Source organism: Nansenia antarctica, assembly GCF_963989245.1.
Source record: "Nansenia antarctica genome assembly, chromosome: 15".
NCBI lineage: Eukaryota > Metazoa > Chordata > Actinopteri > Argentiniformes > Microstomatidae > Nansenia > Nansenia antarctica.
The window spans coordinates 25,129,380-25,201,468 of record NC_137685.1 but is presented as its reverse complement, the minus strand read 5'-3'; the positions used below and the strand labels follow the sequence as shown (position 1 = coordinate 25,201,468).

At 43.4% G+C, this 72,089-nt stretch overlaps 2 protein-coding genes across 2 annotated transcripts in view; both read left to right on the top strand.

The window, feature by feature from the left end:
- chmp4ba (charged multivesicular body protein 4Ba) overlaps positions 1–6,510 on the top strand; it is a 12,590-nt gene extending 6,080 nt beyond the window's left edge. The window contains exons 2-5 of the mRNA XM_080545550.1: positions 3,002–3,179; positions 3,375–3,489; positions 3,843–3,969; positions 5,941–6,510. Of these exons, the coding sequence (XP_080401676.1) occupies positions 3,002–3,179; positions 3,375–3,489; positions 3,843–3,969; positions 5,941–6,002 (482 nt within the window). The 3' untranslated portion in view covers positions 6,003–6,510. The remainder of the gene's footprint in view (positions 1–3,001; positions 3,180–3,374; positions 3,490–3,842; positions 3,970–5,940) is intronic.
- Positions 6,511–36,407: 29,897 nt separating this feature from the next.
- On the top strand, positions 36,408–64,000 carry ahcy (adenosylhomocysteinase). Its single transcript, XM_080545678.1, has 10 exons — positions 36,408–36,543; positions 38,252–38,442; positions 39,093–39,168; positions 54,402–54,554; positions 56,804–56,916; positions 57,110–57,317; positions 57,537–57,624; positions 61,399–61,516; positions 61,785–61,979; positions 63,191–64,000. Exons 1-10 carry the CDS (start codon positions 36,516–36,518, stop codon positions 63,320–63,322), a joined length of 1,302 nt encoding a protein of 433 aa, XP_080401804.1. The 5' UTR covers positions 36,408–36,515; the 3' UTR covers positions 63,323–64,000.
- Positions 64,001–72,089: the final 8,089 nt, after the last annotated feature.

Genomic DNA, 72,089 nt, shown 5'->3' with positions numbered 1-72,089 from the left:
ATCGTATCTTATGAATAAACTAGGGATGCACCGAACATTCGGCCACCGAATGTATTCGGCCGAATATCGCAAAATAAAGCACATTCGGTATTCGGCCGAATGTGTGAAAACACCGAATGTATTACCACCGAATAGTGGCCGTGTTTTGATGACGCAATACAATTAAATATAACTCTCAACAGGCGCGCGGCGCGAGGCGACGCGCTTTCAAAACTGGCTGCGTTCGTAAATTCACTCAGGAAATCCGATCAGCACTCGTGGAATGCCTCTCGTCCAATCAAATGACTCGGTTTCTCTATGACGTCGGGCCCAGTGTGCGCTCCAGCGCTCTCAGAGCGACTTTACGAACGCAACCTTACACTCATCTAGCTAGTTAGCTTAGCAGTCGTAGCGGAAGAAGCAGAGTTGTTGCCTTGTTGAAAACATATTCAGACTCCCAGCTGTTCTACACGAGTTTATGACATGCAGCTGTATCATGCGGTGGTTTCTATGCAAACCAGAGACTATAAAAACAAAAGATATTCATTCTGAAATAACATGAACTATTATCCTTACACTCAGGTGGACTCAATTCAACTTGTTGAATGACTTGTTGAAGACATTTAGCATTTGACCTAATTTTAAGAGTGACAAAGGGTCTGAATACTTATGTACATGAGGTATTTCTGTATTTACATTTTAATACATTTGCAAACATTAAAAAACGTTTTTACTTAGATTATGGGGTACTGTGTGTGGATTGATGGCAAATCTATTCAAAAATGTGAAAAAAGTGAAGGGGTCTAAATACTTTCTGAAGCCTATGTAGAGACAAATCATGAATATCATTAACTTGAACCCTGGAAAGCAGTAGAGATTAAATCCCACGATAATTAGTTATAATAAGTTATATATAAAAGTTCTTTTTTTTCAATCTCAATTTCTTTCTTTGAGAAGCATGAATAAAAAGCAAAATGTATTTAGTTTATGCAATGATCAAATTAAAAACTGCCGATACACATTCGGTATTCGGTATTCGGCCAAGTGTTTCCTTAAATTCGGCTTCGGCCTCGGCCAAGAATTTTCATTTCGGTGCATCCCTAGAATAAACTGTAATGTAATCGCGATTCCTCACACGAGCCTGCGTGTGAATATCCTCACAGAACTCAAACAAATGTCTGGCGCTACTTTTCAGCCTGCATGAGTAGGCTACATTATTTTTGCAGTCAAGTTAGCGACTGTTACTGGAATATAATTGCGATTCCTCACATGAGCCGCGTGCGAATATCTTCACAGAACTTGTCTCGCGCTATTGTTCAGCCTGCATGGGTAACGTTACTGTCAAGTCAGCTTTGTCAGTTAGTCACTAGGTAACGTATGCTAGCCTACTACTCACCATGGCTGGTGAAAAACTTTAGACGGGATACTGTCATTTGCCTACCTTGTTATTAAAAGGCAGTGACAGTCTATGGCTGCAAAAGGCACGGTCGCCCCTAAGCTTTAGCAAATATATTGTGGTTTACCTAATACTGTTCAGCACTTGAGGTTACATGCAATGCATGACTTGTGCTATATAGGCTAAATAAAATTATGAAAGCGGCAAGTAGCAAGTGTGCGCATCAAAGGCATTAGGCACGTAACATCCATGCTGTATAAACACATGACAACCGTGCGTTATTTCCCGAACTTTGCCCGAACCCCCCGCGAGGACCCGGGGAACAACGGTACGCTCCCCGCGGCTGCTATCAGACTGGCCACGGGAGTGAGTGTTGAGGGAGAGAGGAGACGGCAACCCTCGCTCGCCATAGACTGTATCCCTACTCGTCTCTCCTGAGCTCGGTTGTAACGTGAACCGTGGAATACGGGATATGTTAGATGCTTTACAGTAATTCCCCAAATGACCAGAAAAGGAAGTTAGATTTATCGCTGGTCGCTATTCAGATTCAGATAACGTTTATTGCCATTATGCTTGACACATTAAAATTAAAATTACATTTTTGACTAATTAAATCGCCACGGGGCTCTGCAAAGTCGCCAAGTTGGCAACACTGGGAGTGCGTTCTTTAAACTTCCTTGGGTACGTTAATGAAAGGTGCTGATTGGCCAAAAAGGAGTTAGGTCAATCAGCGCTCGATTGCTCTTCCTTAAGGACCCGGATTATGGCCTGAGATATGTGCCACTAGAATCTGAATTTTGATTACTGACTTAAAATATCATAAAAATACAACAAAATCTAAGTTAAAGTGATTACAGTGTGTTTTATTGGCATTCTTTTGTCCGATAATCGTGACATGAAATGTTCTAATCGTCCCACCCCTAGTCACTATCAGGCCTGGTGTCACTGTAAGGGGATGATACCATCGCTTGTAGCAAGGCTCTACGCTAAGTAAGCAACTCTGCTCCAAAAGTGAAAAATCTGAACAAACAAGTTTTTCTTTTGTGTTCCTCACCCATACCCTAATCAAGGAGTAAGCAGCTCCAGTCATAGAGAGCCAACGTAAGCTGCGTTTGTTCTAGCCCATTGGTTGTGATTGGTTGTGTATTCATTCAGGTGTCATAAAAATAGTCACCACAGCAACTTGTCCTGCCCCATTGAGGCCTTTGTCCTATGATGTAAAGTCCACATGTCCCCTCCTCTTATGAATCAAGTTCTCAACCACTGATAAGACTGTACAACAATATTTAAAACATTTTGTCAAACATTAACTTGCATAAGAGGAAAACAGCTACAATCTTGTGGAATATTGCGGTAGAATTATCCTACATCCCTTTGAATTTCATTCACGATAACAAAGTGTCAAGGGCTGACAGACAGCCGACAATTATGTAGTAGTAGGGTACTTAAACTGTCTATGACAAGTCAAAACATGTTTAAACCAGACTCTCTCTCACTCACACTCTCAACGCACACACGCAATGCACACGCGCTGCTGAGGTAGACATTGGCGGTGTGTTTGAGGATTGACTGGTGCATTTATGATTCCTAGTCACAATCCCACTTGTTGTCTTCCTCTACATCCAGCTGCTCTGCAGGCCTTGAAACGGAAGAAGCGCTATGAGCAGCAGTTGGCGCAAATCGACGGCACGCTGTCCACCATCGAGTTCCAGAGGGAGGCTCTAGAGAATGCCAACACCAACACCGAAGTGCTGAAGAACATGGGTTTCGCTGCCAAGGCTATGAAAGCTGCCCATGAAAACATGTAAGGATCTCTACTTCCAAAACTCTCAATGAAATGAGCTAAACATTTTGAAAAGCCTTTTTGACATATTTTATGCCAAATAACCTTCTTTTAGCCATAACTGTAAGTTATAATCATAACAGGAAATAGCTGCGAGACAGGCTTCCAGAACAGTATGATTCTTTAATAGAATTGTCTTGTTGTTTCTGCCCACAGGGACATCGACAAAGTTGACGACTTAATGCAAGACATCACAGAGCAGCAGGAGGTGGCGCAGGAAATCTCAGACGCTATTTCCAAACCTGTCGGCTTCGGAGAAGACTTTGATGAAGTAAGTTAAAGTGGAGCTGCAAGAATGGGTCCCATACTGAATCACATTTCAATACAATGTAGCTGTTGTTTGTAAAATGTGTGGGGTAGTGGTGGTCTAGTGGATAGTGAGTTGGACTTGTGATCGGAAGGTTGTGAGTTCAAATCCCGCCTGAAACCACACCACTACTAGTGTGCCCTTGGGTAAGGCACTTAGCCCTCAGTTACTCCAGGGGGAATGTCCCTGTAATTCGTAATTGTAAGTCGCTTTGGATAAAAGCGTCTGCTAAATGGCAAAATTAAATTAATTAAATTAAAATGGCCATGTCCTTGTCCCTAACCCTCTCTGCCGCCTGATTTTTTGTTTGTGTCTAGGATGAACTCATGGCAGAATTGGAAGAGCTGGAACAAGAGGAGCTAGACAAAAACCTGCTGGAAATAGGCGGCTCAGAGAATGTACCGCTGCCAAACGTTCCCACTACATCCTTACCTGCACGACCAGGTAATGGATATGTCATGGTTATCACATTTAGCTGCTGAGAGATACTAGGTCAAGAGCTCAGAGCGCTATCTTTTTTTTTCTTCTTCTTTTACATTGTATTGCTTTGGTTAACTCCCAGAATTGTTTAGTATCTTCCTTCATTTTAAATAATTTGTGAAGTGCATTGTAATGCATTCATGTATGAAATGTGGCATGCAAATTGCACACCTTGCCCTTTCCGCGAACCTGCTGGAACACTTTCCACGAGCAGCGCTGAAAAATGTGCAAAAAAACAAAACAGCGCTAAACATACTTTTGGTTCATAATGACACTATGTATGGGACAGTCTGGTCTATGTATGGGACAGTCTGGTCTATGTATGGGAAACACCACCAACACTCACCTGAGTACAAAACCCAGAACGACGAGGGCTGTGAATCGCGTGACCTTCTGAGGAGAAGCGGTCATGTGACACGCGATTATGCTTCTAAATAGTTTTCGACATATTATTTATTTGACAAATTATATTGTTTACAAAAAGTTCTGTCATCACATTCATAGTGTCTTCAACCACACAGACAGTGGTGCTGGACAAACAAAAACAAGGTTTTTATTATATATACCGTATTTTCCGGACTAAGTCGCACTTTTTTTTCATAGTTTGTCTGGTCCTGTGACTTATAGTCAGGTGTGACTTATATATCAAAATATATATAATTTCATACTGACTGACATGAACCAAGGAGTAAACATTACCGTCTACAGCCACGAGAGGGCGCTCTGGGCTTGTGACAACTATATGCTGCTCCTGTAGCAAGAAATTATCTGAAACATTAACGGGAGCTTGGTGAACTTGCTTACTGGTAACTTGCTTGTTGGACTCGCTGGCTTGTTATGTTCATTTAGCCTATTCAGCCTCCCAGGTATGTTCTTTATGCTATTGTGTAGCTGAATAACTGTTAATGTGTTACGTTAACATACCGGACACCTATTCAGCCTGTTGTTCTGTGTGCTATTGTGTAGTTGAATAACTTGCCTTTCCAGATTAAATGTCTGTTCTTGGTCTTGGATTTTGTGAAATACATTTCTAAATAAATGTGACTTATAGTCCAGTGCGACTTATATATGTTTTTTTCCTCTTCATGACACATTTTTTCACTGACTTATAGTCCGGAAAATACGGTATTTGCACATTGCGCAGCAGATTTTTTTTTTATAACGGTATTGAAACGGACACCATTGCTATTTTCAAATACTGTGGTGTACAGTATTACCGCCCAAACCTATGTGTTGATGAATTAGGTTGCATAGCATAAAGGGGATTTCCACCCAAAATGTAGGTTGTTAATTTCCATATTAGGACATTTTCTACACATTCCAAAGGTGTATACATAATACTGCTTGGAACATTCTTATTCCAAATTCTAGAAAATTGCACTCTTGCATCACTGCATGCTGCAGCTAACCATACTGAGAAATTATATAATTATTTCATTAGTAAAGATCAATCACCTTTCTTATCACATTGTCAACCCTCTATAGATTGGAGCTGTGGTTGACTTCTGATACATTCATTTGTTTCCTCCAGTACCTTTCCCTTGTTCAGGACTCATTAACCACTGTAAATAATCTAGCTATGTTAGCAATGTTACACATTTCTAGTAGCCTCCTCAATAAATGTTACACTCTCCAAAACTTGATTTGACTGATTAACATTAGCATAGCTTTAGAATAGCACTCCCTAATAGGCTAATAATAATATTGTATAACATTATTTTGTTTATATGGTGATAGGCTGGTGAGTAAGGAACCATCCAACAAATGTAGTAATTTCGGTGAACTGTTCCTTTAACATCAAAACTCTGACTAGAGTAACACCCAACAATGTTGTGTAATTTGATCAATTAATGCTAGCTCATTTATATTCAGATAATGTCTATGATCATCTTCATTATTACTAATACTTTCTATGAATGTGGTTCATTATTCCAGCCAAGAAGGAGGAGGAGGATGAGGATGATATGAAGGATCTGGAGGCCTGGGCTGCCAACTAGCTGCTGTTACACAGTACCTGCTACAGGTGGAAAATAACATCTTTAAAATGGTTTAGCGTGGTGTGTGTGTGTTTGGGAGGAATTCGAAAATCTATGAGAAAAAAAATGGAGAGAGAAAAAAGACAACATCGATCCGACAACCTTTCGCTCCCTGTCAGCCTCCTGAAGAGACAATGGCATGTTGTACCTTCATAAAACCCAATGCCCCATCTCTGAAGCAGCCCAACAGAAAAGGCTTATTATTAAAATGTACTTTTCTGTATGTTTCTCAACTCCTTCTCTTCCGTAAAACATTGCTGCACTCCTTTGTATGTTTTGTTATTGTGCACAACTTTAATGACACCTTGGGAGTCATGTGTTCACATGACCATCTGCTAGACCTACAGAGTCCTACAGACCTACAGAGCTACAGAGACCTACAGAGTCCTACAGACCTACAGAGCTACAGAGACCTACAGAGTCCTACAGACCTACAGAGGCTTAATGACACCTTGGGAGTCATGTGTTCACATGACCATCTGCTGGTCTTATTTGAGTCCATCAGTCAAGATATGCACTTATAAAATACCGATTATAAAATATATTTATTAATCGTTATATCCAGCTTGAATAATATGGTTCCTCATATTCTATTCCTCATAATCTTTAGGGCTATTTGGCTTTGAACGTTGCCCTTGGCAAAGATACTCTGGTTTTCAATTGGGGGGAAACCCTGGGAGGGAAACTCCACAGTGTCCTTGAAATGCTTATCTAGGTGATGGTTTGTTTAACATGTTTAACGATTATTTTTCTCTGAAGTGTATTACCTCCAACAATTTATATTTTGCAAACATGAGTACATTTCTCTTCAAATACCCAGCTTAAGTAATGTTTCTACACTCCAGAGGTTTAAACAATTACTACTGTTACTTACTGATGTTAAAGTGGAGATTGTCAGCTTTTCTTTGATGTTATTTGTGTTCACTTCCATTCAGAAATTACAAAACCTTGTATGCATAGTCCCCCTATGTTAGCTTTGTCAATGGCTTTTTGGGGGGGTTAGGGATAGGGGGTTGGGGGTTAGGGGTTAGGGATAGGTCAGGTGTGTTCCATCACATCATTTGTGCAGGCATAAGAGAGCTGTCAATGTCTAGGGTTTGCATTTGCCTTTGGAGTTTGCTATTGGTGTCTGTCAACAGTTTGGAACGTCATTAAAGCTAAGTAATCGCAAACAGGCTGGTAGGCCAAGGCAGACTTCTACAATGGATGACGGAGAACACTGACCGCAATTAAGAAACCCCCAAAACAACGGTCCCACAGATCAGGACACTTTGGAGGAGGTAGCCATCAATGTGTCAGAGACTACCATCCACAGAATACTAAAAGGTTCTGCACCACCACCCTTCTGTGAAACATGGTACAGGGAGTGTTAGGCTTGGTCATGTATAGCTGCCACTAGAATGGATTAACTTAATTGATGTAACTGATGACGGCAGCATCAGGATGTATTCTGACATCTACAGAAACATCTTCACCTGCTTCACCATACAGTCAGGCAATGACCCAAAACATACTGCCATAGCAACCAGGAAGTTTTTCAGAGCCAAAAAGTGGAAAGGTCTTGACTTGTCTATCTTTAGATAATTCAATTGAAAATGCATTTACCGTAATTTCCTGATAATAACAATTTAGGGCAAACATTTTTTTACCTCGAAACAAACAACAACTAGTGATGGCTGCAGTCCAGGCCTGGCAGAGCATTACCAGAGAAGATACCCAGCGTCTGGTGGCGTCAATGGATCGTAGGCTTGTCAACCAAATACTGAACATGAGAGCTTTTTGGGGACATTTGATGAATCTGTCCCATTACTTTATTACTTTATTACTTTATTACTTTATTACTTTTGGGTACCCTGAAATAGGGGGACTATGCATAACAGGTGTTGTCACTTCTGAGTGGAAAACAGTGAAACCACTGTACACATCAAATAAAAACATCAGAATCTATACTTTAACCTCATAGTAATTGTTTGATTTCAAATCCAAACCTTTGAAGTGAAAGAAGAAAACATGCATCTGTCTAATTTCCTAATTGAAATTACTGAGTGAGTGTATGAGTGTGCATTTGATGTTCGAGGTGCAACTTGGAATACTTTTTGGGTACATATTGAGGCATGTGGCTAGAGAAATGGAACCACTCAATTTCATAGGCAGAGATATGGATGACATCAAAATTATAGTTTTACCCATGTTTTTAAATTGTGCAATGTTTGTTTACATTTGCATTGTTTACAAACAATGGAATAAAACAGGCTTATATTATGGGTTCTGATGGGGTAGACAGTTAAACTAAGCTCATGATAAGTTATGTTCTTCAAGAATATGATGAACTATATATCATTAATTTAAAAGGCAAAATGTACTCTTCCCATCTCAGATTGCACCTTTAAGAGAGACATATCGACAATAGTGGTTTGAAATGATGTGTTATAGGGTGTTTTGGCTTGGTTTTCTCAGTAATGGGACATTTAGGGGAGACACAGGGAGTTTTATGATATGCTGTTATTGTGTGTATGAGTGAAATAATTGATTGATTGTATTCAGACTCAAAGTTACAAACAGTCAGAATTACTCAAGGCTTTCCTGAATTTAACTCTCACCTCATTATTGAATAGTTGGGCACAAGAGGTTAGGTGCCTAGAACACCTAGGACATTAGGTCAACTAGGTGGCCTCTGAAAGTAAATAAAGGCCCAGAATATAGAAGCAGAGCTTTGGTGATTCTGACTGGTGGATTTGAATACATGTTGTTTGACATATTTTGCTTAAACAATATAGTTAACTTTTGATAACAGAACACAGTCGCATGAATTAGAGAAGAGTTTTACTCCTTAATGTTATCTGGTGGGACTCAGAGAGTTTGTGGTCCTCAGAGCCTGGCACAGGGCAGGATAAGACGGGGAGAAGAAGTGGCCCATTATTTGGCCTCACATCTGCATGAGACTTTATACCCTGCAGAAAGTTGATGTAAACAGCATCAACAGATTCCTCCCATAAGAAAACACCAATCTGTGCAACACTAAATCTAATGTAGAACAAGGTATAACTGTGAATGCACAGGAGAATTATACTTTGACAAATGGCTGATCCAGAACTTTCTCCCAGGCACCTGTTTGGTGCTTTTGTGCCTGTTTTGTCTGCACCTGTCTTGTCAATAAAAAACACATCTTGTACTCAGAAGATCCACCGTCTGATCCTTCATTATTGATCCCCTTGAGTGCTTCAATATCTTATAGTTCAGAATCAGAATCCCCTTTATTACATCTCACTGTACAAGTACACAAGTAAATGTATTTGGCTTTAGTTCCTCAACATTGGCATTGCAGCATTCAGATACAAAATCACAATAATAATAGTAACGTAAATAAGTAAAATAAGTGAATCTACAGTAATAAAGTGATGGTTTTACATTGGCTTCAATAATGCAAAAACGCTGTGCAAAGTACAATGATATGAAATACAATATAATACAGTACAGAAGTTAAGTAGTCCAGTGGTATACAAGTAATCCAGTAGTGTGCAAGTAGGTAGTTATAATAATGTAATATGTTCATTTTATTTTGTCTTTTGTTTTCTTCCAGTGTGTTTCTCTAGGAGCCTGATTGCTTGGGGGAAATAGCTGTTTGACATCCTCTGGGTTTTAGCCCGACGCTTCGGTACCGTTTCCCTGAGGGCAAAAGCTTTCTGATTGGGATGGCTGGGGTTCCTAATAATCCTGAGGTATACTCGTATTTTAATAAAATGCCTAGCTAGTTTGCATGGCATATGTTACCCAAAAAAATGAATTCAAGATAAATTGATCATTATCTATATACACTCACTGAACACTTTATTAAGAACACTATACTAATACTGAGTAGGGCCTTCATTTGCTCTCAAAACAGCCTCAATTCTTCATTGATTCCACAAGATGTTGGAAACATCCCTTTGAGATTCTGGTCCATGATGACATAATTGCATCATGCAATTCCTATAAATCGTTCAGGTGCACTTTCAAGCCGTGAATATCCCATTCTACCACATCCCAAAGGTGTTCTATTGGATTCAGATCCGGTGACTGGGAAGGCCACCAAAGAACACTGAACTCATTGTCATGTTCATAAAACCAGTTTAGATTACTTAAGCTTTGTGACATGGTGCATTATCATGCTGGAAGTAGCCATAAGAAGATGGGTACATTGTGGCCGGGGTTTTCACCAACATCTTCAACCAGTCCCTGTCCCTGTCCCAGGCCACCATCCCACCCTGCCTGAAAACCTCAACTATCATCCCAGTCCCGAAGAAAAGCACGGTGAGCTGTCTAAACGACTACCGCCCGGTGGCACTCACACCAATCATCATGAAGTGCTTCGAGAAACTAGTCCGGGCCCACATACTCACACACCTCCCGCCCAACCTGGACCCATACCAGTTCGCCTACAGAGCCCACAGGTCCACAGAGGACGCCATCGCGACGACTCTCCACGCCACTCTATCCCACCTGGAGTAAGGCTGCCACGATTAGTCGACTAGTCACGACGACGTCGACTACCAAAATCGTCACCGACATATTTGGTAATCGCCGTAGTCGCATGTTTTTTGGGAGCTGAAATAAGCGTTTTTTTTTTTTGCCTAGCACCAGGGGAGCCCCCCCTCCCAAATTTCGTTGTTTGGTACCTGTACTATATCAATGACAATAAAGACCATTCATTTCATTCGATAAGAATTCGTTTTTCTTCCCTGAAGCTGCCACTGGCTAGCGTCTCCCAGTGTCTTTGATGTACATGCGCAGTGTCGGTCATCCGGGGCACACGTGACTTCCCCGGAAAAACAAACAGAGAAATGTCTTCCTGTCCTCGTACCTCTAAAGTGTGGGAGCATTTCAACCACAACGTTGAAAAAAAGAATGTAAAATGTAAAATTTGCAAAGCTGAACTCGCTTATCATGGCAGCACGTCTATGATGCGCGAGCATCTAAAAAGGAAGCACGTTGTGGCAGATGACGAGGAAGACGATGGCTCGTCTCGGTAAGCTAGTTAGCTTGTTATTGGCTAACGATATCGTTACGTTAAAAGCCTTCTTACATTATTTTACGTTGTCATCAAAGCGATACTTATCAAATAGCTAAAAATGTTGTCTTAACGTTACAGTGCTAAGAAGGCGCGTTCTACTATGAGATGAGTGAAGCAAAGCAAAACTTTTGTACTCTGTACAAGTATTTATTTTTGTTTTTGTATTCTTTTGGTTGCCTAGTGCCTAGCCTACCTCATTTTACTCAGCAGTTTGCACCCTCTACTACTCTTTACATTACATTACATGCAAGTGATGCCAGAAATAAATCTGCAAAGTTCATTAAAATATCTATTTTTGAGTGAACAATCATTTTAATTGTCTTTATTTTTAGTTAGCACATGCCTACAACAACAACTAACAACTTCAAGCTAAATTTAGAAGCTGATTTAGAAGATGATAGCTAAATAAGAGCGATTGAGTAATTGTGCGATAAGCTGTAATTTATGATCCGATTAGTCGACTAATCGTTAAAATAATCGGTGACTAGTCGACTATGAAAATAATCGTTTTTGGCAGCCCTAACCTGGAGAGGGGAAACAGCTACGCGAGACTGCTCTTTGTGGACTTCAGCTCTGCCTTCAACACCATCCTTCCAGACAGGCTAGTGACCAAACTACTAGACCTGGGACTATCACACTCTATATGTGCATGGATCAAGGACTTCCTGACCGACCGCCCCCAGAGGGTGCGGGTGGGCTCCCACTCTCCACAGCCCTCAGACTCAGCACTGGGTCCCCCCAGGGCTGCGTGCTAAGCCCCATCCTCTACAACCTCTACACCTACGACTTCACCCCCGTCCACCCCAGCAACTCCATCGTAAAGTTTGCAGACGACACCACCGTGGTGGGCTGCATCTCGGGGGGGGACGAGGCGGCGTACAGGGATGAGGTAGAGCAACTGAGCAAGCTGTGCAAGGTTAACAACCTGCTGCTGAACAAGTCAAAGACCCAGGAAATCATTGTGGACTTCAGGAGGAAAAAGTCCGAGATCCAGCCCCTGCTCATCGACGGAGAGAGCGTGGAGAGAGTCTCAGCCCTCCGATTCCTGGGGGTGCACATACAGGATGACCTGTCCTGGAAGAACAACACAGCAGCCACCATCAAGAAGGCACAACAGCGGCTCTACTTCCTGAGAGTCCTCAGGAAGGAACACATCAAGCAGGAGATAATGGTGGCCTACTACCGCGGCGCAGTGGAGAGCATCCTCACCTACGGCATCTGCAACTGGTTCTCCAGCTGCACAACCGCGGAGAGAAATGCGCTACAGAGAGTCGTGAGAACAGCCCAGAAGATCACCGGCGCCCCCTCCCCCCTCTGGAAGAGCTGTACAACACACGCTGTCTCAGGAAGGCCTCCAAGATCTCCAGAGACCCAACCCACCCTGGGTACGAACACTTTACCCGGCTGTACTCGAAAAGGCGGTACAGGACCATGGCCGCAAGGACAAACAGACTGAAGAACAGCTTCTACCCCAGGGCCATCCAGGCCCTGAACACAGCAAAGACCTAGGTTCTGGGCCCTGGACAGTCTGGACGGATTGATGGCAGCTGCTGGACTGAAAAAATCAGGTGTAGTGCTGAGGCACAAATATGTACATTTCTAGCCTGCAAACTGCGACACTTTAAATGAATGTGCAATAACACTATGTGCAATATGACAACCCTAGTCGTCTATCTGTACAGTATAGTACAGTGGATAGTGTACATAGCCTTTATTTATGTAAACCAGCTCCTTCCCTTCTTGTGTTTTTTCTTTTTTTTTTCTTTCCTAGCACCAGGGGAGCCACCCCTCCTAAAATGTCGTTGTTTGGTACCTGTACTATAGCAATGACAATAAAGACCATTCATTTATTCATTCATTCATTCATTCATGAAGGGATGCACATGGTCAGCAACAATAGTCAGGCTGTTGTTAGGATATATATTTTTCAAAGGTTTTATTGTTCATTTCTTCTAGCACCAGTTAGTTAGATATCTTATCAGTTTTCCTGTTTTAATAGGCACGTTATCAGTATGGTACCCTACACAAGACCAATTATAAGGTAGTTACTTTCTGTCTGGGACTGTCTGTTTTGGCCTTCAAGCCAGGTGCAGCAGGATACTCCTTTCTCAGCTCTCATGTCAAACACAAGACAACACTCAATTCATAGTTTTAGACCATTATAATCAAGGCCATTAGGTATTACATCATAGTGATCAAAAGGGGAAGGGCTAAACGTATATAATATCATGTAAAATCTGAAGTGAACAATCTTCCTCCAGAGACCGCCTCAGGAGTTAGGTCCAACTGATGCATCTCTGTACTCTACGTGTCATTTTCAATAAATATACCAAGTGTGCATTAGAGAACTTCTCTCCTCTTTCTTGGGGCAGTCGACAAAAGAACCGGATCTCATTATATTTTAACAATTTGGTGCCACGACCCGGATTGGCTGTTTCTGAGTCCACTGGAGTCATTCAGGCCCTGAACACAGCAAAGACCTAGGTTCTGGGCCCTGGACAATCTAGACAATTTGATGGCAGCTACTAGATTGAAATCAAGTGCAACACTGAAACACAACTGTGAACATTTCAAACCTGCAAACTGCGACACTTTAAATGAATGTGCAATAACACTATGTGCAATATGACAACCCTCGGGTACATAAGGTTCAGAGATAGGAAATGTTAGAATAGGTATAGCATAGCATAGAGTACAGCACAGTGTTTTATTTGTATATTATAGCATAGTGGATAGTGTACATAGCCTTTATTTATGTAAACCAGCTCTTTTCCCTTCTTGTTTTTAGTTTTTTTTTTTTTAGCACCAGGGGAGCCCCCCCTCCCAAATTTCGTTGTTTGGTACCTGTACTGTATTAATGACAATAAAGACCATTCATTCATTCATTCATACTAATCATAAGATTAAGCCTGTAGCTGCAGTTGATCTACAGATGGCATACAAAAAGTGTGAAGTGAGCGCCGAATTTGAAATAGTAGACATAGGGCAGGAGAATGTGCTCAGTGGAGCTTCAGCAGAGGCTTTAGGCCTTATTGCTCATCTTGACTCACTTCAAAGCAGTGTAGCCACCACAACACAAAGCATGCCAGCTGGTCTGGATGAGTTTCCAGAGCTACAATGTACCACAGGCACCTTGCCAGGAAAATACACCATCAAACTGGATGAAGATGCAAAGGGTGTGGTCCACGCTGTCCGTCGACAGCCAGCTGCGCTCAGAGAAAAGATAGTAGAAAAGCTACATGAGATGGAGAAAGATGGCTTCATCACCAAAGTTGAACAGCCCACAGAATGGGTTAGCTCTATGGTAGCCGTAGTCCGTAATGGCAAGATAAGAATCTGCATAGATCCAAGTGATTTAAATCTGGTCATAAAAAGGGAACACCACCCAATGCGCACCGTAGAGGAGGTAGTTTCAAGAATACCTAATGCTAAAGTATTCTCCGTGTTAGATGCTAAATCAGGATTTTTGCAGATAGAACTGGATGAAGCCTCATCCTTTCTAACAACCTTTAACACTCTGATAGGAAGGTTTAGATGGCTGAGACTCCCATTTGGAATAAAATGCGCCCCAGAAATCTTCCAGCGCATCATGGATGAGATGCTCGAGGGCATAGCTGGAGCAATAAGTGTCATGGATGATATCCTAATAGCAGCCCCCACAGTCCAGGAGCACGATGCAATCCTCCGCAGAGTGGCTGAAAGAGCTACAAGCTACAATCTGAGACTCAACTTCCACAAATGTCACATCCGACAACATACGGCATCAGTGCCGTATGTGGGACATCTGATAACAGCTGCTGGTCTACAGCCAGACCCCGCAAAAGTGGAAGCGGTTCGGTACATGACGCCACCGACAGACAAAGAAGGTGTCAAACGCTTTGTGGGCTTTGTAACATATTTGTCAAAGTTCATACCAAACCTCAGTGAAGTGGATGCCCCGCTGCGTCAGCTTCTCAAAAACGACGTGGAGTTTGCATGGCAGCCAGCTCAGCAGCAAGCCTTTGACAGGCTCAGGGAGTTGTGCACGCATCCTCCAGTGCTGAAGTTCTTTGATCCTGCAAAGCCTGTCGAGATACATAGTGATGCAAGCAGCAGTGGATTAGGAGCTGTCCTGCTCCAGGACGGTCATCCAATAGCATTCTCCTCGAGGTCACTGACTGACACAGAGACGCGTTATGCGCAAATCAAAAAGGAGATGCTCTCCATTGTGCACGCATGCATCAAGTTTCACAACTACATATTTGGAACATATGTCACAGTGTACAATGACCACAAGCCACTCGAAGATATCTTTAAAAAATCACTGCTGGCCACTCCCATGCGCATCCAGAGAATGCGTCTGTCGCTGCAGTGGTACGACTTGACAATCAAGTACAGAAGAGGAAAAGACATGGAGCTGCCCGACACACTATCCAGAGCACAGCTCCCAGAGAACACACCAGAGTTAAGCGGACTAGAGTGTGTCTCCATGCTCAACTATGTTGCAGTAAGTGACCAGAAGTACACAGAGCTGCAAGACAGCACAAGAGAAGAACTAATCTGTCTCCAGCAAACAATTCACCACGGCTGGCCTGAACACAGACGGGAAGTGCCCATTCATGTTCAGCCATATTGGGGCTCAAGAAGTCAGCTAGTGTTGTCTGATGGAATCATCTATAAAGGACTGCGTATAGTAGTGCCCCCCACCATGCGTGAGCACATGCTAAAGCTCATACACCAGTCTCACCTAGGCATGGTGAAAAGCAAACAGCGGGCACGTGAAGTGCTATACTGGCCAGGCATGAGTGCAGAAATTGAAGAAATGGTCAGAAACTGTAGCAAGTGTGCAGACTTTCAAAACAAGCTGCCCAGACAACCCCTCAAACCGACTGAAACACCAGAGCTGCCATTTGAAGAGGTAGCATCAGATCTGTTCGAGTTCGAAAGCAAGCAGTACATCCTCCTTGTCGATTACTACTCAAAATTCATTGAAGTAGATGTACTGAAAGACATGCGAAGCCGCACCGCCATAGAGACTCTGAAAGCTCAGTTCTGCAGACATGGCATTCCCGCCACTCTTCGCACAGGCAACGGTCCACAATACTCCTCAGAGGAATTTAAGGACTTCTGCAAGAGCTATGGAATATCACACAAAACATCTTCACCACACACGCCGCACTCAAATGGTGAAGCAGAGCGTGCAGTGCAAACTGTGAAGAGGCTTTGGTGCAAGGCGCCAGACAAACACCTTGCGCTGATGGACTACAGGACGACTCCACTAGAGAAAGTAGGATTGTCGCCAGCTCAGCTACTCATGGGCAGGAGGCCACGTGATAAGCTGCCCACTGCTCGTGAGCTACTTGCACCAAGAGGATATGACCCCCACAAAGTCAAGCGTCTGCTGGACACGAGCAAAGACCTTCAAAAGTTCTACTACGAGCAGGCAATTCTCGTGTTGCTCTTCAGCCTGGAGATGAGGTTAGGATGCAGCCGCATCCTGGGAACGACAAGTGGTCCCCTGGAGTAATAGCAGTGGCGGCTGGCCAATAGAGGGCGCTAGGGCGCCGCCCCCACCTTCCAACGGCCCCCACTTCCTAGTTGCTACTTGTTATTGTTATATTCTGTCGGCGCCTATCAGCATTCATTAAAAATCCTCCAATACAATAAACATTTTATCTGTGTGTGTGTAAAATTCACTGTGAAAATACATAGGGTAGAGTGTCGCCGGCCGAATGGGACTCTATGGCAATGCAAATACTTTTGGCTTACACGTGAGCTGTAGCAGCGCTCCAATTGGCTGTCTCCTATTTCCCGGTCGGGGCGCAGCATGCGCGGATTATAGGCTTACCTAGGCTGCGGCCTAGGCCCACTACCACTAGGGGGCCACGACGGCCACCTAACATTGGATACACATTTTTTTTTAAATGCGTGAGACTTGAGAGCCCTGAATATCCGGTTGTTAAGTCTGACGTCAAACGTGACGTTTTGCAATTTCCGGGTCCAAACCAGAAATTCTCCGCACCAGAATACCAGTGTACAGCGGTAGAATGACAGTTTAATCGTTTTTTAGACTCGGATCTATTCATACAACAAAGGACACAGCACTTTCCCGTTTTCCCCATATTGTCAGGGTATTTGAGCCTCGGAAAAGCGCTATATAAATATAATTTATTATTATTATTATTGTGGCATTTCGAAGACAGCGCCTCAGCCAACTTTGGACCCGGAAACACCTCGCGACTTAACAACCAAATAGCTAAGTTAAAAAATAAAGAAATAATAATGCAGCTGCGACGACCAATGTTGTTGAGAGTGAGAGCCACGAAGCAGTTAGCACTGGGTCGGGTGTCGCTAGCAGCACTGAGGCGAACATGGGGGACAGCAACAGAGAGACAGACAACAGGAGAGGAGAGCAACAGAGAGACAGACAACGGGAGAGGAGAGCAACAGAGAGACAGACAACAGGAGAGGAGAGCAATAGAGAGAGGACTGAGGTGAGGTGAGCAACAGAGATAGTTCAGGATGATAACAAACAGTTCAGTATGACAGAGACAACTAATAGAAAGACAACTGTATGATTATAGAGTTTACATGTTCAAGGAAATATTGTATGATAATAGAAAGGTACACTTTAATTGAATTAAAGAAGTAACAAAGAACACATTTATTATCACAATTGCATTGTGTTCCATGTCTTTCTCCATTGAATAAATAATGCCTAGTTGAATGGCTAAACAAGACAACTGTCTGGACCAGTAACGTGCAGTGAGGTCATTGGCTGGGTAGGCAGTGAGCTATTAAAAAAAAATCATGCGATTAACGCAGCAGCCAGACTTCAAATGGCATAGCGCATACTATAAAGGCAATCAATAGCCCTTATATCTTTTAACGCAGGCTCAAAACTCACTTCTTCAAGAAGTAGGTCTACTACCAGAATCCTCCCTGCACCTATTGTATTGTTAGTTTGCTATTCTTCTCTATGCTATTGCTATTGCTATATTGCTATACTGTATTTTTAGTTTGCTATTCTTCATTTTGCCTTAAAAAAGCAGTACACTCCTACGTTAAATGCAATTATTGTAAGTCGCTTTGAATAAAAGCGTCGGCTAAATGACTGTAATGTAGGCTAATATACTATACTAAAGTCAATCACATAGCCCATATATACTATACTATCAAATAGCTGGTCAAAAATGTCAAATGTATTGTTATCTCATAACTACACATAGCGTAGCGCAACAGCCTGTATGGCATTGCCTACATTCACCTAGAACCGCGGCGCGAACAGCAGAGGATGCCGCTACGGCAAGCCAAACGCAAACTGTCAATCATGCTGTCAGAAGCAGCGTGGCACAGTGCCTCAACGTCCTCCAATGAAGACAATGTGAGAACAGACTACGCATGCGCAAACCTACGAAACCGTTGGTCTGTCACTTCGCATAGCACAGAAGCACAAGCACAGTCTGCCTCAGCCTCTGGGAGCAAACTCTCCTGGTGCCAGGGCATGCATTATATTTTTATAACAACACATTTTACATCATTTATTTTTATTTTAACAACATATTAACACATTAAAGTTAAGAATAATGAGTAAAATAAATTAAAAATATAATTTTGAGATAAAAAAATAATAAAAAAACATTTTAAAAAGACTGATATTCTTTTTCTTTCTTAAATGCCTGGGTGAGGCACTGCCTACCCTGCCTCACCTGACTGCACGCCACTGGTCTGGACAGTACTGCTAGAATGATTCACCTTACCGCTGCACAGATAGACAAAGGGTATAAGTCCATTCTGTTAACATTAGGTCTACTCTGCTAACAAAGACTATTCCAGTTGATTTGTCAGTTGTTGTGCATTATATTTGTTGTTGTGTTTGCAGTTTGCCCTTTAATAAGTTATATATAAAAATAATTAAGTTATATATATATTCTCATGCTAAAATCGACTGTAAATCCAGATTTTAAAGTTGATATTCTTCCCCGTGGAGCATGCCCCCATAACCTGTGCCCCACCCAACATTTTTATCACCAGCCGCCACTGAGTAATAGTGAAACCCCACAGTGCTCCGCGCTCCTATGTTGTGGACTGTGGAGATAGAGAGTACCGCCGCAAACAGTCAACATCTTCGCGTGAGCACTCCAGCCGCTAACCATCCTCGCCGCTGGGTACTGGAAGAACCGTGGACTGAAACATTAGGCCCACCCGCCGAGGAGTCACAACCTCCAGCTCTTCCTGGAATACCCCACTCCCCACCCAAACCGCCTCCGAGCCCCACTCGAGCCCAGCCACCTGGACTGAATGTTACTAGGCGGGGCCGAGTTGGTAAACCTCCAGATAGACTCAATCTTTAAGTGATTTATGCCATGGACTGAATCTATAAGTGACTGTTCTGTTTGCACTTAAGTACACTCATTTTCAGGTTATTGCCAAAGTCATTAAAGTAAAGTTCTCACAATGACTGTTTTTTTCGTTAAATATTATAGTCATTATAGTACTGCAGTTGGATAGTCTTTTTTCTAATTAAAGTCTAATTATCTAGTTAGTGTAAAATAATTTAAAATAACAAACCAGCAGTTTTGATTTTAAAAGTTTGGAGTGGAAATTCATGCATGTGTTATTGTGTGTTGTTGTTGCTAAAAGAAGGAAGATGTAACATATAGTCAGTTTCACTATGTTTCAATGTAAACTTTCGTGGGATTTTTTTGGGGATTTGCTAATCTATAGATTTTTGGAAAGGGCATTGTATGAGGAATCAGAAAATATATGTTTCCATTTGCACAGATGTCTGAAAGGCGGCCATCTTGGCATTTACAAAATGGCCGCCATAATACACACGTTTTGTAATATCTTGGCTTCTAAATAAGCTAGAACATTGATTTTAACTGCTAAACCTACATTTTCAGGGTCAAGGAATCCAATGGTTGTAGTTACAAAGCAATTTTTTGTATTCTTTTTCCAAAAAAAAAGTATATGGGCACAGGCAGCCATTGCTCTGCAGGATCCATAGGCTAATAGGATCCCCTGCAAAATTGGTACTCCAAACATGAGGATGGCATGCTTAAACCAACAACCACAGACGTCCTCCCAGCCCCAAAGTCCATCATTGAGATGGTACAATGCAAATGCAAAACTGACTGTTCTTCTGGCAGATGTTCATGCAGAGCTAAGAACTTAGCCTGTACCGACATGTGTCAGTGCAGCAGCCAGTGCCAGAACGATGACGATTCCCAAGCCGTGACGCACGAAAGTGATGATGATGAACTAATCTAACAGCCCAGCTCACATTGGCACGCATTGGACTCGCCATTCACATATCACATTACACATAGCATAAACGCTTATACATAGTCAAGAGACACAACCCGCCTGTCATTACACATAGAGTAAATACACATCCCACAAACAGAACAACCAGCACACCATACACTCCCCACATTCCTCCCATTCATTTATTTTGTTTCATTCCCTATTTTTATCATTAAATATGATATACGGAGCTTATTCTCCATGCCGCACCCGCCTTGAAGTCCTGGCTGAGAGCGTTCCTCACTTCCTGTTTGCGCCAACTCAAGATCCCCAAAATCTGGCGAAGAGCCCTAGTTGTTTCGATCCCTAAACCGAATAAGCCTGAAGGGGACCCTAAGAGTTACCGTCCCATCTCTCTGTTATGCATCCCCTTCAAGATCCTCGAGACGGGGCCGTCTTTATAGACCTGACGGCTGCCTACGATACCGTATGGCATCGCGGCCTCACCTGCAAGCTGCTCCGCCTGCTGCCGGACAGGCACATGGTCAGAATGATCATGGAGCTCATCCGTAACCGCAGCTTTACCCTTACCACCGGTTGCGGACAGCTAAGCAGGCTTCGACGCCTTAAGAACGGCGTCCCTCAGGGATCGGCCCTGGCCCCCCTCCTCTATAATGTCTACACCTATGACCTGCCCAACACACTCTCGCTGAAGTACGCCTACGCAGACAACCTCGCAGTGGTGTACTCTGCTGGAAATTGGCAGTCTGTGTGGAGGGGATTCTGAGCCAGGACATGCAGACACTAGTGGCATACTTCCGGAAATGGAGATTGAAGCTTAGCGAGGCAAAGACGGTGTCGGCAGCCTTCCACCTTAACAACAGGGAGGCTAAATGTGAGCTTAGAGTATACCTAGATGGAACTCCCCTGCCATGTTCCGCTGAGCCAATCTATCTCGGCGTGACATTGGACAGGACGCTCACGTTTCGCCGGCACCTCGAGTCACTGCGCAAGAAGTTAACAGCTCGTGTGGCGTTGATGAGGCGACTGGTTGGCTCAGGCTGGGGCGCCGGCGCAAAGACCTTGCGCACGGCAGCCCTAGCCCTCGTTTATTCAACTATTGAATACTGCGCCCCAGTATGGTGTCGCAGTGCCCACACCCGCCTCATCGACTCGCCTATAAACGAGGCCTTGCGGTTTGTGACAGGATGCCTGCGTCCTACCCCCGTGGACAACCTTCCCATCCTAGCAGGCATCCAGCCCGCAGGCCTCCGCCGCATGGGAGCCACAGCACGTCTCGCCTGCCGGGCCGTGGAGCTTAATAACCATCTGCTCCACGATAGGCTCACTATAACAGCGGAGCCCTCCCGGCGTCTCAAGTCGAGACACCCATTTGTGCCTGCCGCACAGGATCTCAGGCAGCAATGCAGAGATCTTAACATCAGTCCGGCAGGATGGGCGGATTATATGTGGCGCGCGGAGTGGGAGGCAAACACCTCCAAACTCCGCGACCACATCCCAGTCGGCGGCCCTGAGCCCCTCGGGATGGACTTGCCAAGGCTATCCTGGGTGAGGCTCAATCGTCTCCGGACCGGCGTTGGGCGTTTCCGCTCATCAATGCACAGATGGGGCTTGGCCCCAAATGTGTCGTGCGAGTGTGGCGCAGAGGACCAAACCGCAGACCATGTTATCCTGGATTGCCCAGTGTACCACCCACCCAACATGGTCTGTCAGTACTAGATGACGAGACGATGACGTGGCTTCTGGAGGGGTGTCCAGAAATATAGCCCGGGTGAGCCCCTCAACCAGGTCTCGGGGTGGTAAAAGGGTAGCCCCTCGGCCCCGAGCCTGGTGAAGTGGGGAGGAAAACAACTACCCATACGCCGAAAGAAGATCATTAAATATGCCATTAGGCTAAATATTTACCTGCCTCTGTATTGCCTTACTGGTTGCTGGCTGTTGCCATAACATCCAAAAATGTATAGATTAGCAAATCCCCCCAAAAAGCCAACAAAAGTTCAAATCATAACATCGAGACTATCTAATGCAGGAGGTTGTCATGATCATACTGTGGTCTGTGGACTCACGTATGGAAGTAATAGAAAAACTACAATTTCTTAAAGTATAAGTTACACATTTTTATGTGATGATATATATTTAAAAAAAATTAAAATACTAAAAATTGCTTTGTAACTACAATCATTGGATTCCTTGACCCTGAAAATGTAGGTTTAGTAGTTAAAATGTTCTAGCTTATTTAGAAGCCAAGATAGTACAAAACGTGTGTATTATGGCGGCCGTTTTGTAAATGCCAAGATGGCCGCCTTTCAGACATCTGTGCAAATGGAAACATATATTTTCTGATTCCTCATACAATGCCCTTTCCAAAAATGTATAGATTAGCAAATCCCCAAAAAATTCCCACGAAATTATAACAAACCTGACTAATACTGTGTGTTGTCTCACTACACCACACTAACACACTGATGTGATTCGCTTTCTGTATCCGTCGTGTCCCAACGGAGTTGCCGTAGGTCGCGTCCAGCAACCAGAAATAAACAACATGTCTTACAGTTAGGTCGTGTCCGTGTCTGTCAAGTACATTACAGTTATCAGCCGAGAAAATGAGTTTAATTCAAGATTTAAAGGGAACTGATGTTTCTGATTGTATTTCAGTCTTCCTTTATATCCCTCCGGAGCTGCCTATCTCCCCTTCAACATGCCTAGTGTGTTCCACAACGGACCTTGCCCGGCCACGCGCTCAATTATACTGGAGTTTCTCCGGTGTCTGGGAGTTCGCAAAGGGAGTTCGCAGCCATATAAGAATAAGACCACCTGATAAGAATAAGACCATTATATTATTACAGTATAAGCAGCACTCGAGTTGAGGGGGGATGGCATCCCCCAGAAATAAAAACTGTCAAAATCGCCCCCCTCTTTCCATACTTTATGTCATTTTATCAATGAACGTGGTATTACTGCTATTTCAAGGTGCGAGGGGGCACGCACACATGCAATGACATTTTTACCAAGTTACTGACACTGAAGTCACTGACGCTGAGGGGATGCTAAAATTGTCCTCATATGATAAAATCCACCACCTCCCCTGATTTTCTTTTACAACTTCAGTACTGAGTATAAGCATGTGCCTGGTTACGGCCAAGCTCCACCATGGCCATCGAGCGTTGCGTCTAATGTGCGTTGCGTCCGAAATTGGGATCAAATGCATTGTAATCAATGAAAGGTGCTCCACCTGCTGCGTTGCGTTGCGTCAGCGTTGCGTCCGATGGCTGCGTCCAAAGTAGACTTTCAAAAAAGTTTGATTTTTGACGGTGGATGGACGCAGACGTCACAATGAGACGCCCCACGTGGGCGCCCCACCGCACCTGTGGTGAACTCTTGTTGCAGGAATAGACGACGAACGGCTCATCCTTGAGGTCGAAAAATATTTTTAGCGAGTTGACGCAACGCAGCAGGTGGAGCTTGGCCGTTAGTTGTCATGATCAAACGTTAAATGCAACTTACCGAGAAGCCACCCTTCTCTGCCCTCTCCCGCTTCCAGACAAACGCCTACCCTATATTATAGCACTTGGCTTAATTCAGCCGCTATAATTGAGCCTCTATCACAGGGCGTTAATACAAACCTCATTCACAAACCTCATTCACCTGCGTTCAATTCCAAGTATATTTGGTATTTATAGAAGGAAGCACGTACGCAACTTTAAACCATCTCAGCCCGTTTTATAAATAATGCTTACGTCCGTTTAGAAAAATGTGCTTACGTGAAAGTCAAAGATGACGTTCAAGTACTTTGTTATAAATGAGGCCCCTGGGTGCAATGAGGCTGGTTCATAACTCCTCAATATGCGCCAGACATAGTCTTATACAATGTAAGAGCATACGTTGCACATTACCAATGCTAGATTAGCATGGATATTTCCTAGTGTGACGGGGTGTATCTTTTCATGAATCACTCTCAGCTGGATGGCTCACGTTCATTTATTCTGCAGAAAACAGTGCATCAATTTCTGGACACGGGACTTGCAGGGTCATCGAGCTACATTCGCATCAGTGGTTAAGAATGAACTGCGCATACAGTAGTCACTCATACTACACAAATTATAACAATAATATGAAACAAAAATACAAAATGTGTAGACTACATAAATCTTCACTTGTGTGATCATATAGTGGTATTCATTTAACAACAACAACAAGAAATCATAACATCCAAATGCATGGAAAAACCACGCACTTGGAATACGCATGCGCACCACGTGCAACAATGGCTGCAACCTGACTGCTAGGTAAGCCGCGAGCGTGTTGCAAACTAGCGAGGTGGAAGACCCAACCTCATACAATACAGTCTACTAACAGAACAACAGACATATAATAACACAACAATAATAATATTACCTGCAGAAAACAGTGCATCAATTTCTGGACACGGGACTTGCAGGGTCATCGAGCTACATTCTAAAATGATGTTACACACGGACATTCACGTTAGCGCCATCATTGTTAACAACAGAAAACTCACATTAACAAACTTGTGATATGTTCCAAACTAACATACTATGAATGGGAAACTCAAAACAGCTATCTTACTTATCAAACATTCAAATAAAACATAGGTACATTAATAATCTCTTAAATTATATGCGATCTCAGACCCTGCAGAAAACATGACCTTACCGCATCAGTGGTTAAGAATGAACTGAGGGAGATCACGTTACGTCCCGTGCAATTGCACTGTCCAGCTATATTTACACAGCATCCGGGTCACGGACACAGCATCCGAGTCACGGACACAGCATCCGGGTCACGGACACAGCATCCGGGTCACGGACACAGCATCCGGGTCACGGACACAGCATCCGGGTCACGGACACAGCATCCGGGTCACGGACACAACCCGGGTATACCACGTCATTAAACCCCTAGAGGGCGCAGTTTATACCTATTTTAGCTATAATTGAACTTGACCTTTCTACTCCGTTACATACACCCCCCTTAAATTATACTAAAATGGGGCAACAGCATGAAAACCGGAGGACAGTAAAAAAAAAAAAAAACAGGAGCGAAAAAACAAACAAATGACAAAACAAAAAAACAACGTGGATCTCGAGCACTGATGTACCAAAACTCAACATTATAAATTCTTCCATAAGAAGTGTGTAAGGACAGATTGGTACCAAAACCCGTACTTATCACAGAGGAGAAAGAGATGCCATCTACATCCCACAGTTGTACATAACTTTGCCCTTACAAGAGGATCTCATGACTCTAGGTCACGACTCAGACCGGAAGCAAAATAAACAAAGAAAAAAACTGGATGCATTACGCCCCTACATAGACGCCGCAATGAAACTAAATGCAGAACTTATGAAAGGCTCAGTACTCCCTTTAAGCATCTGCCCTGACATCTCACAAATAAGCCTATTTGGGTTCCTAACACTCCTCCCACATCTCGTGACAATTGATGGAACTTGAGCACTCTGTGAACGTGTGCAAACTACCTGCTCCGGCTCAACCTCAACTAGAATTGGAAGGTCACCATGGGCATCACATCTAGCTTCAGGTGAGTGTACTGTGTCACATACTGTGTCAGGGGGATAATCAGTGTGGCAGTCAGGTACAGAGTCATCAGGAACACTATCCAGCAACTCATCTGGTCGGTCTTCCTTCGAGGCACTCGGCACGGGCATAGTCCCTCCGTTGACTTCTTCCTCATGGATGCTCTCTGCCCCCGCGTGCTCAGGCGACTCCAAGACCCAGTCCCTGGTGCGCAACCAAGAGGCCTCTTCAACATCAGAGGTGACAGAGCCCTGAACACTGGCACAGGAAGCTATAGACTGCGACTCCTCTAGGGATGCCGGGTTCCCATCTTGTTCCGGAACTGTCAAGAAGTCAACCGGAAGCAGCATGTTCCTGTGTACAACCTTCTCTCTATTCGTGACAACATCTCTGATCCTGTACACGTTGATGTCCGATCTCACAGACACCACATCGAAAGGAGTTGATTCCCACCGGTCTGCGATCTTCCTCTTCCCTCTCTCACCTCGATTGGCAAGTAGCACTTTGTCACCAACACCCAACGGCAGTCCTCTGACCTTCCGGTTGTACAGTTTGGCGTGACGATCTTGTTCCATGATGGCATTCCTTTGAGCGATCTGTGCTGCTTCAGAAAGATCTCTCCTCAGATGTTGCACAAACTCATGACGACTGACAACGGCATCATCCTCCAGCACATGATGAAACATGACATCCACGGGCAGCCGTGGGACCCGTCCGAACATCAGGTAGAATGGCACGAAGCCCGTGGTCTCATGCACAGTGGAGTTGTAGCAGAAGGTCAGTGTCTGGAGCATCTGTGGCCACCTGGACTTGCTCAGTGGAGGGAGGGCCCTTATCATGCCCCCGAGGGTCCTGTTGAACCTCTCTGTGACGCCGTTGCCCATGGGGTGGTATGGAGTCGTATGGGACTTATGCACACCTGCCATCTCTAGTAGATCTTTTAGAAGCCGACTCTCAAAGTTAGCTCCCTGATCCGAATGGATTCTTTTGGGGAACCCATATATGCAAAAAAACTTGTCCCATAGACAGCGGGCAACTTGTTTCGCAGTCTGGTTCCGACAGGGGAAGGCAAGAGCTACTTTAGAAAAATGGTCCGTAACAACAAGAACATCAATGGTCTTCTTGTCGCTCTGCTCTGCGGTCCAAAAATCGATGCACACTAAGTCCATAGGAGCTGAAGTGCGGATGCTCTCAAGAGGTGCTCGGGCGTGTGGTTCAGGAGTCTTCCCCAAAATACATCTCTGACAGTGCTTCACGTGATTCTCAACATCCCTCTGCATGCCTGTCCAGAAGAATCGTTCACTGGCCAGAGAGGATGATCTTGAGCGACCCTGGTGGCCAGCAGCATCGTGGACTCCATGCAAGACTTGTCGCTTCAGAGCTTCTGGAGTGACGAACTGAAAGATCCTCTTGTCCCTGATGCGGTCTCTCTTCACACGGTAGAGGAGTCCACTACGCACTCTTAACTTCTTCCAGTGTTTCAACAGCCTGAGCACACAGCTAGACTCAGCTGTTCTCTCGTGTGCATTTGGTTTCCTATGTCGCTGCATATAAAAGAGAACCCTGCTCACTACAGCATCTTGTTGCTGGAGATTGTGTAATTGACTCTGTGGGATGGCGATGGAAGGGTCTTCCTCGGGCAATTGCAAATACTCCGGATTAATGTAGGGCAGCTGAGAAACACCCCCAGTACGATGGACGTCCATGACAGCAGACACCTCCTCAGCACTAATGGCACCTCCAGAAGACTCAGGACTCAGGACCTCATCTGTGTCGACATCAGTGTGCTGAACACCTTGACAGTTGGTAGTCAGCCGGAAAGCGTCCTGCACCGTACCAGCCACAACTCCATTCACCTGATCCAGCAAGGACAGGTAAGGCTCCCTCACCAGGCGATGGCTCACACAGGACTTAACAAATGGCTCACGGCTCAGCGCATCAGCGACTATGTTCCTAGGCCCTGGGATATAATTCAGATCGAAATCATATGCAGCAAGTTTGGCCACCCACCTCTGTTCGCATGCATCTAACTTGGGCTTCGTTAGGATGTAGGTCAAGGGGTTGTTATCCGACCACGCTGTGAAATGCACTCCCTTCAGCCAGTGGGAAAACTTCTCGCATACAGCCCACTTCAATGCCAGGAACTCAAGTCGGTGAGCTGGATAGTTCAACTGAGCATGTGACAGCGTCCTACTAGCGAAGGCAACTGGTCTTGCAACTTTATCACCAGGCTGGAGCTGAGAGATGACGGCGCCAATCCCATCGAATGAAGCATCCACTGCTAGGATAAATGGCTTTGCGAAATCAGGATGGGCCAGGGTTACAGAATGCAGGAGATCGCGCTTCAATGTCTCGAAAGCATCCCTACACTCGGGCGTCCAGTCAGCTGGTTTGAGCTTTACAAGATTGTGACATTTCTTCACTGGTTTTCTCCCTCTGCGTGCCTTTTCTCCAGCGTTCTGTCCAGAGAGAAGCTTGAATAGGGGTCTGGCCTTAGAGGAACAATCTTCAATGAAGTGCTGATAGTAAAGCATCATGCCCAAGAAGGACCTAATCTTCTTCTGTGAAGGAGACACCCCATCACTGTCCATCAGATCGGATACCTGTACTTGGCTAATGGCTTCAACCTTTCCAGGGTCCGTCTGCACTCCTGACTCATTGATGATATGGCCGAGAAACCGTACTGATTTCCGCAGAAGATAGCACTTCTTTGGAGCCAATTTGAGATTGTTGTACTTCAAACGAGAGAAAACCATCTCTAGACGCTCGAGTGCCAGCTGTTCTGTAGGAGCGAAGACCATAACATCGTCTAGGTAGCACAATAGACTGGTGAAATTCTGATCCCCAAAGATCGAGAGCATCATCCGCATGAACGTAGCCGGGCTGTTGGACAACCCTTGAGGCATCCGGTTATATTCATGCAGGCCAAAGGGAGAGGACAACGCAGTGTATTTCTTGTGGTCCTCATGTAAAGGCACGTTGTAGAAACCAGAGGTAAGGTCCATTGTGGAGAAGTAGGCATTACCACCTAGTGCAGCCAGCGCGTCAGCCTGATGAGGCAGCGGATGTGCGTCTTTCGTTGTCCTCGCATTAAGCCATCTGAAGTCCGTACAGATGCGCAATCCTCCATCCTTCTTCCACACAAGAACCAAGGGCGAGGCATATTCGCTGTTGGACTTACGAATTATGCCCTTCTCCTCCATGTCGTTGATGGCAGACCTCAGCTTCTCGTAGTGGTTCGGTGGCACTCTGCGGTAGGGCAGGCGAAATGGCCTCTCGTCCACCAGATGTATCTTGTGCACGAAGTCAGACGCCTCACCACAGTCCAACTTGTGGCGTGAAAAGATTGACTCGTATTTCACAACAAGCTGACAAAGCTTCTCTCTCCACAGGTCAGAGACTTCACACGCGTCCAAGTCTAGGTCGCGTAGACCAAGTTCCTCCAGTGCCTTTCTGATGTCTTCTTTGGGCCTTGCTACAGACTCACCAGTCACGGATTGTGGGGAAGACTGAATGTGGTCGGGCGGGGACAGATCTTCAGCGGCAATGCAGGGGAACACGTCCGCCAATTTGGTGTTTCGCTTCAGCACTACCGGCTCACCGGTGGGATTCACAACCTTCATAGGCAGCCATCGGTCGCCCCACATCGGCGTAACAACTCTGCCAACCAGAACTTTATTCGGTCTGCATCTGGACTGAGTTGGTTCCACAACCACCGTACTGCCCTCTGATATAGGTGCCGACACAGGGAGTCTGCCCCATACAAGATGCTCACTATTTGGCTGTAGCACCACACACTGTTGTAGCTTCAGTGTGCCAACCTTCTCAGGCACTGTCTCACCCCTCCATCTCTCTGTATTGGAAAGGAGAGAGAAGAAGTGATGACAGTCCCCATCACTGCCACCACCATGTTCAGATATCAGCCGCCAATAGCTGTCAGTCTTCCTCATCAACTCTAGGATTTTCTTGATGGCATTACTGCCTAGTATCATGTCATCGGTCTGTCCAGGCACCACAAGCATTGGGATGACCATCTTGCAGTCATACACCACCACATCGACATTGTATATTGCCTTAGGTACAACTCGGTGACCACCACATCCTATGATAATGACATCATCAGCGGGGCATCCTCTCAGATCAGGGTTACGCTGCAAGAGACGCGCCTCCGCAGCCTCGCTAAGCGTGCATGCCATAGAACCACTGTCTATCATCGCTCTAAGAGAGACATCTGCAGCGGAGACAGTGGTGTAGAATAAACTATCAGACCTTTGGACTCGGTGTAGACCTTGAAATACTACTGTTTTGTTCGAAGGCGCTCTGGAGATGAATGACTTGTATGTTGACTCACAATCAGCCATTTCATCATTGGGAGAGATATCAACAGGATCTGCACAGTCCTCCCTTGAATGCAGATCTATAAGTTTCCCTGCTGCGCCGACTGGGCACGCCCCTGCATCGGACACTTGGATCTGGGGTGTCCAGGCGAATGGCACTGGAAGCAGAGCCTCTGGTCACGGCAGTGAGTCCAAGCAGAGTGTCTAGCGTCGCCACACACAGCACACGGCAGGTTATTCAGACCCTCAATCCTGGGGGGGCTGGGTCTATACTGCTTGTTTGACATGTCCTTAGCAGGAGCAGACTTCTCCACTAGGACTTTCTCTAGCATTGAGATGATACGTTCAAAGGCCTCTGCCCCCTTGTCTGGGCGAGTATCCAGCTTTTCAGGTGAACACATATCAGTGCCTGACATCTCAACTCTGTTCACTAGCACACCCTCACTGGGCCTTTTACTCACGGCTGCGGCAACACCGTTCGAGCACACCTGAGTGTGGAACTCGTCAAGTACATCTTGGACCTCTACAGCTGTCCACTTATCGATCGTCTTTGATCTGAAAGTCATGGCAAGCTCTTTGGATGGACAGTTCCTGATGAACATACGTGTCACCTCCAGGAGAGGGCACTCAAGTATTTTACCTTGTTCTTTGAGGCGATCAGTGGCAACATCTGCAGCTTGATTGAGGCGTAGCCAGTAGTCATACGCATCCTCACCACTCTTCGGCAGCGTGGTGTAGAAGTCGGCTAGGGGGATAGGTGAACAGGGAACAGCAGCAAAATGCTTACGTAGAAGACCATAGATGGCCTCTGGGTTTTCAGCGACATTAATGCCACTGCTCCTCGTCCCATACTTCACTACATCCTTAGCCCTGCCCCTGAGATGGGTGAATATTTCTTCCGCCTGCTGATCTGCTCTGATGTTCGCCTTTTTCACATAACTCCTCATTATGTCTTCCCACTCACGCACATTCACTGCGTCCTTATCATCCCCTCTGAACGTTGGAGGCTCCTTCACCCTCCTGTGAGGTACCAACTGGACTTGGGACAGGTCTAGACTCTGGGTGGATGTATCAGTGGGCGTGGTCTGTGCATGCGCAGTGCTAAGAGGAGGTAGCGTTGAGTCAAGGCGTGCAAGTATGCTATCTGGCAGCTGTAGACCAACATCTCTAATTATGTCACTCATCTGGCTCACTACATTAGGTAACTGGAAAGCAGAGATTGGGGATGGGGCATCACTGACCCGTGTGCTCGGTGCATGATCAATGTCGTGGCTCTGAGAAGGAACTGTGTCCCCACTAACTGAAAGGGCCCCAGCAGCATCCTGACTACCCACAACATGAACATCACCCCCCTGAACAGGACTATCATAACTCAACACTGGAATCCCCCTACCTCCACTGAGGAGGATCGCTCTACCCCTCCCAATGCTACTGCTTAGTGGCGTACTGAAACATCCTGGTCTGTGGCTCATGTTGAATTACAATTCAAGAAAACAGTACTATACAGACTAATCAGATAAAAGACCAGTAAAGAAAAATGTCACCAAAACAGCAATAAAACTAAAATAAATCACAGATCACATTCATTAATTCAACAATCCATTTGTGCATAACATCACCGAATGAACTGAGTGAAACCATACGCCGCCCACCAGACAGCACGCAGGAGCGGTCCAGCAGAGTGATCCAGCAGAGTGGTCCCGGGTCAAGGTGAAGAGTTGACTTCAGGTCCACAGGTCACGGCACCAATGTGACGGGGTGTATCTTTTCATGAATCACTCTCAGCTGGATGGCTCACGTTCATTTATTCTGCAGAAAACAGTGCATCAATTTCTGGACACGGGACTTGCAGGGTCATCGAGCTACATTCGCATCAGTGGTTAAGAATGAACTGCGCATACAGTAGTCACTCATACTACACAAATTATAACAATAATATGAAACAAAAATACAAAATGTGTAGACTACATAAATCTTCACTTGTGTGATCATATAGTGGTATTCATTTAACAACAACAACAAGAAATCATAACATCCAAATGCATGGAAAAACCACGCACTTGGAATACGCATGCGCACCACGTGCAACAATGGCTGCAACCTGACTGCTAGGTAAGCCGCGAGCGTGTTGCAAACTAGCGAGGTGGAAGACCCAACCTCATACAATACGGTCTACTAACAGAACAACAGACATATAATAACACAACAATAATAATATTACCTGCAGAAAACAGTGCATCAATTTCTGGACACGGGACTTGCAGGGTCATCGAGCTACATTCTAAAATGATGTTACACACGGACATTCACGTTAGCGCCATCATTGTTAACAACAGAAAACTCACATTAACAAACTTGTGATATGTTCCAAACTAACATACTATGAATGGGAAACTCAAAACAGCTATCTTACTTATCAAACATTCAAATAAAACATAGGTACATTAATAATCTCTTAAATTATATGCGATCTCAGACCCTGCAGAAAACATGACCTTACCGCATCAGTGGTTAAGAATGAACTGAGGGAGATCACGTTACGTCCCGTGCAATTGCACTGTCCAGCTATATTTACACAGCATCCGGGTCACGGACACAGCATCCGGGTCACGGACACAGCATCCGGGTCACGGACACAGCATCCGGGTCACGGACACACCCCGGATATACCACGTCATTAAACCCCTAGAGGGCGCAGTTTATACCTATTTTAGCTATAATTGAACTTGACCTTTCTACTCCGTTACACTAGCACAAGTGATGCATGCAACTGCAGTGGACCGGCTGATCTAGTCCAAATGTTTTGGACCTGCCCCCGCTTAACTGACTTCTGGGCAGACATTTTAAAATAATTTAGGGACATATTAGGAGTGGATGATTTGTCCGATCCTCTTACGGCCCTGTTTGATGTTCCCCCTGGGACCAAAACCCCCTGTATCTGAATAGATGTACGTCTCTTCTAGATAGACGTCTCATACTTCTCACATGGAAACACGTCTCACCCACACTAGATGAATCAAGGACGTATTACATAAATTATAAATTACATAAATTATTATTTTAAAAATATAGACACCCTTTTCACTATGTGAAGACCCTGACAGTTGTCCCAGAGGATGGGGATGACTAAAGCCATGCAATGTTGATAGAATGTTCCTCTCTGTAGGCTGTAAATAAGTACACACACACACACACACACACACACACACACACACACACAGCCTATGTATTTCCTTAAAAAAAAAACTTTAACATTTAATTGTTATCGTTATTCGTACTATTATTGTAATGTTTTCTTATCAGTTTTTTCAGTTTTTCGTTCTTTTTTCTTTGTGTCTATTTGTCATAGTTTTGCCTGCATTGTTCTCTGCTGTGCTCTGCTGTAGGGAGGGACGGGAGAAGGAGCGGATTGCATATTCAGGATTGTTTTGTTATGTTGAATCATTGAATGATTGAATGACTATGCTGAACAATTCTAAAACCCAATAGACATAAAACATTAAACAAAAAAAAGAGGTGGGGGCATGACGCAAGTGCAAAATACCCTGATGCGCTACTCTAATCTATCGGAAAGGCTAAATCTTATCTAGTTTGAGTTGTTCGTTATCTTTAACCACCCCCATTTACTATATGTACAGTTAGGTCCAGAACTATTTGGACAGTGACACAATTTCCATACTTTTGGCTCTGTACGCCATGCAATTGAAGTGCAGACTTTCAGCTTTAATTCAAGGGGTTGAGCAAAAATATAATATAACCCTAACGTTTAGGAATTGCAACCATTTCTATACACAGTCCCCAATTTTCAGGGGCTCAAATGTAAGTGGACAAATTAACATAATAATAAATATAATAATATGTTTTTGTACTGTCGAGAATCCTTTGCAGGCAATGACTGCCTGAAGTCTGGAACCCATGATGGTCATCACCAAATGCTGGGTTTCCTCCTTTGTGATGCTTTGCCAGGCCTTTACTGCAGCTGTCTTCAGTTGTTGTTTGTTCGTGGGTCTTTCTGTCTTTAGTTTTGTCTTCAGCAAGTGGAATGCATTCTTGATCGGGTTGAGATCAGGTGATTGACTAAGCCATTGCAGAATATTCCACTTCTTTGCCTTAAAAATCTCCTGTGTTGCTTACGCAGTATGTTTTGGGTCATTGTCCATCTGTACTGTGAAGAGCCGAGAAATCAACTATGCTGAATTTGGCTGAATCTGAGCAGACAGTATATCCCTAAACACTTCAGAATTCATCCATCTGCTTCTGTTTTCTGTCACATCATCAATAAACATGAGTGACCCAGTGGTCAGTGGAGCCTGATTCACGGCGTTGATACGTGAACCCCTGTTTTTGCGTTGTTTCACTCATGTAATGACGGCTAACTAATGACTAGGAGGTCAACATCCGGCTACACCGGAAGTTCTTATGCAAGTAGACGCACCCGGAAATTCCGCAGCGCAACGTTAATGCAACAAGCCTATTACAGTAGGCTAGGCAGTGCAGCTCACATGCCTGTAATAACTCTGCATAACCAGTAGGCAATGTGCATAGAGCTACGATCGTTTCCACGGTCAAATTGACTCACGTTGAAATTGTATAAATCACTACGTTGACATGGTTTTCTACGTACGACACGGGTAAGGTCAAAATTTGATCTAAGTACTTTCTATAAATGAGGCCCCAGATCTTTATAGTATGTGTAACAGATCTTCCTAGTGTGTGTAACAGATCTTTATAGTATGTGTACCACTGGGAAGCCATGCATGCCCATGTCATCACACTGCCTCCATCGTGTTTTACAGATGATGTGGTATGCTTCGGATCATGAGCCGTTCCAAGCCTTCTCCATACTTTTTTCTTCCCATCATTCTGGTACAGGTTGATCTTAGTTTCACCTGTCCAAAGAATTCTTTTCCAGAACTGGGCTGGCTTTTTAACATGTTTTATTGGCTAAGACTAATCAGGTGTTTCTATTCTTGAGACTTATGAATGGTTTGCACCTTGTGGTGAACCCTCTGTATTTGCTCTTGTGAAGTCTTCTTTTATTGTAGACCTGGATAATGATATGCCTACCTCCTGGAGACTGTTCTTCACTTGGCTGGATGTTGTGATGGGGTTTTTCTTTACCACATAAAGGATCCTGCGATCATCCACCACGGTAGTCTTCTGTGGACGTCCAGACCTTTTAGTGGTGCCGAGCTCACCAGTGCGTTCTTTTTTTTCTCAGAATGTACCAAACTGTTGATTTGGCCACTTCTAATGTTCCTGCTATTTCTCAGATTTAGTTTTTTGTGTTTGCAGCCTAAGGATGGCCTGTTTCACTTGCATTGAGAGATCCTGTTTGCATAACCTAACTACTACTACATTTACATCCACGGAAGGGTAAGAAGGAAATATGTTCTTTTAGCTTTCTAGATTTTCATTAGCCTATAGTAGAGTATTCGGTCCTCTTTGCTAAACTGTTTCACAATGTTCACAATGTGAATGTGTTTAGACTTTGCCTAAAAAGGTTTCATTCTTAAAATAAAAACCTGAGCCTGTCTCATCATGCAACCAAATTTCACCATGTCACTGTTTTTTTTTGTTGAATGGGGCATTTGCCAGATCATGATTCATGATATATGTTATACAAAAAACACATTGTCAAATACAGAGAAATTAAAGTGAAGCAACACATGCTGTACTACATAATCCTTTTTTCGTAGCAAAGCCAAGTGATCTTCATGCTGCAATGAGACATTCAAATGGCTTATTTTACAATGTTTACAAAGACTTTTGGAAGACCATGGACTAGTGCTAAGAAGTAATAGTAAACTTCTAAAATCTCTGGTGGTACAGCGAAGCTGTCAGTAATGGTACCAGTATGGTACAACTATCTAGCAGCAGTGTCATTATTTTAAAAATAAAATAAAATAAAATAAAAAGGTCCAGATAAGAAACCCACTGTAGACCATAGATATACCAACACACCCACCTTGTAACTCGGCCTCTTATTGGCTTAGTTTCCGAAGCGTTCAAACCTATCAAATCCCTTTTATACGGGGCAAGGACATTATCAGCCTATCAGATCCCTTTTATACGGGGCGGGGACATTATCAACCAATTGAAAACGTAAGGCGATGTGATTGGCGTTGGGAGCTCATGAATATTTGAATCGGCTGCCACTTATAATTAAGTTCACAACTCCCGTCGTTCCCTCTCTCTCTGTCTCTGTCCGTGTTCAGCCTCCAGACGCACTTCTCCAGACAGATCTAACAGTGTTAGACTAACACCCACAAGACAACAATCATGTCCGAGAAATTACCCTTCAAAGTTGGTCAGTATTCTTCCATTTCTCCTTGTTGTACATGTTTAACTAGACACCGGTAGTGCTTGGGTTAGGGTTAGGGTTAGATGGTTGAACTAGACACCGGTAGTGTTGCTAGGAACGTTAGCTAGTCAGCCTGGACACCTTTATTGTGAGCTCAGATTTGAGTCACTAAAACAAACCGTTTAAACATTATGACTGCTAACTAGAGAGGCTGCTAACTTAGAAATCATAAAGCGCCAATGCGGTCTGCTTTGATTTCGCTCACTAGCTGACTAAGCCTTATATACACTTCTAGTTCAGGTGTTTCACGTGATAACATTGTAAATTGGCCCTTTTTCATATTCAACTATTGATGTTGCAGTGCAGTATCCTGCATGCTGTTAGAACCACATTGGAGAATGAATCGGGAACACTTGGCCATTTCCCCGGTAATCACGGTTTCCTTCAGATGTTCAGCTTGGTAGTTGTAGTCCATTTAGTCAATCTGCTGCCATAATTCCCGCGGATGAGGTTGTTTATAAAACTACATCACCCAAGAATGACTGCCAGCCGCCACTAGTCTGTGATGATTGACAGGCGCAGGCAAAGCGTGAACATATGACACAGTGTACTACTGTTCATCTGTGCACGTGGTGAACTAAACCCAAACTAAACCCAAACTATGCGCTTTGATGGTTTATATAAAACTATGCGCTTTGATGTTTAACTTGGTTTTTTTGGTGTGTGTTTTCTTGTTCTTGTGACTATGCTTAATGCTTTAAGTCAAAATCACTGTTCAAAATTGTTCAAAGGGCTTGCATTTTACACCATATATATAGAACTGCATTTTTTAAATACAATTTATTTCACAATACGTCCTTGTAACATATGCATTTGATGCTATTGGATATGCACTTGATATTTCAGTCCTCACTTTGGCATAGCTGTTGAGTAATGAATGCATAGTTACTCAATGGCAGGTGTCTTGGTCGTACTCTGCTGCTTTAGACTTTGTCCCATGGCTTTCAGGTTGAGTTCAACAGACCCAAGAAGTGTGGGATCAGTCTTAACAAACAGCAACAGACCCATGATCAGTCTTAACAAACATCAACATTATAGTTTAAATAATTTTCAAGATCATATTGCATGGGCCTTCTCAAGTGTGTAGCTGAGTAGGATAAGTGTCACTATGTGTTGTGAGTTGTGGGTTGCACCTGCAGGTCTTTGGATACTTGAGGCTACCGATGTGACCTGTGTGACCCCAGAGGTACAGGCCAGCTCCAGTTCAGTGTGGCTGGCTCTGTTTGCTTACGTCCTTAGCAATCCGCATCAGACTGGAGTGCAGGGGTGCGGTTCAGTTATGAGACCTCCCTCTAAAGACGGTGTGGATTGCAGCTGTTACCATCCAGTAGTAGTCAGTGGGAGCTGGAAATATATTTGCACGACATGCAGGTTGAAAAGCGTCTGCCAGCGGTAACGCCTAAAATGACAAAGCACTGTCGACTGATGAGTGCCTGCCTGGTCATGCTGACCTCCACCTCCTGAAGGCTAGGTCTGACAGGTTTTGAGTGGTAAACTATACCCAATGGCCCTGTCTTTAGATAACCCCCTCAGTGAAATCACTGAATATGTTACCACCTCAACTTGATGTTCAAGTGTCCTTAAAAATCACCCAAAGAGAAGCAGTTGGTTTGATGATGTTTCTGAAGGTCTCTTCCTTGGTTTCCATCCACAGCTGACATCAGCCTGGCAGAGTGGGGGCGCAAGGCCATCGACATCGCCGAGAACGAGATGCCTGGGCTGATGAAGATGAGGCAGATGTACGGCCAGTCGAAGCCTCTGAAGGGCGCCCGCATCGCAGGCTGCCTCCACATGACCCTGCAGACCGCCGTGCTCATTGAGACCCTCACCGCCCTGGGAGCCGAGGTTAGTCTCCCCCTGGGAGAAGTACTAGACGCTGTTTCATCCATATGTCACTATTTGGACACTGTCACGGTTTCCATGAAAGTTGTGCTGTCTCGTTATAGGTATTTTGTTTCCCCCTATTATTTAAACCCTTTGTATGGGGGGGGGGGAAGAAAAAAAATACTGAGACAATATTTCAACAAAATACCTTGATGCCATATAAAGAGGGCCTTGGTTGTAAGCATATAATGTGAAGTTTCGTCACAGTTTTCACAAAAGCAAGGACACACTATCGTCTTGATCAGGATGAAATGTTCTGAGCCCAGATGCTCTGGTTTAACTCTCTGAAATGTAGCCTTGGGTTACAGAAGCAGGAAAGATGGCTTACCGGTCATGACCAACCAACTTAACATTCATCTCTGTATTTTCCCCCAGACACACTGGAATCCATCCCGCTCACAATTCCAAGGCTGTCCTAGTTTTTACTTCATTGTATTTCTTTATCAGACCTAGCTGTAACTAAGTGTGTTCCCTTATCGCTCCAAGGGGACTGCTCCTCACTTTTAGAAAGCAGTGTCCTGACCCTCAGTTTTTACAGTTTGTGTGGGGAGCTGTAACCAATATTTTGTTTGTTTCCCCCCCCCCTCTCTTTACCCACTGCCTTGTTGTAGGTCCAGTGGTCCAGCTGTAACATCTTCTCCACTCAGGACCACGCGGCTTCAGCCATTGCCAAAACTGGTGTTCCAGGTAAATATTGTACTAAGCCCAAATGAGCTCCCAAGATCCTCTCCTCTATGCATCATGGAGATCTGGGGCCTATTCCACGTACTATGATTAAATCTGATCCAGGTTTAAATCAGATCCGGGCGCTAATTTCAGCTTGCGTTCCGTTCCATCAATGTGGCTCAAATAATTTGCTGCTTGGTTGCTATGCAACCATTCCTTCAGAACAAACCTGGTAGCGAGCAGACTTACAGGCTGGTTTAGGTCATACGTGCGTCAAAAATGTCTCACAGGCGGAAACTACATCCCGAACGACAGTTCCATCAAGTGTCTTTTAGGAAATATTAGTTCCCACTTTTTACGAGATAGATAGATAGTTTGACTGTGTGATAGATAGATAATTGGATATTTTGAAAGTGTGATCAATAGATAGATAAAAAAAAAATAGGTATGTCTATCAACTTGCATTACCGTCATCTAGGGCTGCAACAACGAATCGATGAAATCGATAAAAATCGATAATGAAATTTGTTGGCGACGAATTCCATTATCGATTCGTCGGGTCTTGTTCCATAACAAACCTACTTCCTGTTGACGCACGCCACGCTGTCTTGCACGCTGTTGCGGTGTAGGCATCGCGAAGCGAATCATAGCGCTACCTATGGCCGGAAAGGGCAGAACCTATGACCGGAACCGGAAAAGTGTGAAAATCTGGTAGGGTGGGAAAATCCGGTACCTACACCGGCGTGGCGGCTACATTTAAATCATGGCGGAGAAAACGACTCGACCGAAATCGTCCAAGGTAGATGCACTTGTGAGTTCTGGCGAAGCGTCAGCTAAATTACTGTAATGTAATGCGATAGCCAGTGAGTGTTTGCTCGCATTCATGAATTCAATATTGCATGACAAGTGTATTTAGCTAGCTGGCTAACGTCAGTGGTAGAGCAGAGGTGATAAGCTAAAGGCTAGCTAGTGGTAGCCTACCAAGCTACCCGTGAGTTAGAGTGAGGCACTGACTGTAGCCTAGCCTATTGTATGGAGTGAGAGGACATATTGCATTGTTTTGGAGCATATCTGTTATATAAAAACATTTGTGTCTTGTCTGTAGCCTATATTAAACTTTGGGTTACTGACCGTTACATTAAGCAAAGTTATTACCTAAAACAATGCATGTATTGAGCTAGAGTTCAATTACTTTATTGAAACAATCTACCGCCATAGTCCATGGCCTGTTAAACCTATTTGATGTAGCAAAGCCTTTTTTATTTATATTATTTATTATTTTTTATTAATACTTATTCATTTTGCACATGTATATGTATAGGCCTGGCTGATTTAGAAAACATAAAATAAAATGCGCAAAATAAATCTTTATTTTTATTTTTTTATTTGTATCGAAAAAATTATCGGCAGATTAATCGATTATCAAAATAATCGTTAGTTGCAGCCCTACTGTCATCACAGTGGTGTGTTTGGCGCAGGGGTTAAGGCAGCCAGCTAGAGGTCCGAAGGTATTGCACTATTTTGCATCTTATTTTTCGTCTTCATAAAGATCAATAAGTAGGACTGCTGTGCAATAAGTAGGACCGCTGCGGAGTGTAGTATCTTCATTTCGACAGTTCGACTCTTCATGTCTGCGTGCACGCGCCCATATCAAGGATTTCTAAACCAGTGTTCTGTGAACACTGATGACACAAGGCTGATCCTCGTTCGAGGAATCACTTGAGGCTTGAATCCCTATCACGAGTTGCCTGAACGTGGCTTTTATTTTAATCGCCGATATACTAATCAACGTACGTGGAATACCCCCCTGAGAGAATTGGTCAGGTGTACACAGAGGATTGGACTATTCAGTCTACCTTGCGACTTGCTTAGCTATTTTTAGCTATCTTGCTCATATCTCTCAGATCTACACAAAGTAGAGTTTGGCCCAATCCCATTTCACCCCTTGCCCCTACAATTAGCCATACACCTCAGTTTTGTGCGTTAATAATACTTTATTGCTTTATACTTTAATAATAATATTTTATTTCAAATGCACTTTACATAAGGAAATCTCAAAGTGCGTTCACACGTAGGGATAGGGTGTCCCGATTCTTGTGCGAAGTGATAGGGCTACATCCAAATTTAGTTTTTTCAGAAGCACACTCGAAATCGAGTGTTATGAGAAATGTCCCAGAATGCCTTGCGAATCATCAGCAAGATAGTGGTAAATGCACAAGCGACATTAAATAAATGCACAAACAATCGTATTATCTTAGTTTAATGTCTTCAATGTGTAATAGACCTTTTCTTTATATCTTTTTATAACAAGCATAACCATTTTTTTAATAGTATGCTGATGCCTCTAACTAGCTAGCTAAACTTACAACATTGTTTTAAGGCCGATTTGTGCATGACATTCCTGCATTTTGACATATTTCCATGTCGCATTTCCCCCCTTTGATGGCATATGATGCCCAAAATGTAACTAAAGTACAGTAGAGAAGTTGTGAACGAATCGCGAGCGTCCATGCTTTTCTATGATAATGTTCCGAGGGGCAAGTCAAAAAGCGAGGGGCACTTGAAAAAGAGGGGTTGGGGTAAAAATCTGAAATGGCATTGGGCCTTTATCTCAACAAGCTTCCTGATTACATAAAGGTTAAAGTGTTTTAAGGAGTAGCTGGACTAAGGATCTGTTTGTGTTAGAACCACTCAGGACTGGCTCTGTGGCTGAGGCCGGATTAGGCCTGCTCTCATTCTGTCTCTTTACCTTGTGCAATGCAAGGCCAGATAAGGTTGAGGCTATGCACACAAGGGTCCTTCGCTGGTTTATGTGGGTCGGGGGGCAAACAATGAGTTGTACAATAACACCGGTCACAGTGTCATTGGTCACACGGTGTAGACTACGTTGGGTGGTCCATCTGAATTTCAGAATAATCCTATTTCATTATGATGTCGTAAAGACTTGACCAACATGTTGAATAATAAGGCTTATTTTTGGTGCCCTGAAATAGGGGGAACTGTGTATAAAAAGACGTGTAATTTCTAAATGGTGAAAGCCATCTGAAAAATGAAATATGAGATTAAAATATGTCAAGATGAGAATCTATACTTTAACCTCATAGGTAATTGTCTGATTTAAATTCCAAGCTGTTGGGGTATAGAAATAAAAGAAGATGAAATGCTTCGTCTTTCCAGTACTTTTTGAGGACTCTGTATATGGCTTTCTGCCAACAAATCCATCCAGTGGTTATCAGCCACATGCACTATGAGTGAGAACGGGCGTTTGGTGTAGAGCGACCCTCCTGTGACCCCCTGTGGAGCCAGCAGCTACAGTTAGGCCTCACCATGCCAGACGTCTGGCTTATCTCATTCCCTAGCCTCAGGCAAATCCAAAGCTCTGCTCCAATAAACCTGTTTTCCAACTTCCCTCTATCCTTGATGTGATCACTTGTCTGACATGTTAAACCTAATGTAATAGGGTAGTAATCTCTGTATCAGTTCTCCAATCCACTTACAGGTCTGTGATGACCTCAGTGGGGGAGGGATTAATGCATTTTTAAATGTATTGAAGTAGTCCCTAGTCCATGGTTAGTTAAGCTATGTCATTGTGAATCAGTAGGATAAAGGCTAAGCTGTGTTTTCCTCTTGGAACACGGTTCATCTTCATTCAGTACTTGTTTATACTAGAGCCCTACCGATGATGGATTTTTGGACGCCACCTTATTGGGGGCAAAACCAATATCTGCAGATTATTATAAATGATTTACAGAATTTCTTTTTAGCACAATTGTCATACAAAAACAATGGCAAACTTACTGTACTGTCTCAGATTTCAATAATATTGTGACTGAATATTGTGACTGACTCTTGTTCAGTAACAGTTTTTGTTAGCCACTGTACTAATTGACTGCCTTCCAAAGCGCTAATGTTTTGAATTTGAGTTTGTAACATCAAACACCAACTTTATTCATTAATAAAAATACAAAGTGTATATTTTGCCATAAACACTATTACTGAGATTTTCTATCATTTCAGAATGTGAGGCTGAGGCACGTTTTTATCAGTGGAATGTGTCCACACAGGAATATATGTATCTCAGGCTCTAGTTTATACCTTTGTGTACCTTGAGTTTCTGTTACAACCATTTAATTTGGAACGAATGGAAAACAAGACAATTTCATTTTGATATTTTTTCCAAAAAATGTTTCTCAAAATTGTGTTCAGCTCACCTGAAATTCAGTCTGAATACATGGGTTCTAAAGTGGCTGCTTCACTAACTGTTTCAGTGGTGCAAACTTGTCATCTTTCGGCGAAATTCGCAGTTTTTACCTCAAAATAGGTGACATCATGAATCATGTAGATCTGCAAAAAAAATATTTTGGGGGGGTCTACATCTCATCTCATCCAAGTCACATGATGCCCGAGCTAACATCTTCCTGTCTGCTAAATTCTGCTGCAGTTTAAATAAAACGTCTTAAAAAGGTCTTGAGATGTAAGTAGAAACATAATAAGTAATAAAATAGACTAATATAGAAGTTATTTCTATGTTGCGATAACTTCTCAACAGGATTTTACAGGGTTCGTTCAAACTATCGTAATTCTTGAACTATATGCAATCGAAAAAAATCCAACAGCTTCTGAAAGCAGAGAAGTTGCAATCTCTAACCATTTAGGGTTATTACGGTAGTTCACCAAAAAAACTAATTCATTCAGGGCTCGACATTAAGGCTTGTCCGCTTGTCCGGGACAAGTACATTTTATGTTTGGACAAGTGGACTTCCTCCTGCAGTTGTCCGATGGACAAGTCAAAACAAAAAAACTCATCAATATATATTAATATCTGCAAACATTAATTCCTCCTTCCGATCTGAATAGTAAAAAAAAAATAGCAAGCAAAGCGATGCCGCGCCTCATTCTCGCTATTTCAGTCTCTCCTAGTTCGTTATCGTCATAGTTCGTAAATTCGCTCAGAGCGCCAGAGCGCACACTGCGTTCAACGTCATAAAGAGACCAAGTAATTTGATTGGACAAAAGGCATTCCATGAGTGCTGATCAGATTCCAGAGCGAGTTTACGAACGCAGCCATAGTGTTGTGGGTCTCCTGTCACTAGTGCCATTCACGTGAACATGCGCATATTCGCTTCTTCTCAGTGCCGCTTATTTTCATGTAGTTCGATGCGACCGTATATTTTAGGTTTGAAGTTTTAAGACCAGCACATCGCAATACGAACTTCAGATTGACACTAATGATAGATTTCTCAATTTGAATATAGGATACTATCCAAAGGCTAGCAAATAAGATTGCTTCCATTGGGGAGGGACTGTAGTTACAAACATTTTTTGTAAATATTCCTAGATATTCATCCCTTTTGTGGCCAATCTTAATCTAAAAAGGTTAGGGTAATCACTGATTACCCCTACGTTTTTAAATAATTACAAAATATTGTTTAATGAATACATTTGAAAATTAAGGATACATCATTATCAAATCAATAGTAGTCAAATGTGTTATTTGCATACACATACACTCACTGGCCACTTCATTAGGCACACCTTGGGGTTGGACCCCCTCCTTTTGCCTTCAGAACTGCCTTAATTCTTCGTGGCATAGATTCAACAAGGTGCTGGAAACATTCCTCAGAGATTTTGGTCCATATTGACACTATAATATCACGCAACAGCCCGTCTGGCACCAACAACCATGCCAGGTTCAAAGTCACTTAAATCACCTTTATTTCCCATTCTGATGCTGGTTTGAACTTCAGCAGATCGTCTTGACCATGTCTACATGCCTAAATGCATTGAGTTGCTGCCACATGATTGGCTGATTAGGTATTTGCGTTAACAAGCAGTTGAAAAGGTGTACCTAATGAAGTGGCCGGTGAGAGTATAATATATTATTATTCATATTATTGCTTTTTCAAAATCTTTGGATTTGGACAAGTAACTTGAGCTCTAGGACAAGTAAAAGATAAGTTCACTTGTCCGAAGGACAAGTACCTGAAAAAGCTTGACCTCAAAGCGTCATAGGAGCTGTAGAGTGATTTGAAGAGAAGCGGTATTTTAGCGGTGTTTTATACTTTAGTGAGTTTCTGTACATATATGTTGTGATTGTGAAATGTCACGAAGACCATCTAGGGCAGGGGTGCTCACACTTTTTAGGCTTGTGAGCAACTTTTCAAATTACCAGCTCAACAAGATCTACCAACCAAATAAAACATATTGCCATTGCTGCGAACACAAAAATGTACTGTAATAATAACAAATTAAGGCCACGCTACACTGTTTCAAAATCAAAGAAGAGATTTATTAAACTATATAACAAATATTCACACTGGTAGTCCACTAACATTAACATTAACTCAGGAGCTCTGAGTGGTTTACACCAGACTGGCCAGGTGCCATCGACGTCTCCGGGCGGCGGAGTGTGTGTGTGTGTGTGTGTGTGTGTGTGTGTCTGTCTGTCTGTCTGTCTGTCTGTCTGTCTGTCTGTCTGTCAGACAGTCTGTGTGTGTGCTTGTGTCTGTCTGTCTGTGTGTGTGTGTGTGTGTGCTTGTCTGTGTGTGCTTGTCTGTGTGTGTGTGTGTGTTGTGAGGTGGCGCGGGGCTGAGTGATGCCCTCTCCTGTGTGGTCCAGACGGGAGGCGTCCCCGGCTCCTGCCTGGTTCAGGTTGGTGTGTTTATGACGGGCCCGCCTCATTCCGAAGAGATTTATTAAACTATGTAACAAATATTCACACTGGTAGTCCATTAACATTAACATTAACTCTGTGTCTTTATTTTAGTTTGTAGTTCCAGTCCAGGTGTAGAAAAGTAGCAGGTTGCTAATTGATGATCTTTGTCCCTCTCTCAGACTGCCCATCACTTCCCTGCATGGGAAAAGCACAAGAAACAATCAGACTAAGAAACCAAATTAACCAATAGAGCTGTACAATAGTCCTGAGCACACAGCAACACAGCACAATAACCTATATTTCAACAGATTTAACACGTGCACCCTTTTAGCTACCCTTCCTGACTGTGCTGGTCAATGAATAAGCGCCATTACACACAACCAGCAGAGCTATCCATGGTCCTGAGCATACATACACAGCAGAACGCACGCACTGATAGCGGCATAATAGCGATTTTTTTTGTTATGCTTGTTGCAAAGAAAATGTCTATAATGCATTGAAATTACATTAAACTAAGATAATATTTATTAATAAGTAATTACAGAAAAAGTAAATGACATTTCTGTCATGGCTTCTGCATTTAGGCCTACGAGAGAGTCGGAATCATGTCGGAATCATGTGCTACCAAGCGGACCAATCACCAACCAATAACACACAACCAGCAGAGCTGTCCATGGTCCTGAGCACACATACACAGTAGAACCCACGGCACATTTAGCTTACATTTCAACAGATTTACAGTAGGGTACCTACCTTACTCTGATGACTTGCACTGAATGGAATCAGCCAGGGCTGCATAGTCCGGGCAGTAGCTGCTGGTAGCCATCCTCAAGCAGGCTTCCAGATGATCATCAGTCATGGTGGACCGGTACTTTGACTTAATGATCTTCATGTGAGAAAAGGCTGACTCACATAAATAAGTGGAGCCGAATAATGCAGTCAAGAAGGTAGCACAACTCCTCATGTTTGGGTACTTTTCCTCTGTGAGTAAGTTCCAGAACTGTCTGTGAGCCCTGGCCTTCAGCTGAATGTCAGCTTGTAGTGTCAAAATCTCATCCTCCACTCCAGAGGAGTTCAAGTGAAACAGCGTTGCAACTTTTGATGCGAGTGAATCAACCTCAACATCTTCCCGAAATGGGTAGCACATAAATGTAGCGACTGGCTCGAGTAATGCAAAGTCTTGAAAACGTTTGTCAAACTGTGACAAAATTGTCCCAATCTGTTCTGTGTAACGCGCACTGTCAAATTGCGCACACGCCTTCCCTTGTGTCTCCCAGTGGTGCAAACTTGTCACCTTTCGGCGAAATTCGCCGTTTTTACCTCAAAATAGGTGACCTACGTGAATCATGTAGATCTGGAGAAAAAAAAAACATTTGGGGGGGGTCTACATCTCATCTCATCCAAGTCACATGATGCCCGAGCTAACATCTTCCTGTCTGCTAAACTCTGCTGCAGTTGAAATAAAAAGGTCTTAAGATAGAAGTAGAAACATAAGAAGTAATAAAATAAAATAACATAGAAATAACTTCTATGTTGCGATAACTTCTCAACAGGATTTTACAGGGTTCGTTCAAACTATCGTAATTCTTGAACTATATGTGCAATCGAAAAAAATTCAACAGTTTCTGAAAGCAGAGAAGTTGCACTCTCTAGCCATTTAGGGTTATTACGGTAGTTCACAAAAAAAACTAATGCATTGACCTCAAAGTGTCATGGAGTGATTTGAAGAGAAGCAGTATTTTAGCGGTGTTTTATACTTTCGTGAGTTTCTGTACATATATGTTTGTGATTGTGAAATGTCACGTAGACCATCTAGGCTAGGGTAACCAATCCACCTAAAAGTTTCATCGAGGACGACGATGAAGTTAGAATTTCTTAAAACTTGCAGTGGTAGCAACAGTGCGTGTGCTTTAGTAAATATAGCGTGTGTGTGTGTGTGGCCCTCCTGTGAGAGGTGTGTGTGTACCTGTGAGAGGTGTGTGTGTGTGTACCATATCTCAGTAGGCCTATGTAGGCTATGCAGTGTAAGTGAGTGTAAGTAAGTGTGTGAGTTTATTCTGTTATTTATGCTATTATATCTAGTAATGTGTTGAGAAGCAATAGACATTTTGGAAGTTTGCACCCCTGAATAATAATACCGTATTTTCCGCACTATAAGGCGCACTTAAAAGCCTTTAATTTAAAAAAAAAAACGACAGTGCGCCTTATAACCCGGACCGCCTTATATATGGATCAATTGGTTAATTGGTTGATCCATACTGGTTGTACACGGCGCTCAAGGCGCTCTGTCAAAATGTTTCAGTACGACTGGTAAACTACAAAGCCGCACCGCTTGCAGCATTACGGTAATCAGTAAACACCGGTACTGTGCTTACTCACAGTCCCACACCACTTGTGTGTGTATAAAGACCCCAAGTAAAGAAGACTAAACAGAGTTTCTGAGGGAACAAAGCGAGATGGCCACAGTTAGAGGACAAACTCGAACAGTGGGTTGTTGAACAGAGAGCAGCAAGTAGGAGCGTCTACAGTCACTATTCGAATGAAGGCAACAGCGCTAGCACGGGACATGAACATCGATGAATTTCGAGGCGGTCCTTCTTGGTGCTTTCAACTTGAAGTTTTAAAGTACCCACTCGATATAATAAACAACAGTTTAACGATCACTAAACACTTATAATTTGTGTATTGGATTCATTATTCTCGTTTGCCGGAGGCTACCGGTAAGGGAGGGTTGACTTGTAAACATACTTTCGTTTTAGCTCGTGTTCAAAAGCAAGAACTGTGTGTTCATCTAGTTGTGTAGTTATGTGTTTTTAGCATGTCGATGTTCCCCCAGTATGTTGTCATGTTATTAAAATACAGTTTAGACCTTCGTAGCGATGTGTTTTGTTCGCAGCGTTCGTAGCTGTGGCTGCGTTCAGAGTCACTTTTCTGCCATTCAGTGTTTGAGGTGAACCAACATTCAAATACGCCTGTCGTGTTCAATCTTTCTCTGATTTGAATGTATGACACATAATTTGAAAGCTTACAATCTGTAGTTTAAGCATGTGTAAAAACTGAAAAATTACGTTGCACATTTCACCAGGAGCTGTCACATATTGGTTGTTGGTTATAATTGTATAGCCTATTGGTGGTTTTCTGGTGTTTTCTTGTTTTGCTCTGTTTGTAGTCTACTTGATGTATTTTTATCAGCTGTTAAATCACCACAGCAATTAATCCACTAATAGAGATAATACCAGATTGAAAATGCTTGTAGCTAACTACTCTATATCTCGTGGTCGCAGCTATTGCGAATTGCTATTCACGCGAGTCAGCTGTGAATCACCGCAGATCCTTGACGCTTGTTGCAAAAATGGATGACGAACGGCTGATACTTGAGGTGGAAAAATATATATTTTTGACAGTGGAGCAGGTAGAACGTTGACGGTGACGCAACGCTCAGGTGGAGCATGGACAACGGGAAGTTGACACAACACCGATGGAGAGGTGACGCAACGCAGTAGGTGGAGCTTGGGCGTAACGCAACCCTAGTCAAACGTTTGACTGCAGTATCTTCTATTCTATGCGCCTTATAATCCGGTGCGCCCTGTATATGAAAACAGTTCTAAAATAGGCCATTCATTAAAGGTGCGCCTTATAATCCGGTGCGCCTTATAGTGCGGAAAATACGGTAACCTTTATTTGTATAGCACTTTTCCTGCAAACGTTGACAAACAGTCTTGACTTGAAAATATTTGCTGAGGTTGCATCCCTAGGCTAATGTAAACACATAGGCGTCCTGGTTAGAGAAGCGTCATTGCATAGGTGTTTACCCTGTTATAGTTTGGCTTGTTTTTTTGCATTTGGCCTAGTTTCTGCTCTACCTAGTGTCTCCACACTAACGCCCGCCCCTCCATACACCTGAGCTAACAACAGCTATAACTGGGAAAATAGCTCATAGCTATATCTAATGATAAAAGTGAGGTATTTTGTCAAACAAAATGTGCTGTGTTTATGCTGCTTAAGCTAGTTATCTACCTATATCGCCGTTCACTCGTGAGTCAAATGCCGGTAGATTCGCGTCTTGCTCCCTTTATCACATGTCGGCGTTTCCCTGGTTGCGAGATCTAAACTACTAGAACTGAAAGCGGCAGGTAACAGGCACGTAACATCCATATGCTGTATAAATAAATATATTTGACTACCAGCAAGACACCGGAGCACTCGTATCTATAACAAACGCGGAGATTGTATGAGCCCCGCGTCAGTCAGCCTTTCCGTAGAAATACATCGCTCCGTTATATATATAACGTTACATGTTTTAAGGCTGATCTGTGCATGATAGTGCTGCATTATGTTTATCTATTTATATCGATCTATTCTTGCCAATTCCTTATTACCAGTGGAAAGGGGGAAGGCTAAAAAACTTTGAATGGAATAGATAGGAATGGAGGAAGCATGATACTCGCGCAGAGTTCATCTCGCTTTTCCCCCCGTTGATGTATTAAACAATCTAAGCAATCTAATCAGAGCAGTTGTTATTATGTAATATTATTGATGGATGAGCCATTTTTGATGGAGAGCAGTGAGCGGATGACTGGATGTGAGCATGTATTTGACTACATGTATTTGACTACTTGGAGCAGTCAGGATGTCTGAGATGTGTTTTCCTTATAGACGAAAAGGTGTAAGTTAGGGTAGGACGGTTTTTCGGTTTCTGAAAATAGCAACGCTTTTTGTCAAAACCGTCAAGAAATTGATAGAGTAGGCTAACATACATTATTATTATTATTACATTAACTTCTATATGCAACAGAACAGATCACCCAGCATTGCTAATGAAAAGAATCAACGAATGTGAGTCTAATACCAATACTTGTGCAATAGGTCTTAAATATGGTCTTAAAAAGGTCTTAAATGTAAGTTGTTGAAACCTGCAGGAACCCGCATAATTAGTACTTTGAGAACAGGTTGCTTACATTAATTCTGCGTGTGTTAAGATCAGGGCCATCGCTACTTACACGCGCATCATTGTTAGGCCACTGTTAATGCTAGAGCTACCCATCTACCACCACTAGTGCTAGGCTATCCATGTAGCACTGTTGGTGCTAGCACTATCTTCCCCCCCATTGTCTTTGTTTTCGGGCAAAAAAAAAAAAGTGTCACCTTTTTGGACCATCACCAGTTTGCACCCCTGGTCTCCAGCTCTGACTTGAGGTTTTGGAAGTTCCCCAAATCATGGCGCTGCAGCTTTGAGGACTGATGTTGCCATTTTCGCTTAAAAGCATTGACTGAGCTAATCATATTGATCACGATTTTATCTTTTCCTTGCAGCTCTAAATTAAGGTCATTTAACATGTTGGTCAGATCCGTTAAAAATGCCAAATCTAGCAGCCACTGGTCGTAATTTAGCTGATTATATTCGGAATGCTTAGTGACCCGGAGAAACTCTTTGATCTCCGGACAGAGCTCTCGGAATCTTTGCAGGAATTTACCCCTACTAAGCCACCTCACATCCGTGTGTAGCAATAACTCTGAATGATCGGAGTCGGCCTTTTCCAGATGTGCACGGAACAGTCTTCTTTGGAGAGATCTAGCGCGAATAGAACAGGCGATCTTCATTGCCACATCCATGATCTCTGTCATATTCAGCATCTTTGCGCATAAAGCCTGTTGGTGTATGATGCAATGGAAATCGGGGAAAGCATCGTCCTCCCTGCACTAAATCCATTGGCGCGGCCAACCATTGCGGGCGCACCGTCCGTGGTGATTGACACCAGCTTGCACACAGGGAGCTGGGTCTTCTCGATGAATTGTTTGAAAGCCTGAAAAATGTCCTCTCCCCGCGTGTGTTCTTTCATGGGCAATAATGTCAACATCTCCTCTTTTGCAGTCATGTCTGTGAACACCATCCGAATAAAGATGCACAACTGAGCTACATCACTTGCGTCTGTAGACTCATCCAATTGTAGTGAGAAACAATCACAGCGCGATGTCCTTCTGAAGCTGCTGTGTCAAATCCTCGGCCATGGCTTCACAGCGCCGTGTAACTGTAGCTCTTGATAGCTGGAGAGCTTTGATTGAAGCTAATATTTCTGGTTTGTTTTTAAAGTCCCGAAACAATGAGTCAGCTGCTTCAACGAATGCCTCTTTTATCATCTCTCCATCTTGGAAGGACTTCTTGTGCTTAATGATGGCATGACTCACCCTGAAAGATGCTTCGGTGGCTGCCGTCGCTTTTGAAGTCACCTTTGTGAACAATGCCTGCTGTCCGGACAACTATGATTTCAGTTCCTTCACCTTTTTCTTTCTTAGCTCGCTTTTTGGAGGGAAGTCAGTGTCGTACTTTCTGTGAACTGTCCGAAAGTGCCGCTCCACATTTCCCTTCTTTGAAACGGCTATTGTACATTTACAAATCAAACAAACACACTTGGAAAATGAAATTGTAAAAACAAAAGTCATCCCATTCTGAATGGAAGTGATACGTTTTGGCTTTCTTGCTTGGTCCAGCTTCCCCACTCATTTGATCCGCTTTCTAGTAAAAAGAAATAGCTAGCTGGCAGGTGTTTTGTATTTGGCGCGTTGAACGTGCGCGTGCGTGGTGAACCGTGTGTTAGAAACGATGAGATCTCAGACTGTCTTACCTGTGTACGTCAATCAAGTCGGTGGCAAATCGTGAGCTTAGAATTATAAGGTTCTATCTCCGTTTAGGGTAGGATGATAGGCAAACTTTTTTTAATGAGCACCCCTGATCTAGGGTAACCAATCCACCTTAAAGTTTCATCGAGGACGACGATGTAAGTGACAAAGGACTGATTTCTTCTTCTGAACCAGGGTATGGAGGTTAGTTCTAGCGAATTTACCTGATAGAACATCGACATGCTAGAAACACATAACTACACATAATTAGATGATCATACCGCCCCAAACACAAACACGTCCCAAAACAAAAGTATTTACAAAAGCCTTACCAAACAGTAGTCTATGGCAAACGAGAATGGTGAATCCAATCCATGAAGTATTTAGTGATCGTTAAACTGTTGTTTATTATATAGAGTGGATACTTTACAACTTCAAGTTTCGTGTTATGAAAAAAAACGAGTCGGCGAGTGGTTTAGTTCTAGGCTGCGTTCGTAAATTCGCTCTGGAAATCTGACCAGCAGTCATGGAATGCCTCTTGTCCAATCAAATTACTTGGTCCCTTTATGACGTTGAGCCCAGTGTGCCCTCCGGCAAATTTACAAATGCAGCCCTAGACTGTCTCGCGTCCCCCTTTACCTCGCTTTACCCTGCTGCTACGCTGCTTCTATAACATCAGGATCAGTCACAGGGTGAGACTTTCAAAATAAACCTTTTTAATGGCTTCTGTGTGCTTTAGACTTGCGTAGAATCGATTTTATTTTTATTTAAAAAGTCAGACCGGAAAATGTATTATTGTTGCCAGACCGCGTGCGGATGAGAGACAACATATACAACAAAACTTGCACACTTATTGCTCGTGTGACATTGGTTAAGCTGCGCCCAAAACCCCGATATTTTGCCACGTGAAATGATAAGACGAGGCCACGATACGATAATCGCCGTAGGAGGCGATTCGACTGGAGGCATGTGAAGTTATAATTTCTTCAAACTTGCAGTGGTAGCAACGGTGTGTGTGTTTTAGTAAATATAGCGTGTGTGTACCTGTACGTGTGTGTGTGTGTGTGGCCCTCCTGTGAGAGGTGTGTGTGTGTGTGCCATATCTCAGTATGTAGGCTATGCAGTGTGAGTTTATTATGTTATTTATGCTATTATATCTAGTATTGTGTTGAGAAGCAATGGAAATGAATCAAGAAATTGATAAAGTAGGCTAACTTACATTATCATTGTTCTATATGCAACAGAACAGATCACCCAGCATTGCTAATGAAAATAATCAATGAATGTGAGTCTAATACCAATACTTGCTCAATAGGTCTTAATCTATTAAAAGTGGTCTTATAAAGGTCTTAAATGTAACTTGTTGAAACCTGCAGGAACCCGCATAATTACTTTAGGAACAGGTTGCTTACATTAATTATGAGGGTGTTAAGGTCAGGGCCATCGCTACTTACACGCGCATCATTGTTAGACCACTGTTAATGATAGAGCTGACCATCTACGGGCAAAAGAAAAGTGTCACCTTTTTTGACCATCGCCAGTTTGCACCCGTGTGTTTACTCAATTCATGTTTGAGTTAACTGCTTGTTCACATCATGTGCTGATAAACACTGATCTCTCTTTAAATAAATGACTGAATGTGAGGCAAGCTGACACTCATTTCATGATGCCTTCTAGTTATCAACATCTATGATGAGATACATTTGTGAATCTGAGGTAGCTTTTGTCTTTTAAAAAGGGGTCATTCGAGAACTACAGGACTACACTGTTTATTTTGTGCAAGGCTCTTAATGTTCAGTACAGACACATTTGTAACAAATGTCATCTTGCATGCATGTTTTCCCTCTGATTCTCCCCAGTCAGTCCCCATTCCACTAAAGTGTCACTACCTCAATGAAAGTTGAAGTAGTTAAAGATGACTATGAGTTATGGGAATCTTTCAGGAAGTAAATCTAATTGGCGCCCTCGCCTCTCTTTACAGTGTACGCGTGGAAGGGTGAGACAGACGAGGAGTACGTGTGGTGCATTGAGCAGACCATCTACTTCAAGGACGGCCAGCCCCTCAACATGATCCTGGATGACGGCGGTGACCTCACCAACATGGTGCACCAGAAGTACCCCAAACTGCTTGCAGGTATAAATGTCATCTTCCAATGAAGTGCGGGGGCGGCGGGGTAGCCCACACAGTTATTTGTTAAGCCTTTGGATTATACGCTTTGATATTTAACCAGTCAAGTCACAATTTGTGAATGTCGCAATTGCCTGACTCCTCCGGCTGTTTATTCATTAATCTTTGTGAATCTTACGTAATAATTAGGTCCTTTTCATATCTGGGTGTGTTGCATCCATATCCAGATATTGCCACTATAAGAAAAGTATGCTGCCAAGAAATTATTTCGCCTACATAAGAGATCCTGTCGGTAACACCAAATGTGTCACTAGCCAGTGTTTTGACCAAGCAGGTGCCAAAGCTTTTTCTCAGTTTACATTTTATTTTATTTTACATACGCTGAAACTACAGATTGTAAGCTTTCAAATGATGTGTCATATATTGAAATCGGAAAAAATTAAGACGACACACGTTTTTGAATGTTGGTACCCCTGAAATCACATTCCTGAGAAAAAGCCTTTTAAAGATTTAGGAGTTTCACACATCTGCACAGCCAGGTAATGGGCGGTAACAATAGCTGGTTAACCCCACTCCCCGACAACAGCTGTCAGCTGTCAATATCTGTCAGTGTTAGTTACTGGGTCAGATGGGCTTTTCAAAGAGAAGTTTACAGTACATGGCTAGCTATAGCTAACATCACATTGCTCAGTCACCTAGCAATGTTATTACCGTAGCTAATTAGCCAACTTTTTATTATGGAGGCATTATGCTGGTTGTAACTGTTATTCTTTTAATGATCCAAACAAATCAATCAGAATAACTAAGAGCAATTTGCTTATGTCTTGTGCTTTAAATAGTGCAGTGCTCAGTAGTCAATGTCCAGCCTTATAGTTCAGTTTCAAGTCTTATTTGCCATGCTACAGTACAGTACAGTTCCAACTGAGGGCAACAACTGAGAACATACAACAGGTAGCCTATGCATGCAATGTCTGTGAATTGACTATCGATAGCTAATAAATCATGACACCGTATAAAATGCTGTATATATGCCCAACTGAGCATATCTTGAAGTGTTTTGCCCCATGTCTGGTCTAGGGATGGGACAGAATAATAGATTTAAAATGAACGGTCAGAACTAATGTCGGTTCTGTAGCACTATTTGTTGTTTTTGCATTAATCATGCAAAACCAATATACACAATAGACCAGCATAATATTAATATAGTTCAGTCATTATTATTACTATTGAGTGTGGCTGGACAGCTAAACAAAACGCGCGCACTGCTCTAATGCGTGCGCAGGGTATTAGCGGCATGCCTTTTTTCTGTTCTGCATTATTGTTATGTTAGCCTAATTTTCAGAAGAAATTATTGAGGATTAATACCAGAATAAAACTGTTAAAGGTGGTTTTTTTTGCGTTTATGATATTAAGTGATTTCTTGCCGATGATCCATGGCTGCCTTTGTGAATGTGAGCACACATCGGAAAATCGATCATTCGTTCATAGCACCCACCGATTATTCGAATATGAAAACATTTTAATAATAATAATGGATTTCATTTATAAAGCACTTTACATTCCAAGAATCTCAAAGTGCTACAGTCAATTTTGTTATGCACATCCCTAGTCTGGTCTAAATTCAGCTCTACCAACACCAATACCAACACAAAATGTAGACCTGTGTACACAGTAACATTGCTAGCCAATATATTGTAGGTCCTGTTATTTCTGTCCATTGCCGAGATCAGTACACTAGTCATATTGTACATCCTTTCCATACTAGTCTTGTCTGTCAGAACATATCTGATGAGCAGTATTCTTTGCTTCAGTTTGGTCCTTATGGTAAACTGTTGTGAACACTGCACCCCCAAATAACTATTGCACAATTCTTAGTTTAGTTTTGTGTAGAGTTTTGGTTCTGCATTTTTCAGAAGCAGTAGTTCCAAGGATGTTATTCTGAGCATTGTACACCAGGGGGCAGCATTGCTCTATAGAGCGAATATTGTGAGAACCCAAGGAATTCAACCTGCAGTGGCACCCAACAGTAACTGTCCCTTGGGAAGTGTTACTATGGCATGCAGGCTGACGTTGTTTCTCTCTGTCAAATCTGACATTTCGAATATGAATGTGCTAATAACATTTAATAATAACTAATAGCATTTGTCAGAGAAATGTTTCTTTCTGCTAGCATCTGCCAGATATAGCCAGCAAAACAATGTCCCATTTTTATTTAGTTTTCTTTGCCGTCATGTTGTTTTGATCTTCTCTAACAGGCATCAAGGGTTTGTCTGAGGAGACCACGACAGGGGTCCACAACCTCTACAAGATGTTGAAGAAAGGCGAACTCAAGGTTCCGGCCATCAATGTCAACGACTCTGTTACCAAGGTAGGCCACATACAGTATATATTCCAGATTTTTCTGTGGATGTTCTGTGAGGCATGGCAAGTTGTATTTGTATAGCACATTTCATACAACAGGAAGTGCTTTACATACAGCATTGAATATTTTTGTTTCTCCCTCCTGGGTAAACGAATTGTGTTGGTTAAATGAATGATGTTCCTCCCTCTCTCCCCTCCAGAGTAAGTTTGACAACCTGTACGGCTGCAGGGAGTCTCTGATCGATGGGATCAAGCGCGCCACAGACGTGATGATCGCTGGCAAGGTGGCCGTGGTGGCGGGGTACGGGGACGTGGGTAAGGGCTGCGTCCAGGCCCTGCGAGGGTTCGGCGCCCGCGTCATCGTCACTGAGGTGGACCCCATCAACGCCCTGCAGGCGGCCATGGAGGGTCAGTACTCCACTGTGTTCAACTCCCTCTTCACCCTTCATGTTCAGAGCAGGGTCCTAATACACATTTTGAATGAACTATATTGAGCGTATTAAAACGTATATATTGTGTATTAAAGCAAGTAAAGGCACAATCTGGGATTTGTCTGCTATTAAAAAAAAAAGCAAAAAAAAGTGATCCAGCATGAGTAGCCTGTACAACTGTCTTCTCTGGTTGTAGGCTATGAAGTGACCACTATGGAAGAGGCCTGTCAGGAGGGGAACATCTTTGTGACGACCACCGGCTGTGAGGACATCCTTCTGGGCAAGTAGGTATCATGAGTCCAGCTGTGAGGACATCCTTCTGGGCAAGTAGGTATCATGAGTCCGGCTGTGAGGACATCCTTCTGGGCAAGTAGGTATCATGAGTCCGGCTGTGAGGACATCCTTCTGGGCAAGTAGGTATCATGAGTCCGGCTGTGAGGACATCCTTTTGGGCAAGTAGGTATCATGAGTCCGGCTGTGAGGACATCCTTCTGGGCAAGTAGGTATCATGAGTCCGGCTGTGAGGACATCCTTCTGGGCAAGTAGGTATCATGAGTCCGGCTGTGAGGACATCCTTCTGGGCAAGTAGGTATCATGAGTCCGGCTGTGAGGACATCCTTCTGGGCAAGTAGGTATCATGAGTCCGGCTGTGAGGACATCCTTCTGGGCAAGTAGGTATCATGAGTCCGGCTGTGAGGACATCCTTCTGGGCAAGTAGGTATCATGAGTCCGGCTGTGAGGACATCCTTCTGGGCAAGTAGGTATCATGAGTCCGGCTGTGAGGACATCCTTCTGGGCAAGTAGGTATCATGAGTCCGGCTGTGAGGACATCCTTCTGGGCAAGTAGGTATCATGAGTCCGGCTGTGAGGACATCCTTCTGGGCAAGTAGGTATCATGAGTCCGGCTGTGAGGACATCCTTCTGGGCAAGTAGGTATCATGAGTCCGGCTGTGAGGACATCCTTCTGGGCAAGTAGGTATCATGAGTCCGGCTGTGAGGACATCCTTCTGGGCAAGTAGGTATCATGAGTCCGGCTGTGAGGACATCCTTCTGGGCAAGTAGGTATCATGAGTCCGGCTGTGAGGACATCCTTCTGGGCAAGTAGGTATCATGAGTCCGGCTGTGAGGACATCCTTCTGGGCAAGTAGGTATCATGAGTCTGGAGCACCTGGAAACGCAACACTTCACTGAATTGAAAAAACAAAGCGATAGTTCACCCAAATGATCACATATTTGGTTCCGTACCCTGAAATGAGTCTGTCCTCTGTCCAACTGAAGGGAGGGGGGAAGGGGGATACACCCCTCTATTAGCATTTGTAAGATTAACATTTTAAGTTCATGCCCAAATCATTGCGAAGTAACTTTGCAGAAGGGATGGTGGTGCTCTGACTAAAGTTGAAAGGTACTTTGAGATATATTAACTGTATATTAGCGGTATTAAAGTTATGACCCAGTCAGAGGATTAAAGCACCTGCTTATTTTGGTAATGTTGATGGCCCTTAGCTGCTCCCCTGTTCTGTGACTTTGGCTGCTCCTCCACTCATGTTCGGTGATGCACTCTCCCACTCCCCACCTACCATGTTACTGTGATGCACTCTCCCACTCCCCACCTACCATGTTACTGTGATGCACTCTCCCACTCCCCACCTACCATGTTACTGTGATGCACTCTCCCACTCCCCACCTACCATGTTACTGTGATGCACTCTCCCACTCCCCACCTACCATGTTACTGTGATGCACTCTCCCACTCCCCACCTACCATGTTACTGTGATGCACTCTCCCACTCACCACCTACCATGTTACTGTGATGCACTCTCCCACTCCCCACCTACCATGTTACTGTGATGCACTCTCCCACTCCCCACCTACCATGTTACTGTGATGCACTCTCCCACTCCCCACCTACCATGTTACTGTGATGCACTCTCCCACTCCCCACCTACCATGTTACTGTGATGCACTCTCCCACTCACCACTAGGGTTGGGTACCGAAAATCGGTACCGGTAGGTACCGGTTACTTTACATTCGGTATGTACCCGTACCGAATTGCAAAGGAGATTTCGGTGCCTCATTTCGGTACTTTTCTATCTCGCGACGTCACATCGCCTGTTAAATTTCCACTCAGTGAAAGCAGCGAGTACGGAAGGATAACGAGAAGGTTGCTAATAGCAACTTCCGCTAGCGGGTTGGCGTAACGCGACGCTCGACTTATGGGTGCGTTTCGTAAACTCGTTCTGGAATTCTGATCACCACTCGTGGAATGCCTTCTGTCCAATCAAATGACTTGCTCCCCTTATGACGTCGGGCCCAGTGTGCGATGCGACGCTCTCAGAGCGAGTTTACGAACGCAAGCCTTTGATTGGACAGTGCACTCCAGGATTCTACGCGTCTGTTGATGACGTTGTGCGGATGTGTGGCTGCGTCTCTGCGAGGAGGACAACATGATCGGGGATCTCTTGATATTCGGGTACTGTGTCAGATCATGTATATATCATGTAGATATATCCTTATCCTACTACTGTGTCTGAAAAATCAATCGTCATGTATCATGGACCAGAGAGGGGGAGGGGAGTAGTAGTAGCTGAGCGGCAACAGAGTTTGGATTTTGACGAGGTGGAGGGCTCCAGTTTATCAGAGTTATATTTCCTCTTGGTCTTCTTGGTTCTGGGGGCTATGCAGGCCTCTTCACTAGATCCCTTTTCTAAGAATATTCTGATGTCCTTGAGGGGCTGCCGAACAAGTGTGTACTCGTATTCGACATCATATTCGACATCAGTACCCAGCTTAATGGAGTCCCCAAGGCTCAGGAGTTTTATTTTCATTTATTTTAATTTGAGTGTATATTTAACTAATATATATTGTGCCTCAGCAATAAAAAAGTGAAAAGCTGTTTAATGTTGTCGACCGTGTTGTTATTATTATATATATATATATATATATATATATATATATATATATATATATATATGTCATTTAAAAAAATCAAAAGTACCGAATTAAGTACCGTTTTGGTACCGGTACCGTTTTTAAAGTATCGGTTAGGTACCGGTACCGGATAAAACCCAAACGGTACCCAACCCTACTCACCACCTACCATGTTACTGTGATGCAGCCAAAGAGCTGTGTTAGGTGAAATTTGCTTCACTTTAACACATTGACAATCACCACTAACACAGAACTACTACGTTTAAATCTCGCAATTGGTCTTAACAAAACTGTTTTTGCTGTGTACATGCATCTACTGACCCCTCTGGACACATCTTCAGTGATGTTCCTGGAATCATCGAGCGTTTCGGGTCTTTCAACATCATACGCCCTCCTCCAGGTGACCCAGCCGGGGCTGATCAGACCCCAGCTTGTGTCTGTTTTTAAACACGTTTACAACGTTTTGGGACATATTATTATTAACAATTTAGATGCAGCTTCTTTTCACAGCTCAGCCTTAAGTTTACATTTCGGAGTGCTTTGTGAAAACCTACATTATGAATCCTGAACTATTAACACAGGCATTTCTTTATCAGCATGATGGCCCAATATATGCCACTCAGTGAGAGCATAATTAAACATTTAAACATTAAACATAAATTGCTCCCCAAGAATCACCAATTAAAGACTCCCCTCTGATGCCATGATTGCCTTAAGTCAAGACACGTCAAGATAGTCCACACATCAACTGCTGAACATAAAAACAACTGGAGACACCCAGTAATTTTGACAGATTGTACATTAGCAGAATTGCTAGTAGCCTAAAAGGTTAGTTGAGGTGTTGGCTAACGAATGGATCCGTTTAGTCATTAGACTTTGAATTAGCTTCAGCTCCGGCTCTATCGCTAACAATCATAACACTCCTGTCACCAGACATGATCCTGCGATTTGGGACGTATGGACTTTCATAGTATAATGTTGTTGACTAGACCTGTCCAGTTTCTAGGAATGTCGCCTGCTGCATGCTGGGATATTATTTGCAGCCTCTGCTGTCATCCCTGGTTGACCCAGGTTTGTTCCCATAGATGTGGCACATTCAGAACATTCTTGTGGTTCTGTTCCCCTCAGACACTTCGAGCAGATGAAGGATGACTCCATCGTCTGCAACATCGGCCACTTTGACTGTGAGATCGACATGAGCTGGCTGAATGCCAACGCAGCCAAGAAGATCAACATCAAACCTCAAGTGAGAACCTCAAAATGACCACACACACACACACACACACTCAGATAAGACGTCAAAGCTACCACACACAGACACACACAGATAAGACCTTGAGATGACGACTCACACACACAATCTCAAAACCACCTCTTAACCTCTTCCACCTTAAAGCATGTACTCACACACGCTTGGACAGATGCACACATCTCCCCAACCCACCTTTTCAAACCAGCTGGGGTAGACCCAGACGTATCTGCAACTAAGTTGAACCCCTCCCACGTTCTCCCAGGTGGACCGTTACCTCATGAAGAATGGACGTCACATCATCGTCCTGGCCGAGGGCAGGCTGGTCAACCTGGGCTGTGCCATGGGTCACCCCAGCTTCGTCATGAGCAACTCCTTCACCAACCAGGTGCTGGCCCAGATCGAGCTGTGGAAGAACACCAGCAAGTACCCTCTGGGAGTCTACTTCCTTCCTAAGAAGGTGAGGTGTCACAGGCACAAGGGGGGGGGGGGGGGGGGGGACATATCCTGATTGGGTAAAAGGGTGTGTTGTGACTGTGCCCCGCACTGCAGTATTTATAAACAGCATTGAGTGTAAACATACCCTTTTTTTCTACCTCATGGTCAAAAACGTAATTGTGAAATGGTAAGAATACCATCTCTGGACCAGTCCCTAGGTGAGAACCTTCTGCGTGTCAGAATGATGTGTGGTTGGGGGATGAGGGCAGTAATTATGATGAAGATAGATCATAAAAACACCTTAGACAGGTTTGATTGAAGCTGGCTGGTGCGAACTATTTCAGCACTGAAGCTCTATGGCTTTTTAAAATTGTAAGAAGATCACGGTCATTTTGTTGATCTCTGCTCCAATGAAGGTAGTTCTAAAGTCATGCTGGATTATTACCAGAGCTGGGTGTCTTTTTGAGGTGCAATGGTACTACTTCATGGTCTCACCATGTTGTACACATAGCTGTTGTATTTTTGGCGTTTCATTATCTACAATAATGGGGATAATTGCTTTTGTAAACTCAAAGAAATGTGAACCGCTTAAAAATAATGGTTTATGATATCCCTGAAATTGAGGTGATGGAAAAAAGTATTATTCTTTGAACTTCTCTTTTGGTGTTGTGTGAAGTATCATATACTGAGTGATGCACACATGGGATTGTGTAGAACCTCTTTAGGCTTCTAACCTAAGCCATACGCTGTGTCTGCCGACCAGCAGTGATTCTGGCTATAGAACCACGAACTGCACCTGTGTGATTAACACTTAAAGGTTCAGCTGCAAATTGAACCCAGTCCGACAAGGTTAACACATGTCACTCTTAAGAAAAGACGCTTTTCTTTATCTATTTATTAGTCATCTATTTAGAGTGTGGAAGGACCATTCCTGATATGATGCAATCCACTCCTGCTGGAAACGTTATGTTCAACTGTCTTGACGGCCGTGGTTCTGACAGTTTAGTGGATTCTGTCTAGTCTTGGCATGGACGCTAGTTTTTGAAGTTCTTTTAAGGATTTTGAACTGTTTGAATGCAACAAAGCCATAGGATTTCATTTTGTTGGGTTTATTTGATGCATGCAATATTCACGTATTTAAAAAATCATAATTGGACAGTGCTCTGTCCACTGTTTGGTTGCTCTGAATTGCTGGTGAATTCCTCCTGACGTCTCCTCCTCTCTTCTGTCTAGCTGGATGAGGAGGTGGCTGCTGCCCATCTGGACAAGCTTGGAGTCAAGCTCTCCAAGCTGTCGGAGAAGCAGGCCAAATATCTGGGCCTGCCCCGCGAGGGACCCTTCAAGCCAGACCACTATCGCTACTGAGAAACCTGTGGAGGAGGAGGAGACCATGCAGCAGGCCCGAGTCAGGGTGAAGTGTGTGGCGTGATGTTTGTGAAGGGGAAGCCTTCCGGTGGCTAGGCGGCCATTTGCTCTGCTTCTACTGCCCCACTCACGGTCCTTACCCACTTCAATCACACACCTTCAAACTCTAACCAGGGCCTCTACTTCATCCTAACAAGTGCAAAGTGACTTTTAAAGGCACCCTTCTTGTTATAAATTGCATTCCCTTTTTGATTATATGGAAATAAAGCCTGATGCCCTTAGTGAAAACCCCAACCTTAAACGTTTCAGGTTTAACATACCCCAGTTGTGGCTAATATGGTGAGAAGTGCTGGTTTGATATCATTGTCTTAAAGAGAAGCTCCAAAATACCACCAAAGTAGATCTTGCTTGACTACTTAAAGCACTCATTCGATCCCCCTATTTCTTTCTTTTCTATGCGAGTCTGGAATTTTGATTGAAGGGACCGAAAAGTCCTAGAACATATGTTCTGTTTTTGTATCATTATCTGGCCAATGTTGTTCTTAGCTGCGCCTATTGGGTCATGGTCAGGCTCAAACTACTGCCATGTTTGTTCCCATCATGTTTCTCTTCAGTGTTGCATTTCATACAGGACTTATCACCAATGTGATGCAATAAAGAACACATTGTACTGGGTTATTATGTTATTCTGTCTTTATTTGAAGGTGAAATGACAAATGAATCATGAGTTTGGTTATGTGCCACATGCCACCACCATTACAACAAACATCCAAACCAAATCTGATGTGAAGTTCCATACCCACATACGAAAGCATTCATACCTCTACCATTATACCATTCATACCTCTATGTAAACAATCTGAATCATGAAGTGGTGTTAAGTAGTTACCATTACAAATTGGCTGCCCCACCACTTGGGTAAACAAAATGTAAAACATGGTTTACTAACCCTACTAAAGTATGATTTCATTGGGAAATGGCTGGATACACTGCAGTATGCTATGCAGCATTAATCTCCACAAACCAGAAATTACAAATGTCTAGAGTAGACCTTTGATGGGCACACTTGTTACTTGTTGCTTTCAGAACCCTGGACAGGGCTCGGGATGTATGATATAGCTCTGTTAATCAGCCTAGCCTAAATGTTAATGTGGCTTTTGTAGCATGTTATAGCCTCTGCTCTGATGGTGTTTATTTGACAGGGTCTAATGAAAATGTCCCCAAGTAGGGAAAGGTCCTTTTTCAGTTCTTTACGGATTATAAAGAGTATACAGATTATTAAGTGCAGATTGTAAGATATCAAATGATGTCATACAAATAGAAAATAGTTGAAGAGATACTTATTTGAATGTTGGTACACCTCAAACCAAATACCAGAGAAAATCACTCTGAAACAAAAAAGACGTGTTTGCTACCATCGTGTTGGTAGCTAGCTAGCAGCTAAGAAGGAACATTGCTATGAACATCTAACTGCATGTTTAGCACATCACAGCATGCTGATAGAACATCAACATGCTAAAAACACATAGATACACATAATTAGATGATCACACGGTTCTTGATTTTAAACACATCCTAAAACAGTTTGTTCACAAGCCATGTATCACTTACCCATTAGCCTACGGCAGACGATACAGTGAATCCAATTCACAAATTATAAGTATTCAGTGATCCTAAAAATGCTGTTTGTTATATCGAGTGGGCTCTTCAAAACGTTCATAATATGAGAGAAATGGAAAACACTGGGTTGTGCATTCCAGCTATGCTAAAATAAGAACAGACATTTTGAAGGATAAACATATCCATAATGTGTTTTCCTTGAATATCTGTTTCTGTCTGTATCCGCATAAACCAATGCAACCTATTACAGACATCTGTACCAAACACCAGTGTAGCACACACAGCCAGAAGGTAGATGCTAAGTGGGATGCTTGGGACCCTTCCCTAACCTCAACCTTTAACCATTTTAAAATCTCAATTCAATGGGTTGACGTCAGTAGGGTCGTCCCAAGCATCCACCATGCTATAATGCCAGTGTGCAGGGGCCAAATTATATATTTTTTTTAAAGTACTTGAACGTCATCTTTGACTTTCACGTAAGCAAATTTTTCTAAACGGACGTAAGCATTATTTATAAAACGGGCTGAGATGGTTTAAAGTTGCGTACGTGCTTCCTTCTATAAATACCAAATATACGCCCTGTGATCAGAGGCGCCCCGTCCATAGAGGCAACCAAGGCAATTGCTTGGGGCCACCAAACAAAAAGGGCCTTTTTGTCAAACTAAAACTGTCCTTGGATGAATGTATTTTCAATGGAAATCATGGCATTCAGCGTTCAGTCGCTCTGAGTCTGCTCGCGCTGCGCTCGCGCTGCGCATACATTCATCCCAGGACAGTTTTCGTTTGACAAGCTAAACAATATGAGGGTAGTTAAGAGTTTAACTACTTTTCATTGTGAAATAGCTAGTTTGGTAAAGTATTCCCTGCAATTACGGCGTTATTATATGATCTATAACACCACGGACATCCATATCCATAACCACTATTGGCAGTATCCACGCCGCTGCCCCAAAACCCCCCTAGTGGGGCCCCGCCCCCTTATAGCTTGAAATGGACTTCTAGCCCCGCCCCCTTCTAGCTGCCTCTCAACTGTCAGCAGCAATCATGAATCGATCGCACATTTCTGGTCACCAAAAAAGAAAAAAGAAACGAGAAGACAATGAAAAACGACACCAGGATAGTGGTAAGTGGATAGAAGCTGCAGAGTGCAAAAATGTAAATAAGATGCAGAGTGCAAAATAAGTAAGATGTCTTAGGCAGACAGACAGGCAAGCAGACAGGCAAGCAGGCAGGCAGACAGACCCAGTGGAGTCATGTAAAATGTAAATAAGAACACCAGCGGTTTCAGAATATACTTGTTTATTGATTTATTTGTTTATTTATTTGTTGTTCTTGCTCTGTTTGATATTACATATTAATGTTGCTGTTTCAGAATGTGAAAACACCAGCCGTTTCCGAATGTAAGTGTTAAGGTCAGATAGGGAACCCAAGCGCAGACACAGACAGAGACAGGTTAAAGTAAAATAAAGTATGATTTATTTTAGGGAGTAGGCAGAGAATGGTCGTAGGGCAAGAGGGGGGTCAGGCAGGGGGGCGTAGTCAGCAGGCAGGCAGGGGGTATAGGCAGGAGGGGGTAGTCGGCAGGCAGGCAGGGGCTTAGGCAGGAAGAGTAGTCGTTAGGCAGGCAGGGGTCATGCCGGTAGGGCAGGCAGGCAAGAGGGCAGGTAGGACAGGCAGGCAGGAGGGCAGGTAGGGCAGGCAGGCAGGTAGGACGGGGGCAGGTAGGGCAGGCAGGCAGGAGGGCAGGTAGAGCAGGCAGGTAGGGCAGGCAGGCAGGTAGGAGGGGGGCAGGTAGGGCAGGCAGGCAGGAGGGCAGGTAGCAGGAGTCCGGTAGGGGTACTGGGGGGTAAAGGCAAAACAGGGGTAAGTAGGAGGCAGGTACAGGCAGGGTAGTAAATCGGTAGGGGAGCTGGAAACGTATCTTTACGGTAAGCTGAAGCTACGATCTGGCAGAGAAGTGAAGGCTGGAACGGGTCTTTATGCAGGGCTAACGATGAGGCAATAGTGAACAGCCGGACAAAACACACACCTGAAGCCACTCCTGCCAATTAGAGGGAGAGAGAGAGAGAGAGAGGGAGAGAGAGAGAGAGGGAAAGAGAGAGGGAGAGAGAGAGAGAGAGAGAGGGAAAGAGAGAGAGAGAGGCACTGCCCACTACCTAGAGTTAGAGGGCGTGACAGTAAGTGTGTTAAGAGTTCTAATAAGCACCATTGTGAGTTGATATTTCATTATTTATATTGCTCCAATTTGATGTTACTACACATGGCTCCTTTGTTGATCAAATACTCGGACGTGTGTGACTATTAATTAATACATTATGACATTTATAATGAATTCCTTTGTTTCAGACTGTTTTTTTTACTTACACACACACGAGCGCGCGCATATGCGCGAACTTCGTAAAACCGTATTATATTTTAGTGTCAGGGAAATAAATAAATTTTAAAATGTCCACATCGTCACCCGCCTAAGACCCTTACCAGGGGCCTCCATGATGTTGTTTGCTTAGGGCCCCCAAAAGTCTAGGGGCTCCACTGCCTGTGATAGCGGCTCAATAGCGGCTGAATTAAGACAAGTGCTATAATATAGGATAGGCGTTCGTCTGGAAGAGGGCAGAGAAGGGTGGCTTCTCAGTAAGTTGCATTTGTAACGTTTGATCATGACAACTAACCAGGCACATGCTTATACTCAGTAGGCTACTCAAGTTGTAAAAGAAAATCAGAGGAGGTGGTGGATTTTATCATATGAGGACAATTTTAGCATCCCCTCAGCGTCAGTGACTTCGTAACTTGGTAAAAATGTCATTGCATGTGTGCATGCCCCCTCGCACAGTATTTTACTCAATATGCGCAAAACTAAATGTTGAAATAGCAGTAATACCACGTTCATTGATAAAATGGCATAAGGGATGGAAAGGGGGGATGGCAGTGTTAGAAGGGGGATGATTTCTGACCATTTTTATTTCAGGGGGGATGCCATCCCCTCTCATCCCCCCTCAACTTGAGTGCTGCTTATACTGTAATAATATAATGGTCTTATTCTTATCAGGTGAAAAGAATAATCCAGTATAATTGAGCGCGTGGCCGGGCAAGGTCCGTTGTGGAACGCACTAGGCATGTTGAAGAGAGATTGACAGCTCCGGAGGGATATAAAGGAAGACTGAAATACAATCATAAACATCAGTTCCCTTTAAATCTTGAATTAAACAAATTTTCTGAGTTGATAACAACATCGTTAATTTTATTAAGAGCCACGTTCACTTCGCATGAATTACAGTAGGCAGTGCGGCTCACATGCCTGTGATCTGCATAACCAGTAGGTAATGTGCGTAAGCAAATGAATACTCGACGTCGAGCTACGATCGTTTCCACGGTCAAATGGACTCACGTTGAAATTGTATAAATCACTACGTTGACGTGGTTTTCTACGTACGACACGGGTAAGATCAACATTGATCCAAAGTACTTTCTATAAATGAGGCCCCTGGACTTTCTGTTTATAACATGTAAACAGAAGCATGATGACATTGTTGTGTAGCAAACAAACACTGTATGTTGATGTTATTCCCAAAATTACCAATGTTTGATAATGTTGTATCAGGAGGGAGGTGGTAACCTCAGGTTCAAGAGAGGCAATGTTATTTTTTTATTTTTTATTTAACCTTTATTTAACCAGGCAAACATGTAAGAACAAATTCTTATTTACAAATGCAGCCTGACCAAAAAGCAGTGGCTCTTTGGGGGGGGGGGGGGGGGGGGATGGGAAGCTAGAAATAAAACAAGGTTAAGTAATACAATAAACAATAAAACAATAAAACAGTGGCAAATACAGATGCATTCAAATACTAACAGTCAGAGAGAGAGGAGAGAGACGGAGGAGGTAGGGGTGAGGAAGAGCGGAGGTGAGGGATAGCGGGGGTAGTGGAGCAGGGGTACTTAAAATGAGGCAGTGATGGGTTATGGGATGGGTGAGAGACGGTGATCAACAGGTGCATTGATCGACTATGGTTCTATGGTTCTATGGTTCTATGGTTCTATGGTTCTATGGTTCTATGGTTCTATGGTTCTATGGTTCTATGGTTCGATGCAGGATTTGTTTGAAAGCAGTGAGTGAGGTGAGGGCGGTGAGTTTGAGGGTGTTCTGTAACGTGTTCCAGTCGTGTGCTGCAGCGAACCGGAAAGCGCTGCGACCGACTACGGTACGGGCTTTGGGGATGGTGAGTCGGACAAGATCACTGGATCTTAGAACGATGACGGGGCGGTGAGAGAGGTGCAGAAGGGATGAGAGGTAGAAAGGTGTTTTGCAAAGTATGGTTCTGTAGATAAGATGAAGCCAGTGACAGAGCCGTCTGCTGTGAAGAGATGTCCAGTCTACAAGGGTGTACAGGTCACAGTGGTGAGTTGTGAAAGGCGCAGCAGTGGCAAAACGAATGGCGGAGTGAAGGAGTGTGTCGAGTCTCCTGAGGGCAGACTGAGATGCCATCCTATAGTTATCAAATGCGTTTTCCTATAGTTATCAAATGCGTTTTCCTATAGTTAGCAAATGCGTTTTCCTATAGTTATCAAATGCGTTTTCGAGCCACATTTAAGGTGTAGCAGAGCCACATTTAAGGTGTAGCAGAGTAGATTTGCCCTTTTTGGCAACACAGACAATCTACAATATATAACGTACAATTTGCTACGTTTGCTAATAGTAAAGTAAAGCAAATGTGTGCATATCCACAAAATGTACAAATGATACATAAAGGCCAGTGATCGGCCACAGCACCAGATTTAGAAGGCACGTTGTCGGACCAAAACAGCACTCTCCAATGATTATTCTTTATCATGCAATCTCATTCCTTGATCACTACGGATTTACCATGGCCATTTAGAACTATTTCAAAGCTCAAATCTACTTATTGGTCCTTTAAAGCACAGTAATAATAGTCAGTGTGAAAGTAAACATACTGTAAAATATGAATGTGGATATAGGAAACAGTAGTTATCAAAATGTAGAAAGAAAGAAAGCAAACAGTATTACTTCAACATATGTATTATACATGTTGGTTACACCAGTAGCCTTATTAAAAGCCATTTGAAAACGAAATACTGCTCAGTGTACCATAAATGTTGTAAACAGGAAAAGAACATAAAAAATGTTTAACTTTTAGCGGTCGTAGCTTTCTGTACCTGTAATGCCTTTCTAACAAGCAATCAGATGCTGAACCGATTAATAAAACAGAACGGGCACACACACACACACACACACACACGCACGCGCACACACACACACACACACACACACACGCGTGCACACACACACACACACACACACACACACACACACACACACAGGGCTACACACAGGGATACATGAAAAAAGTAGTGGACTTTGGAGCTTCCTATCGACCAAAATGCTTTCCCGCAAAAAGCCAAACTCTTAAGGCCAATGCACACGGCTTGCGATTTTGTCGACTCTCCATTCACACCACCGAAGTGTGGTTTATTTGTGTGGTTTTAGGCCTACAGTTACGTCTACTAATAGTCTTTGCCAAGTAGTAGGCTAGTATAATGGATGAAGAGATACTCCTCACAATTTCCTCTCCTCACAAAGATGAATATATGTTTCTCTAGTGTACAGTACAATATTGTCTTCAACATCGAGGGTTGCCCATTCGACAGAAGCACACTGTCTTGAAGAGTCGACACTGGCAGAAAGCGCAGTATTCACAACACATGTTATTAGGCGTCTTGCAGCTTCCCCACAGTGGCACACAGTTGGCAGGAGGCGGTGGTCGTTTGTTTTTTACACTGAATTTGTTCTGTAGAGAGAGGATAGTGTAGAGATATATGACATTTCATATATTGAACTTAATGATTTACTTCCAACTTACCAATATAGTTCCTTGCTAATTGAGATAATGCTGCTTTGTATTACATACAGTTTTCACAAGGTCTAGTGGCAAACAATAATTAGAATAATTTTCACCTACACAACATGGTTTCAACTACACAATATGGTCCAATTATGAATTGAATATTCAATTACAGTACCAGTCAAAAGTTTGGACACACTTCCCCGTTGAAGTGTGTCCACATTAGTTTACTGGTACTGTATGTTCTCACATGTTCTCACAACATATTTACCTTTCTTGGTTTCTTCGTTTTTTTGTTCTTCTTTACAGTTTTGGATAACTCTGACAAGGAGAAATGCATATTGTATTATATTTTCATATTAGACGAAATGCATAGTACAGTAGGCTGTGAATGTGAAACAGACAGACAGACGCAGACAGACAGACAGACAGAAAACAGACACAGACAGACAAACAGACAGAAGACAGACAGGCAGACACAGATAGACAGACAGACAGACAAACAGGCACAGACAGACACAGACAGACAGACAGACAGATAGACAGACAGACAGACACAGACAGGCAGACAGACAGACAGACAGACAGACAAACAGATAGTTAACAGGTGGACTCATAATAAAACATTGTAATGTATTGCAGATTGACAGACAGTCAGACTGACCCACTATGACGACTGGTGGAGCGTCGGACTGGGTCTTTGACAGGAGACTTGATGAAGAACACCTATTGGTGGAGAGCTTGTCCTCCAGTACCATGTGGGGGTAAACCATGAGAAAGCTGATGGAACTTAACACCAGACAGCTCAGCAAAAGCAAGGAATCCATCTCAGAGGCCTTCTCTATGTTGATAATGGGCCTGGGGAATAAGCAAGAAAGAGAAGTATCAGACAGGGTTTTGTAAAATAAAAGGCCAATTTATGATGGGGGGATGATGTATGAAGTGTTAAACCAGAGGTTGGATGATGTATGAAGTGTTAAACCAGAGGTTGGATGATGTATGAAGTGTTAAACCAGAGGTTGGATGATGTATGAAGTGTTAAACCAGAGGTTGGATGATGTATGAAGTGTTAAACCAGAGGTTGCTTTCTGATTCTCCATCTCTCCATCTCTTGAAGTGTGCCCTTGCGCACTCCCTCTTATAGATTTAAAAGGAATTTACTGGTGTAAGGAATGCGATGGACACCGCCATGCTTGCACGTATATGCCCTGAGGGGAGAAGCGGACCTTAACAAGGGATCATCCCAGGATCATCCCCCTGTCAACTCCGGCGACAACTGGCCCCAGATGTTC

What these genes read in the sequence shown, in the direction of transcription:
- ahcy (XM_080545678.1), top strand. Translation starts at nt 36,516, where the DNA reads ATGTCCGAGAAATTACCCTTCAAAGTTG. An exon ending in TGCCAAAACTGGTGTTCCAG is followed by an intron (nt 39,169 to 54,401) that starts GTAAATATTGTA and finishes CTCTCTTTACAG; the next exon opens with TGTACGCGTGGAAGGGTGAG. An exon ending in AGATCAACATCAAACCTCAA is followed by an intron (nt 61,517 to 61,784) that starts GTGAGAACCTCA and finishes ACGTTCTCCCAG; the next exon opens with GTGGACCGTTACCTCATGAA.